Consider the following 72089-nt stretch of genomic DNA (forward strand, 5'->3'; position numbering starts at 1 on the left):
TTATATGATAACTTTGATTATAAAAGAGACTTAAAACTCAAGTGATATAGGCAAGATTTACTACGAGACTTGGAAAATTGTATTTGCAAATTGTGTTCATATCTTATTCGAACACTGCCGATACCTGGACGAGAAATGGAAACTCACCAAGGTTGATCGCCAACTACTATATTTATGTATACAACTCTATTTGTTAAAGTTTTAACCATTAAGCACAGCTTCGCGAAAACAAAAAGAGGAAGTTGCTCCAAATTACATGGGAATGCCCTTCCGAAGTGTCATCCTCGAACCGTTTTCCTCTCCTCAGAACAATTTTCCTCTCCCTAAGAGCCATTGAACTGGGCCTCAAGCTCCCTTCTTGGGACACCAGCCCATGCTGATGGAGATGAACTGCTTAGATCTACCTAACACATCCTGCTAAGGGCGCCCCTATTCCTCGCGTTACACGAGACGAGGGATTCTCGCGTCGAGTGCTACATATCGGGCCTGCCCACTGTAGCGAAAATTTTCGGAAAAACCAGAGTTAAAAATGGTACTAGCAGGGGATTGATCCTGGGATCAACTAGTTGCTTCCAAACGCTAGTAGCCACTGCAATAGACTCTAATATTGTACACTATGGAGAACTCGGCCTACTAGAAGAAAAATGAGCCGGGTTTTACCATGTTTACTTTCTTTTTGCTTTTTTTTTTGTTTTCTTTCCTTTTCTCCATTTTTACTCGTCCAATTCAAGATGTTTTTTCTATGTTTTTTCTTTTTACTCGGTTTTCCCATGCTTTTTTTTCCTTTCTTTCCTTTTCTTCATTTTTACTTGTCTAATTCAAGATGCTTTTTCTATGTTTTTTCTTTTTACTCGGTTTTCCCATGTTTTTTCGAAATAATATCGGTTAACACACACAGAAAAATACTTGTTCAACATTTTTGCGTCGGGGCAGCTGTGCCGTCTTCGGACAGCCTCCAGCATCGGCGGAAGCAGGAGGTGGCTCGGGCACGTGACGTCGCGCAGCGACCACGCGCGCAGCGTCCTTCTGGCGCGAGGTTAGGGGTGACTGCCACTGTGGGCCAGTGGGCCGCATAGTGCTAGGCCGCCCAGGTGAGGTTTCTCCCTCTCATCTATATTTCTTTCTATTCATTTTTTAATTTATTTCTTTTGCCTCTGTTTTCGTATTCAAACATAATTCAAACAATGCCAAAATCCTCTGAATATTTTTATGTTGCTTCATGGACTTTTCCAAAGGCACATAAATTATTTCAGAAGCATTTGAAAATATATTCTAGTTATATGCATATAAATTCAAATTCAAAGAGCATAGTGATTTAAATTCAGTGCCCAATATAATTCCTTAAAAATGTTTTATTATTTTGGGTTTGGATCAAAGCGCATTTTGGGTTTATTGAATGCAATTTTCAGGGTTCTTGCCCTTTAATTAAATTTTGAGGCTTTGGTTATCCTCAATTCAAGTTTCAGAAATTTAAATATGATGCATGATGCTCACTAATGCAACCACTCACATGCAATTATTCTAGGGCTATGACAAAGCAATCCCGGGTTTGTGTCGCCAAACACCGTCTTATTTGTCACAATGACTCTAAACGGAACATTTATCAGTTAATCACCACCCCTCGATCCCTAGCACGCACACAATGCCATGTGATACACCAAACCCTGGGCACATACTGGTGGGTAGTGAGCCGAAACGCCCAACACAATGGTACACCACTCTGACAGAGGGGCTCTACTTGCCCCTCACACCCCCACCACATAGCTCTATTTGTAGGGTGCTTGTAGTTTTGAAGGATATATGACTCCTTAGTGAAGGCAATATTTTTATTTTATTTTAAAGGCACTTTTAATTTGAAGAGGTCAGTGTTCAAATAATATATGTTATATATGTGTTGTGTGTCTTGTCATCTCTTCTAGTTGCGATATTGAATATTTATTCCATAATTGTTGTACATGTAGTCTTCTGCTAATTGCCAATAATAAGTCATTCTAGCATCATCTTTTTTTTAGAAAAGGAGGATGACCCCCGGCCTCTGCATCTGGGAGATGCATACGGCCATTTTATTAATTATTCTCGAGGACCTTACAAAGTAGTACAACAATATGTCTGAATCCATCATCTTGGCAACATCAGCCGCTACTCCAATCCATATGATGAAGGGGTGCAAACTGGGCCAAATACCCAGACCTCTCACCTAAACCTAACATCTAAAGCCGGAGGCCCCGACCGAGCCACATACCGGGTCCGGGGCACAAACCGGTCTGACGCACTCACATGTGTCGTCGCCGCCATCTTTCACTAGTCCATCTTCAGAGCAGATTGAGGTGCCAACCTTGGTAGGTGCCTCCGCCATCAACGCCACCATGACGCCAAACGACGACCTCCACCTACGTGAGTCCATCTCCAAGCAACGGACGCAGATCCATGCTAGGATAGGGCCACACCACCGCCGTCGCCCACCACCCACAAGCGCCGGCCACCCAGCCCCAAGGTTCCCAAAGCGGCGCCTTCAAGAAGGGAACGGCGCCGTGAGCGCCGTCGCCGCCCGACAAAGTTAGGGCTTTCGCCCGGGAGACTTAGGGGAAGGGGAAGTGAGGGGATCAGTCCATACCGACGCCTCCAAGTGAGGGGATCAGTCCATATCTAGCATCATCTTTTTGTTTGTTTGTTTCAAAGATGATTTACTGGTTCTAGTGAAAAGGGATCCAACAAAACCAACACACTATGTATATGACAGTGACCAGCTGAACTTCAGTAAGTAAATTACAAAATTGTTTTTTATTCCAATTCACATCAGCTAGCGCATTAGAATGATCACTTGGAACAACATAAAATTGATCAGAATGTATGGGATGGAAAAGGAAGATGGGTCGGCGTCGTCGATGTGCCTGAAGAAGTTTTTTTGCACTCGTCGACGCATATGTCCATTGTACGATAGCAGCGGCTCCTTACTAAACAACAGTCACAATAAGATGAATCTGGGCAGTCTTGAGCACTCTTATGCACGCACAATCCGTGTGGGAAATTAATCTTGTTGTTGATTTTGACATCCATGATTCGACCTACATGACAAAAAAATATATCAACAATTAATATCCATAAGTCCCTGTAGATTACCAAATCAAATGACGATTATGCATCTAGCGAGTCGCACATACACGCCATCGGAAGAGGAATAAACTATGGACAACCATTGTGTTAGTGCTCAATCAACTACTCCATCCGTTCGGGTTTATTAGGCCTCCTCTTATTTTGTGCTAAACTTTGACCTATAAATTTAACTAATAAAATGTAAACTACATGTCACAAAAACTATACTATCTGAAAGCTCTTTCAAATTCAACAAGTGTGTGTGTTGGTGTGAGGGGGGGGGGGGGGGGGGGACTAGTTTGCAGATACGAGGGTTCAGCTCTTTTCAGTTGCATCCTTTTGATGCGATTATAATATTTGTAAAGTACTCCCTCCGTCCCATAATATAAGATGTTTTTTAACACTATAATAATGTCAAAAAACGTCTTACATTATGAGAAAGAGGGAGTATTTCATTATTGCAAGAAGAGAAAATACTAGTAACTCAAATGCGACTTACAGTGTACATGGATAGCAAAGCACATGAGAAACAGCAGCGAGAGTAGCGTAGGTGCATGAGCAAGGCCGGTGCGCTTGGCCATCAAGACGATGCAATTGAAAATGCAAATACTTTCTTGGCAAATGTGTATGTGTGTTTCCTGGTCGAAGTACAGTACAATATGCGATTTGCTGTATCTACACATTCTTTGCATATATATATATATATATATAGGTAAAATGTTTGGGGCACCTAGGTGCCCTAGCTGGTTTTTCATTAATGCCTCGCGGATTCAAACTCATTAAATTTTGCATGCAACGGGTATGTGTATTAATGCATTAATGCATATATATTTAGATGTGTGCTATTGCAACGGGTATGTGTATTAATGCATTAATCGCTAATTGGATACCATAAATAAGGCTCATGCACACCATGCATGGAACAATTGAAAAAAGAAAGAGAATAACATGCATGGCGACGTTGCATATTTGGAGTCATTAATAGAAATAGGAGAGAGAAATCAGAAATAAATGCCTCATGATTTGTATACATTCATGTTCTTAGGTATATATATGAGAGAGAAGCCGAGAGAGGCCGAAATTCAATTCAGCGATACAATTCCCCACCTTCATAAATATGTCTAGCAATATAATGATGATTACTTACGATACATTATTAATTTTAATAAATATGTCTAGCAATCTAATGATGATTACTTAGAATACATTAATTGTACCAAATATATAGTATATCCATAGAATACATGAGTGCTAAAACACCATCGTGTTTTGTCTCCTGTTAGGCTTGTCACAATGGGAGTACTGTAGGTAGTATCATGCATGTTAACAATGCATTTTTGCTGAGTGACACACAAGTAAATGAGGAAAAAGAGGATTGAGTATCATGATATGATACCGTATCATACTAAATGTTATATTAGTATATGTGCCATGCATGGCAATAAATGAGTTCACTATGATATTTATACCTAATATTAAAGGAAGAAAGATTTCATAGTTCTCCATCCATTACTCCTTTATATTTGTTATTAATTTTATGTTAACCACAAAGATTGACAGTTGAGATTTAAAAAGAAGAGATTTTTCTTTTTTTCACCTATCTTCTCTCCTATCTAAAAGGTATGGTTCCCTTTTCCGTCGATCTTTTCGAGCTTTCGATCTCAACATTTTTTTCTCACGCCCATGCGCATAGCAATCGCATCGATCGATCTTAGCTCTTTCTTTCCCGGGCTTTCATAGCGACCAACACCACCAATTGGACTAGCCCCAAAAAGCCCAGCTACGATCTCAGGATCGATGAGACTAGTCTAGCGATACAAGCCCAACCAGTCAGGGCCGGCCCACAGATTTGCGGGGCCCTGGGGCAAGACATCAACAAGGGGCCCTTGTTGATTCGAAAGCTAAAAATATTTTCTATTTAAAAAATATATATCTAGTGCATAGCATAGACGATGATCTTTGGTCTTTAGAATTGGCAGTACAATTTATTTATTGATAAGGAGAACTACACCATGATAGTAATGAAATAATGTAATTCCACATAAACTCGTTTTACTAAATTTTAACAACGGAGAATTCATTTTGTCTAGAATTACTATCTCAACTAAAATATCCCTATCCTTATCAATCATATTGTCATAGTTTGGAGGATCCAAAATATCAACAGTGCATGATTGTTGTTCATCGACTCCCGGTGTTTCTGAATTTGGTTAGTGACTTAGGTTTTCAACTTTTCATGTTGGCTGGAATTATTATCACCATGGTTCATATCATCATTTGTAGCATCTGTATTCTCAGTCAGTTGCTCTTCAACACTTACTATGGCTAGTTCCACGGGGTCTCTAGAAGAATTACTAGTTCTGAAAAATTTGTCAATTGGTCCTTTTTGGGTTTCTACCAATTCATCTTTGAGCTACCTTTTACTGTTCTTTCTTTTACCAAATAAACACTTTCTAGACGACATGACACTAACAGGAACAGTTAGCATAAATGATTAATATAGGGAACAAACGCACCTGAATATGGATTGATGTGGATCTAGATTGCCGGATCCGCAGGTTGCAATATTCAGCACGAACGAGAAGACGACACTAAGAACTGAATAATTTCCCCCATGCTGCAGTTCTCCTAATCTCCTGACTCCCGAGGACTCTCTCACACTTAGATCCAGTGAATATTAGAAGAACACCTGTGCAGGTAGATGTGGACTCCTCAGAGCAGGAGGACATAGCTATTTAATTGAGGAGGGACGGGATTATGGGAAGGAAGAAAAGAAGAACACCTACCGTCTCCATGTTTCCAACATCTAGTTGATGGGGAACGAAGAACATTGAGAAGGGAAGGAGAGCTGATGTGGGAACGGACTTTCGCCTTTAATCTCCATTAATGGCCAGCGGTGACCTTGGAATCGGAAACGCATGGGAATGGCGGCGCTGTTATGGGAGTCGGGATTTTGCGATCTAGAGGAATCGAGGAGAAAGTTTTTTTTTTTTTAGAATCTCACAAAGCTTTATTACTGAATCCGAATGTTCATAGGTACAAAAAGAAGATCGCCGGGTTTTGCCCCAGCGCCACGACCGAATGGGCCCTCTGTATTCTCGATAAATTTCTTGGGCTTCTTACGAGCTATGAAGGAACTACCTCGGTTGGGGCCCCTGCCTTCCGCGGGCCCAGGGCGGGCGCCCCGTTTGCCCGGCCTATGGGCCGGGCCTGCAACTAGTGTACGACCGAAACGGAGTTAACAAAAGGTACGATCAAAAAGAACGATCTCAGTGTTCCTGACTCCCTTGTTCGGTTTATATGCTGCTACCCAAACTAATCGGCGTCTATTCCCTCCCAGACCAAGCCCTAGCCGTTCGAGGTGCGCCATCATCTGAGTTGAGCTCTTGCCACAGGGAAGCTTCTTCGCCAGCGCCTTTGGAGCAGAGGTGGAGCCAGAATTTCTCAAAGCCTAGGGCTAAAACTATGAGACTAAGAATAACGTCAAATACCATGCATACCAGTGCGTGTTAGAAGTATGCCACAAATTCACATTAAAAATGAAATATGAATTTATTATTACCACGAGAGAAAATTCCTTGCATCGTCCGCTCTCAGCCAACATGACAGACATGGGTAATTGCGTGGGTGGGGTGATGGTCATACCTTGCATCGGTATCTTGTCTTTGGTGTGCTCCCGACCGCCTCCACAAGAAGAAGATGTGTACATCTACCGTTCATGGAACAAGTGCTCCTTGGGCTTCGTTATCGTACACTTTCCCACATCCACCAACTGGTCGTTGATGTTGTAGAGGAGGGTGCATGGGTTTTCGTCGGCCTGCGAGGTGTGCAGTGTGTTAGACATCCGAAAGGCAACAAAAACGAAATATTATGGATATGTTGACGAGGGTGCGACGCGGAATTACCGTCTGGGCGACGAGCTCAGCCAATGTGGAAGCCCCACCGAGCATGGAAGAGATGGAGGACGGGCTACTATTAGCAAGTGCGGGAGCAGATCCGGTTGCGAGAGCAGGTACGGGTGTGATGTTCACCGAGTAGCTTCCGACGAAGCTTGGAAGGGGATAATCAGAGGCCATTTTGTCTGGATTTTCCTTCGTCCAGGTGACAACAGCCAAAATCAAGGCAATAATCGTAGATGCGAAATCAATTCTGCAGGCAGCTACCGCTGCCTGGACTACCTGCTAGACCACCTCAGCTTTGGTGGCTTCGTTGTTCTCAGTTGTTTTTCCTCGACCGTCGCCGCCACCTTCTGGTCGATTGTCACCTGGCTGAACTTCCTTCTCTGTGTTTTGCCTCCTGGTCCTCACCGAAGTAGTACGTCCACGTGGCACCATCTCCGGCGACATGCACATGTCCATACTGCGGCCGTTGGTCCTCCGGGTGTCCCTGCATTATGTTGATGGCTCGGTTGAAAGGGGTGTCCCACATGTACTTTGTCGATGAGTCGCTTTCTTCGGTCGCTAGCCTGTTTTGCTCTCTCTCTCTCTCCCTCTGCAAAACAAACATGAACCGTTTATAAATCTGACTAGAACACAATCGACTTGATCAGAAGCTAATATAAGGTGGTAAATTAATAATTACCACTAGTAGAAAAAGGGTCAAATGTGAGACACATTAGTGCCGGTTTGCATTTGAGCCGGCACTAATGTGTCCATTAGTGCCGGTTTAAACGGCTAGGCGGGAGGAGATCTTTAGTACCGGTTCGGGGCGAACCTTTAGTACCGGTTCATGCCACGAACCGGTACTAAAGAGGATGGGGCCCGGACAGCACCTTTAGTACCGGTTCGTGGCACGAACCGGTAGTAAAGAGGTTGTGGCAGGCTGTTTTTAGTCCCACCTCGCTCCCCTAGCAAGATTTTTACCACCTTAAATATGTTACTTCTCAAACTATCACAAGCACTTTGTCTTCATTGAACTCTATGTGTAGAATATATGGTCGCAATATGAGTCTTCACCGGTTTCTAAACCGTTGAGGACTCATATTGACAATTCAGATTGTACACAAAAAGATCATAGATAATCAATTTTTTTATGATAATCAATGTATTTTAAACATTTTTGAACTCCAGCCTATTTTTGCGTTCAGTATGCATCATTCAAAGCGACTTCATCAATTTCCAACACGTTCTGACATCATTTGCTGTTTTTCAGTCATTTACCGATTTGTTTAGAGAGCTAAATGACGGTGAAATTGAAAATCACTACAAAATGAACTCTGAAAATGTTGGAACTTGGCATGGTATCATCATTTCACCCGCATAGCATGTGCAAAAGAGTAGAGAGGGTCACGGCGAAAACGGGACGAACCTCGTGTACAAACTGGACAATTTCTTTCGGAGTATCAGGGTTTCGGACGAGAACTCATCTGTTACGCTGGCACTTCAATGTTTTTTCAACTTTTTTGAACTCCAGCCTATTTTTGCGTTCAGTATGCATCATTCAAAGCGACGTCATCAATTTCCAACACGTTCTGACATCATTTGCTGTTTTTCAGTCATTTATCGATTTGTTTAGAGAGCTAAATGACGGTGAAATTGAAAATCACTACAAAATGAACTCTGAAAATGTTGGAACTTGGCATGGTATCATCATTTCACCCGCATAGCATGTGCAAAAGAGTAGAGAGGGTCACGGCGAAAACTGGACGCACCTCGTGTACAAACTGGACAATCTCTTTCGGAGTATCAGGGTTTCGGACGAGAACTCATTTGTTACACGGGCACTTCAATGTTTTTTAAACTTTTTTGAACTCCAGCCTATTTTTGCGTTCAGTATGCATCATTCAAAGCGACGTCATCAATTTCCAACACGTTCTGACATCATTTGCTGTTTTTCAGTCATTTACCGATTTGTTTAGAGAGCTAAATGACGGTGAAATTGAAAATCACTACAAAATGAACTCTGAAAATGTTGGAACTTGGCATGGTATCATCATTTCACCCGCATAGCATGTGCAAAAGAGTAGAGAGGGTCACGGCGAAAACTGGACGCACCTCGTGTACAAACTGGACAATCTCTTTCGGAGTATCAGGGTTTCGGACGAGAACTCATCTGTTACACGGGCACTTCAATGTTTTTTAAACTTTTTTGAACTCCAGCCTATTTGCGTTCAGTATGCATCATTCAAAGCGACGTCATCAATTTCCAACACGTTCTGACATCATTTGCTGTTTTTCAGTCATTTACCGATTTGTTTAGAGAGCTAAATGACGGTGAAATTGAAAATCACTACAAAATGAACTCTGAAAATGTTGGAACTTGGCATGGTATCATCATTTCACCCGCATAGCATGTGCAAAAGAGTAGAGAGGGTCACGGCGAAAATTGGACGCACCTCGTGTACAAACTGGACAATCTCTTTCGGAGTATCAGGGTTTCGGACGAGAACTCATCTGTTACACGGGCACTTCAATGTTTTTTAAACTTATTTGAACTCCAGCCTATTTTTGCGTTCAGTATGCATCATTCAAAGCGACGTCATCAATTTCCAACACGTTCTGACATCATTTGCTGTTTTTCAGTCATTTACCGATTTGTTTAGAGAGCTAAATGACGGTGAAATTGAAAATCACTACAAAATGAACTCTGAAAATGTTGGAACTTGGCATGGTATCATCATTTCACCCGCATAGCATGTGCAAAAGAGTAGAGAGGGTCACGGCGAAAACTGGACGCACCTCGTGTACAAACTGGACAATCTCTTTCGGAGTATCAGGGTTTCGGACGAGAACTCATCTGTTACACGGGCACTTCAATGTTTTTTAAACTTATTTGAACTCCAGCCTATTTTTGCGTTCAGTATGCATCATTCAAAGCGACGTCATCAATTTCCAACACGTTCTGACATCATTTGCTGTTTTTCAGTCATTTACCGATTTGTTTAGAGAGCTAAATGACGGTGAAATTGAAAATCACAACAAAATGAACTCTGAAAATGTTGGAACTTGGCATGGTATCATCATTTCACCCGCATAGCATGTGCAAAACAGTAGAGAGGGTCACGGCGAAAACTAGCGCACCTCGTGTACAAATTGGACAATCTCTTTCGGAGTATCACGGTTTCGGACGAGAACTCATCTGTTACACGGGCACTTTGATGTTTTTTAATTTTTTTAAACTCCAGCCTATTTTTGCGTTCAGTATGCACCATAATAAAACAGAAAATAAATAAAACGGAAAAGACAAAAACTATATAAAAAATTTACTCAAAAATAAATAGCAGAAAATAAATAATGCAAAAAAGAAAAAAACTATAAAAAATTGTTATATTCACAAAGAAACTAAATACAGCAAAAAAACTACTCAGAAATAAATAGAATAAAATTATATAAAAAATTGTTGGGGCGCTGTCCAGTGGGTCTGCCAGACCTAGGGTTTGCAAATACAGGCCCAGAAGGACCAGCAGGCTCACAGGGCAGCGTGTCGAAGTTAGGCCCAGAAGCCTGCTATATAGAGAAGTTCGAAGGAGCAGCCGCGGCTGGGTTTATAAACCAGTGCGGCTGCCCTTCGCTCGGCGAGGTGGGACTAAACATTGTGCACCGCTGGTGGCAGCGCACAACCATTAGTACCAGTTGGTGGCTCCAACCGGTACTAATGCGTGGGTCTTTAGTACCGGTTCAAGCCATGAACCGGTACTAAAGGGGGCGTTTCCCGCCGCTTGACCTGGCAAAAATTGGCCTTTAGTACTGGTTGGTGGCTCCAACCGGTACTAAAGGCCCCTCCTATATATATGGCACTTACGAAAAAATCAGTTTCATCGACCCACTTCTTCTCCAAGTTCTTCGCGCGACATCGCCGCCGCCGCCACGCCGTCGCCCATCGCGCGCCACCCTCGCCGCCCCCGCCGCCCGTCATCGCCGTCACCGCCGTCGCCCCCGCCGCCCGTCGTACGCCGTCACCGTCGTCGCCCCACCGCCCGTCGCCGCCGCCCCATACTACGTCGCCGTCTCGATCGCGCCGTCGCCCCCGGCCCGACGCCCGTCGTCGTGCCGTCCCCGTCGCATCGCCGTCTCGCGCCGCCGCCCGTACGCTGCCGCCCCCACTCGTACACACACATACACACACACACATATTTTTTTACTTATTTTATGTTTTCTGTTGTTTAGATTAATGTTAGATGAATTACATAGATAAGAATGTTAGAATGTTAATGTTAGATGAATTATATGGAAAATATGTTAAATATTAATGTCAATTTGAGATGAATTAGCTAGATATTAATTAGGTATATATATGAGATTTGAACTAGTTGGATTAATATAACTAGTTTATTTTTAGTATGAAAATTAATAGAACAAGTTTATTTTTAAAAGGAAAAATTAGGTATATGAGATTATTTGAACTAGTTGAATTAATATAACTAGTTTATTTTTAGTAAATGCTTAGTTGAACTAGTTGAATTAGTAGGACTAGTTTATTTTTAGTAAGAAAATTTTGGTATATGAGATTTGATGATCTAATTAAATATTACTATATATAGCTACTTTATATATTTTAGTAAGAAAATTAATAGAACTAGTTTATTTTTAGTAAATTCTTAGTTGAATTAGTTGAATTAATAGAACTAGTTTATTTTTAGTAAGAAAATTTAGATATCTGAGATTTGATGATCTAATTAAAATATTACTATATAGAACTAACTATTTTATTTTAGTAAAAAAATTAATAGAACAAGTTTATTTTTATTAAATGCTTAGTTGAATTAGTTGAATTAATAGAACTAGTTGAACTAATAGAAGTAGTTGAATTAATAGAACTAGTAAGTGTTTAATGTTTCACCTATATGAACATAGGAAATATCGTCTGACGACGAAAAGATTTCATTAAGTGCGAATACTGTGAAGACCAGCGCGACCTGTGCAACAGAAATTTCCTTGTTGATGATAGGCGCTTCAGCATCAAGCTGGATGAGACCTTCGAAGTGGATACAGTAAGTCACAACGACAAGTCTTTTTTCGTAATTAAGCATGACTTATATATGCTTCATTTTCTTCAACTTATAATTTTAAATTTTCACTATTTTACTAGCGCATCCCCTGCCATGCAAGAATTTTTGTCTTGGATAAGATAGGTCTCAGTGCTATGGAAACTATGGAGGTAAAGAGAGTTTACCTGAAGACCGAGCATGGTTATACTTTCAACGTCAAATTATACAATGCAGACACGTACACCTATTTTGAATGCAAAACTTGGCAAGCACTATGCAAGGCTTATGCATTTGAGCCTGATATGGTTATCACCTTTGATATTCGTCCGGAAGATGATATTGAAGGTAATAGAGACATCTGGGTCGATGTGCAGACGCCTCCAGTTCTACCATTATGTGAGTTTCTCAACCATATTTATGTCTTTGATATTGTTTATTCAAAAATAGTTGACAACTAATTTCTATTGACAGCTTATTTCCATTCAAGCAAACATGTCCGGCGCTTGGTAGACAGGACCTACTACTGTCCCGGAGCTGAACTAAACTGCGAGGAGATAAGTCATTATGTTTCATGGCTTGAGGATCTTCATACTGTTAAGACAAATTTTCTTCCTGCACTTAGAAATGTTAGTACTCAAAACGTGCGACCAATAGTGATCGTATTGAACTACGGTCACATCTATTTACGAAAGATGGTAAGATTTTTACTATTTGTCCTCAGTGCATCTTTTGCATACATTATTTTTTTGCTAAACTTTCATTGCTAAGTATATTAATTACTATACGATGTTCTTCAACAGGGACTCCCGATGACAGTTGTGCCTCAGTGGATCGAGACTAAAGGTCACATGTCAATGGTTAGCTTACGGCCAAGATATCCTACATTGCACATGAGTGCATTCAGGATTTCTAAAAGCGATGAATGCTTAATAGTGAAAGATTGGAGCAAAATTGTTAACGATCCCAGAGAAGTACTAGGGGGCAGCAATGAGAAGCGCAGCCCACGATTAGGAGACAGGTTCATCTGCATGCTCCAGTATGATGAATCAGGAGAGCTATACATGTTCTATGCTATTTTACCTGAGAGAGAGCGGCAGGAGTGATTTAGCTAGTTCATGCTCTTAGTACTTTTGTCCTCTCATGTCCGTGTTCTTCGTCCTGAACTTAATCTCAAAGGGTGATTTGCTTCTGTGGTGTTATGAACGCTTATAATATGATGACCATGTTGAACTCGATGATATCTTTGCTTGTGGTACAAGTGAATGTTTTTCTTTAAGCTAGTGTTGGTGCTGATTAGATAGCGGTAATGACTATGATGATTAAACAGTGGTAATGATGACTATGATGATTTTTAGCTAGCTAGTTTACTGTTGTTGATGATATGATGTAAGAGTTTTTATATTAATATGATGATGATGATGAGTTATTATATCATTTATAAAAGAAATCGCAGCTTAGTTTCAGCTGGATGGATCCTAGCTAAGTGATCAAGTATATGCCATATCCATATTATATCACTAGGTGATCAAGTATAATATGGATGGCATATACTTGATCACTTCGCTAGGATCCACATGCATCCAGTCGAAACTAATCTGCCGTACTTTCACCTAATGATTTAACAACTAAAATAATCACTAAATTAAATTGAAAACACAAAATTAAAGGAAAAATAAAAAATAATACCAAAACACCCCCAAACATTTAGTACCGGTTGGTGTTACCAACCGGTACTAATGTCCTGCACGCACCTGGGCCTGCCTCGTGCCACGTGGTGGCACTTTAGCGCCGGTTCGTGATGAACCGGTACTAAAGGGGGGGGACCTTTAGTCCCCACTCTTTAGTGTCGGTTGTGGAACCGGCACTAAAGGCCCTTACGAACCGGCGCTAAAGCCCGGTTCTGCACTAGTGTACCGGTGTCGTGGGAACGAGTCTAACAGTAAGAGTAGGGGGTACGTAGGAGAGGGCAGTGTCCTAGCTACGGCGAGATTGTATGCACAGATTTACGAGTTCAGGCCCCTCTCGGAGGAGGTAATAGCCCTACGTCTCGGTGCCATGGAGGCTTGTCGACTGGATGTGTGCAAATGTTTAAGGGGGGTCCGAACCCTTGTGCCAGAGGGGAGGGATGGCTTATATGGAGTGCGCCCGGCCCCTCGCAGCCCTCAGTTACACATGGGTTCAATGATAATTATGTCTTGAACGTTACTGGTAACGCCCATAATTAATGGTCTTGATGACGACGGAGTGAATGCGTGACCGTTGCCATCCGGGGGTGACTAGGTCCTCTGTACTCCGAGTGGGTTCTTGTATGGTCGAGTGGAATTGGGATATCCGAGTGGAATCTATCATCGAGTGGATGACACTCGCAGAAGATTTCAGTCAGTATCTTCTGTCAATCTTGTTGGTCTTGGACTCTAGGAAAGTGTCCTTGGGTAGGGCGTCTAGGTCAGGCCTAAGACCCTACCCTAGGTACATGTCTTCATCATTAGCTCCCGAATGGATTGAGGACCAAATGAAGAAGGGTTGAAGTTGGTTCTGACCCAATTCAATGTCTCAGAGACATTTCTTCTGGGACCTGAAGGCTTGCTGGTACTTTAACTCTTCGTTAGTCGCCTTGATCGATTCTTGCTTGTGGAATTTCCGAGTGAACTATGATGTGTATCTTCACGCAGATTGGATTGGGATATCTTTGGCGTGATCGACTACACTGCGATCCCGGATCTCGCGGTATTCGAAATTTAGAGAAGCGCACGGGACGAGATGCGGCGCGGTAAGCGGGGCAGGTGGATAGGGACTCCTCGATCCTCGTGCAGTCTTTTCCGCCACGTATCGGGCTGGCGTTTGTTACGGGATGCGCCAGGATCGCATGGGCCCACGGTTCAGTCACCCGGAAGTGAAGCCATAAAAGGCGTAGCTGCCGTTGCGTGGTACAGTGCTTCCCAATTCGCCCTCATCATCTCTGCTTCTCCGCCCCATCTTCCCCGACGCTCCACTCCTCCGTCTATTCCTCTCGAGCCCCACCGCCATGGTGAAGGACAAGACCGTGGCTCTGGAGCGCACGAAGAAGGCGACGACGAAGGGCAAGAAGGCGGCGAAGGGGTCGACGTCGCGGTCCGGCCTGCCGCCTAGTTGGATCCAGGGGGAGTGGATCCGCTCCACCGTCGTGAAGGAAGATCTGGAGAACCTCGTTGCCGACGGCCTGATTGCTCATGGGTCCTGGAGACTGCCAGAGGGGGAAACCGAGCCCCAGCCGCGCGAGGGTGAGCGTGTCCTCCTCACCACTCATGTCGACTGAGGTTTTTCCTTGCCTCCTCATCCGTTCTTCCGGGTTTTTTTAAACTTATTTGGTGCTCAGATCCACCATTTCCCCCCAAACACCATCTCTTATCTTGCTGCGTTAATTTCGATGTGTGAAAACTTCCTAGGATGTCACCCACACTGGGGTCTGTTTAAACATATCTTCACATGCCGATCTCAGAAGGTGAAGAAAGCCAATCCGACTGACGAGAAGACGCATGTGATCCAGATGTGTGGGGGTTTAGGGATCCAGATGAGAGGTAGGAGCACTTTTCCGCCGATGACTTTTCCTGAGTCGGTTAGGGGATGGCAGTCAACCTGGTTCTACTTCGAAGACGTTCCGACTATTGGCCAGTCGACTGGTCTTCCCCTTTCTCTCTGGAGAGACTCTGCACTCCTCGTTCGCTGACCGTAGAGGATGGGGAGAAGGCCGAGGTAGCAATTTTGGTCGACACGTTTGTTGCGTTAGTCCAGGGTGGAGTGACTGGCATGAATCTGTTGGAGGTGTTTCTCAGTCGACGCATCCAGCCCCTCTAAGCTCGTGACCACCCAATGTGGATGTATTCGAGCCTTGAAGACACCGCTCGGGTCCACCCGGAGGAGGTCGCCAAGGAGACGGTGGCTCAGTGATTGCGAAGCATCACTGGCAACAAAGACAACCCCCGTGGAGGCAGGAGGATCTTGCCATTCAACGCCAATAACGCCCAGGAGAGGTTAGGCCCGATTTGTCGAGTATTTCTGTCTTGTGATCTCCAATATGCATTGATTTTTGAATCTGACTGATATCTGCGGCTTGTGACTTGCAGGTTTTCACGGAGATGTATTCCATGCAGAACGGAGTGCAGCAGCTTGGAGAAGGAGAGAGCGAAGGCGGGAGCGCCGATATTGAGTATGCAGACGACAACGATGATGACAGCGAAGACTCTGACTAGAGCTCGGAGGTCGAGTCAACGATGATGACAGCGAAGACTCTGACTAGAGCTCGGAGGTCGAGTCACCTCCACGCTCTGAAAGACGTTCCAAGCATTCACAAGATCCTGTGGGTGGCCACGGCAAGGCAGCGGCGTCGAGTGCAGGGATTCTCAAGCGCACTCAAACGTCGACTGAGAAGACAGCAAAACAAGCCAAAGTCGCCCCACCCAAGCCCCGGAAGGCTCTGCCCAGGATTAAGGTGGTCGTGCCTGTTGCTTCAGCGTGAGTGCTTCATTTCCGTGTCTTTCATTGTTGTAGTGTATTCCTTCATTTGTTTGATCGAGTAAGATTTTGGACTTTCAGAGCGGCTACTTCTGCAACGTCTCCTATGGAACTTGATGAGGAGAAAGCTGAAGCGGATACTGCGAACGCGACCACTTTTTATTTTCTGGGTATTCTTTCTTCCAATTTTCTTGCGCAAGCTGATATATTTTTATTCTCGTGAATTCTGATGATTACAAGCTGTTACCAGTCTGCTTTTATTGTCCTTCTATTCTTCATGGTGTTCCCCGTTTGATCCCCTTGGACCTTGGTTGTATAGGGTGACCGAGAGGAGCTTGTCATACGAGCCTCCGGAACCACTGCACTGCCACAGGCTGGTTACTACCCAAGACCGGCGTTCCGTGTTGTCTAGTGGTAACTGGGCGCAATACGTCAGCGATGTGAAGGACAGCTTGGCGGACCAACCTGTCAAGCTCAAGCTGTTCCTCTTGTTCCTGCGCAATTTCGAGAACTGGACGTGTATGTGATACACGAGCTGTAGCATTAACAACAATTTACCGATTCTTCCTGTTTTTTTTGTTGTGATCGACCGAAATTGAATCCTGCTAGTTTTGCAGAATTGATTTGCAGCCAACTCAATAAAGGCCGTGTTAGAAGGACAACCCAAGCTCATCCATCGGTTTAAAGAGTTCTTCCCTAACAATCATCAGACCGAGGACGGCACCTCAAGGAGCAGCCGGTCTGATCATCTTTGGCCATTCACACAAAAAAGCATAAAGCACTTTAGAACAACTGTTTTTGCTATGTTTTCTTTTCTATTTTTCTCATCCAAGTTTATATTCTTTTATTCTTGTCAATTTTGATGAGTAGAAGGTGTTGCCAGTCTGATTTCAGTATCCTTGGTTCGATCCCCTTGTTTCTGAAGGGTGGCCAAGGGGAGGCGGTCATACAAACCTCCTCCGCATCCGCTGCGCCGCCGGAAGCTGGTGGTTCCCCATGGCATGAGTTCCAACGGCCGGGTTTATATGTCAAGTGGGAACTGGGCGCAGTTCGCCAGCGACGTGAAGGCCAGCTTCGCAGACCAACCTGGGAGGCATGAGAAGTTTGTTCGACGCATATCCAATATCAGTAACTGGAGGTTGGTGATGCACGAGCAGTAGCATATTTGCAACAATTTGCCGATCCTTTCTGTTTTGAGTCGTGATGGATTGTAGTTGAATCCTGTTGGTTTTGCAGGGACACCCCGAGCTCATCCGTGGGTTTAACCGGTTCTTGCCTCTCGATTGTGAGATGGAGGTCGAGGAAGATGAGGAGAAACATCAGCCCAATGAGCAGCCGGTCTGACCATCCATCTTTGGTCATTCATAGCTCCTGCTTGTTAGGAAACAGCTCGTATCATTGATTCCTGCCGCTCGTCTCTCTTTTGAATTTGTACTGCGTGTTTTGCAGCGGAAATATCACGGTCGCGGCCAGGGCCAGGGCCATCCTATGCCCAAAGGAGCACAGCATCAGCCTGTGATGAAGCTCAAGGAGAAGTAACAGCAGCCCAAGATGGTTGATGAGTGGAAGCCTGTTAACTAGGAACAAGTCATCTGGCGGTCGCCGCCGCTTCATGTAAACTAGATCGGGTTCGCGCCGTGGCGCAAGGGTGCCGGTGAGAACGTTTAGACAAAACATGTAACAATTTGTCGGTAAGAACCCAGGGATAGCATGTGTAGACAACCAATTGTGTTAGAAGCAAAACATAATGGAACTGAAGATGAACATCAGGTTATAAGACAGAATCAAGCTCGGTGCTTTCATACGACCAGAGATAAAACACACGACCATACATTACTTTTTACGACAGACAAATAGGAATTAAAATCTGAAATCTATACATGCCTTGTTCAGAACAAAGTGAAAATAGCAACATACCACCAGGTGGTACCTTCCACTACAAAGATAACAACGGGAATCTACAGGCAGATATCGAGGTTTGAACAAGCAAACCATCAAAGAATTGTAACGATGAATTAAAAGTAACCGCCACAGGAGACTTGCTGCCCAGACATGTCTTGTGATGGTAAATTGCAGGGGCAGCTTTAGAGCTTGCAACATGAGGGCAAAAAATGTGGGAATAGGGAATCACCATTAGATAGTCATCATCCTGTAGAGGAAAGTCAAGGATAAAATAATTGTTTTACAAAAGGATATGCAGGCAAGAGTACTGCTGCTGTAAAACTACTGAAACTACTCCATAGAATTAACAGAATTAAGATGATCTCCTGGAGTAGTTCAAGCAATACTAGAGTAGTTCAAGATACTGAATCTTGGTGCAGCACTAAGCATGAGATACAATACTCCACAAAATTAACACAATCAAGTATAAAAGCAAGTTAACAATCTAACAAGGCAAGTTTCAGTACTGCACCAAGTCAAAATCTACTGCAATCTTTAAGCTACTGAATATTCCAAAACAGTGAAGCGAAGTTCCATTTTAAGCTACTGCAATCTTTCTCTTAAATCTACTCATGCATCTGTGGAACTTAGCAGTATTCATTTAAGAATGGAGTAAATTAACTTGGCAGTATGCAAACTTTGAGTAAGTTGACTTGGCATTATATTGAAATTCCACTGCAGTCTTTAAACTACTGTAACCAGTCGGAAATCTACTGAAAACACCCCAAAAAAGTTCATCTTTTGTACTGAGTACCTTGCGGATGGCGTCGCAGCCGGCGAGGACCTCCTCGATCTGCGTGCACTTCCTCGCCGGCTTATTCTTGTCATCCTCGCTGGCTTCCTCGAGCTTGGTCTTGGCCTTGCCGGCGGCACGGGGCTTGGACTTGGGCTCCCACTTCCACTTGTGATCAAAGCTGACGTCGTTGGGGGGAGGCGAGCTCCGCCTCCCACTTGAGAGCCCAGACGCGCCGTGCGGCTTCTCCTCGGTCGTCCACTTCACCTTGCAGCCCCCAGGGGAGGCGGCAGCGTAGGTGTACTTGCGGCGAGCCGGCTGTGCGCCTTGGTGCGAAGGTGCCGGTCCAAATGTTGTAATTAAGCAGGTAATAGTCAAGTTAGTAGGAAGGTTTGAGAAACTGTTTACATCTAAAAAATCAAAGTAACCATCCATGATAGATGAGTTTTTTGTGATATTCGAAAAACTTTCATACACATAAACGATTCACTTCACAAGGGAATGAAATATACCAGCACATGGGTGTTACATGACTAAACTGAAAAACCTTCCAAAGGACCACTTAAATTGGTTTCAAACATCGGTATAGGACTGATAGATATGACAAAATACAAACTGCAGTCACATATGCGCAACAGCAATATACTCATGCATTTCCCTATAAAGTAAGAGATCCTACAATGTATCATTTTGTTTGGAACTCAACCTTGACTCTATTCAAGCACGATTGGCAAGATTGAGGTAAACAAAAATGGCATCAAAGACATCATAGACCTCACTTCCCAATAAAACAACTGCATATCTGGTGCATTATCAGTGAGATTCAAATCCAATATAATGCTTCCAAGCTCCATATCTCTACTTTGCAGATGTCAAGTGGGAAAAAAATCATAAATAACACAATTTTCTCCCTATCAGCACATCACAAGGAATTTATGTTATAGAGTAGGCAATAAAATGACTTGCCACCTCATACAAACAGGAAGATGTAATCATTTCATTCACAAATTTTAGGGCACAATAGTTAACAAACATGGCAAGGCAAGTATTGCATAGCAAACATTGGAGCAGAAAGTTCCTACTTGAGCTAGGTGATATCAGATATAACCTTCCATCTCAATGTGAATACTGGTCGAAGATGTATTATTTAGTTATGTCACATGCAGATTGAGATACAAAAAGAGCATGTAGTATACAAAAAATGGAATGTAGCAACAGCGGAAAGAAACACTAAAAGGGAACATAGAGCAGCATGAGCATGAGGCATAGTAAAATAGGGTCACCTTAAGATCAAGAATCAGTGGCCCTCTCTCAGTTCAAATCAGAAGGATAGAACCACTATTATTGATTAGAGTTATTTTTACTTAGGAAAAACATTACAACACTGGATCCTAAGCTACAGTTGAGGCATACAAAACTACAAGTGTCTGTTATTTTCTTATATAAACAACCTTTAGTATCTCAACCAGAACCAAAGCAAAACAAAAAATCATGGTTAAGTAACCAGCAAAGGAAGAATGAACCTTTTTGGAATTTTAAAGTAGCAAGACATGAAAAGTTCTCTTTTGCCTTCAATACTACACACATTAGGGGAGGTAGCTGCAGTTTTATTGCATAGTGGGCTCAGATTCGCCTTACCTCCATCATATAACCTACCCCCATCATCTCTTATCACCAGATCAATCTATTTATACAATGGAGCTGCCCTGGTTATCACTCAACAAGAATGACCATCCAAGGACAGATCATAGCTATCACAGGATCAAAAAGGATTCTAGAGACAACAAGGAGGATCCAACTTGATACCCACAGGTGCCTCGATTGCTCAAAAGCACACTTATTTCATCCACAACTAATCATCATCGCCCTAGCACGAACGCCACCGCCACAGACAAAGCAAAATGATGAGAATGCCCCTGGCGGGGCAGGATATTTACGCGCTGTGGCACGACCAGGCGCACACTATTCATTCCGACGGCCTCAATTTCGATCCGACGGCTGAAATCGATCGTCAGCTTGATCCGACGGCCGGAAACGCATCAGGAAACGGATCCGACGGCCGAGAGTGCATGAGCTCTGAGGAGCACTCTGAGGTGTTTCGTTTCTTCTTTCTAGATGGATCAATATAGCCATGGCCATGTCCCATACAGTAGCCGAAGCAGAGGAGCAGGAGGAAGATGGAGCTCACCGAGGGAGGTTGTAGCCGAGGCAGTACTCAGTGTGCGCCGGGGTTGCGCCTGAACGCCTTCCAACCGGCGAGGAACCACGTCGGAGTTGCGCCTTGCACACCGTCCCGCCGACGCGCACGAACGCATCAAACAACCTGTGTAAGAAAGGCACCGTTGTTTATCAGAAACAAGTATTTAGTAATTACTACTTAGCAGAATGACTAATAGGTAAGACATACAGGTGCAAAGATCTCAGCCTACAGGAAGATGATAGCTCAAGAATATAGTACTTGTGCTATGCCATGCTGTATAAACCTACAGGAAGCACAAAAAACCCTCAGATATAATTTTCTGTACAACATCAGCAATAACAGTGTCAGTGAAAGCAACCAGAATGGACAGTTCAAACACTACAGGCTACAGCCACCAAGAATGTACATCGTATTGACCCAAAAAAAAACTCAGTGGAATGTTTTGGCAAGAAAATGTACTTGACCAGCCGATTCCATGGTACACTCAAGCGCAGATGCTAATTGGTACGTTGCAAATCATATGCTGCCAACAGCCATGTCCATCCAAGGAAAAAAAGGACACATTCTGGCATGTTGTCACTCGCAAGTGGCACAACTGTAGAACATTAAGACAGTTATAAACAACAGGCAGCTCACTACACCCAAGAGCAGAGAGGCCAGGTTGGAGCATCAATTACCGCCTTGTGCAACTTCTTGATGAGCGCCAATGGCTTCCTCTTCAGCCCCCTCTGGAACATATAACAACACCAAAGCACATCACTTTCTTTCAGACAGACGCCTTCGCCTACTTCAAAAGATAGCATAGAAAAACCATATAAATTAGGTATTGGTTCATAGCAGGACACTTCTGCTATGCCATAAAGAAACATATAAATCAGTGATCCATGTAAATTAGGTGGCAAATGAGTAAGAGTTGTAGCCCTCTGTTCAAAAGATAGCATGATACACCAAAAGCAAATCATAGCAGTAGTCCAAGATAACTTATTCATATGGCTCTTCAATGGCATACAATGGTGCAAACCATATAAATTAGGCGTCAAATGAGTAAGAACAGTAGACCTTTGTTCAAATGCAAAGGATTAAGCAGAAGGATTTAGCAAGTGCAGCAGGGCATAAAGTTCGGTACAAAGCAAAAGCATTTAGCCTGATTATTAAGAGCAACAGAACATATAGTTCTGTGCTAAAGAGTTTCAGAAGCAAGCATAGTGGCAGTGAGGTCAATATTGAGTAAGCAAACCACATACAGGGCCAACCCAAAATGGTCCAAGTACCCTATTTTCCATACATCTTAGATAGCAAACCACATACAGCTTGATGCACTATTATCTTTGACTCAGTCAGACCCAAAGGAAAGCATTGATTACATCTTAGATAGTAACTTGGGCATTGATCACATCTTAGATAATAACTTTGGTAAACAGCCTGATTTTTTAAAGCAATAGTGTAGGCTGGGTTTTTAAATCTTTCGGCCATTGATTAGATGCAATAGTATAGACTGGTTTTCTAAATCACCTCTGTTCCATATTAAGTGTCGCTAATTTAGTACTAAATCAACGCCACTTAATATGGAATGGAGGGAGTAGCTTTTATCACATCTTCACCAATTTCCTGGTGCCATTCTTATTCTATAGCACCCACTCAAATGTTGATACTTATTTGTATAATATGCCCATCCATATTAGAAGGGCTAAATTCTACTAATTCAGTTAGGCTCTAACCATCCAAATTTTAGTAATCAGTGTTATTGACTTTCTTATGTCGTGTCCTGTGCTCCTAAAAGACGACATGCAATCAGAGATGAGGACTGTGCATGTGAGGGCAACAATTTCACCATACGGGGCTACATCCATGTGCCAACTAAGTTATGCACTTCTTCACTTTCACCTAGACTACAGAAAAATGGGCAGATCCACCTGGCACTCGCTATTAGAATTAAAAGAACGTTTCTCTGGTACCATTGTTCTTCATGCCAAGTTTAGCAGAACTTATTTGTTTAGTGGATACATAATAACATGTTTGTTTATCTAACTAATGCCATATGAATAACCGACAGTTTTAAAATCGACTTTGTATTTTAATTCATACAACATATAGTCAATCAGGCAACATCCTAAATTTATGTTGCACATAGGAAGATCGGAAGAAGAAGAGGAAAGAGGGAACGGAGAAATCAAAATTCAAGGAACAAAGAACCAGAAAGCAGCCACAGTAGCCTGAGAAAAAAATCTTCCTTTCAGCAAGAAGAAACAGAAGAAGGAACATGAGATCCACTTCCCATAAATATCAGGACCTCTTGGATTCTTTTTTTCTTGGCTTAACAAAATAGAGTATACTAATTCAGAAAGATCTGTATAACAAATAGTATTACACAATGCAACGGGCAAACCTTCCCTAAAAATTAGACATGCACAAACATGGGGTTCGAAAGAAACTGCAAGATTTGGGATTTGTGTGCAAACCCCAAAAAGGAAATTTGAGACTCACAGCAAGATTTTCTTTTTATGTATATGCAAGGCTTGTCCTATCTATTAGTTTCTTCTTCTGAATCCCCAACTATCAAGTGCTTTCTCTGAATAAAAAACACTATAGTGTTCTATGAATCATATTGTGCGATACTAATCAACCAATTAGCTAGAATTAACAATATAAAGAGTCATTGCCCTTTTAGTAAGCTAAATACCATCCCTATGACTATGGAAAATAGCATGCACCAAAGTGAACATCCATGATGAGAATTGTACACGTACTCCCTCCGTTCCGATTTACTCGTCGTGGTTTTAGTTCAAATTTTGAACTAAAACCACGACGAGTAAATCGGAACGGAGGAAGTACTAAATAAGGCACTGACTTTCTAATAAAGAAAACAAATTGCTAATACATAAATCAAAAAACTGATCCGACCTCGATCTCTAATCACAACTGCAGCACACATTTCTACCTAGAGATATCTTTGTTTTGCATATACTCCCTCCGTCCCAAAATAAGTGACTCAACTTTGGGACGGAGGGAATATAAATCAATTCATAGCCTTTCTAGAACAACTTTAGAGTAATCAGCACCCTTGGTAATATACTAAAACAGGTACTTCATCACTTGCGACTTATTACTCCACTCCACATTTATATGGCCTTGAAACATTCTAAGTAAAATGTCATGTTATAAGGTACTACTGATCTGTTGTTGAGATAATGGCCATTTTTATAAATTGTTCGACCATCATCACGACGTCGGTATAAGGCAAACCCATGTTCATCAATGATAGTTGAATCTCTTAACTATTTTGGAAAATATTTTGAGCAACAACATTTTTTCATGCAAATGCATTTATCATCCATCTCACTACACTGACCATGCATCATGAATTCAGAAACTAAAACATATCCTAGAGGATCACCTAGTGGATTAGGTATCTCAAAGGAAATAAATGACTCGATACTTTCAACACCGACCTCACCTTTGTCTCATTTACGCCAGACGAGTATATGCCCGTGTGGCAAGCCTCATTTTTGGAACTCGGCGGTATACAACACTGCAGAAAACATGTTGAAGTTCAGTTAGCTAGAACACCAACCGACAGAAACATAACAACATAGAATAAAAAGAAACTGTGCATTTGATTTAAACTAAACAGAACATAGTACCAGCCTTAATTGGGCCAAAAGCTCGCCCAGACTTGATCTCATTTAAGCTTCATATGATAGATCCCAACAACAATATCCACCCGATCAGAAGGCCTCTGCCCTGGCTCCAATGCATCCTTAATCTCATGCCATTTGGGGTCAAGTAAAAGTGGTGAATATTTCTAGTGCACCATGCACCCGTCACAAAACAAACCCATCCTGGAAGTAACGACAACCACCGTTGTGACATCCAAGCATCAAAGTGGGATCATCACTTAATGCAAAACACATATTAGGTCTATGGGAATCAAAATCAACTCCATTGATTCATACTTAATCTCAAGTTGTTTCTGAAATAGAATAAATAGGTTCTCCTGAACACCCTTGGTAATAAACACCTTGCAATTGGTGCGACAGAGTGGAAAACACCCTTAAATCATAACATGCCTCTTATATCATTTTCGAGATCGATTTCCCCCCTAATATATCTGTGAAAGTGAGCATCATATGTGCAATGAGAATAGCTGGAGTTGCAATTGAGGAAAATAAAACAATTTTTGTGGCACCATAAAACTGCAGTGATCTGACCTCTCCGACATCGAATGCGGGCGTGCGGCACTCATCAAATGTTTGATTTACTCCCTAACGGCCCCTTGCCTCCTCCACGGTGCTCGGCAGAGCGAGCAAATATGGCACTGCAGATTTTCAAGTTACCATGGCCATGAGAAAGAGACATACATATGTGGTTGAATAATACAAAATAACAAACAACATTGCCATTGGGACTGAGCCGACGTACTGCTGCTACTCCTCATCATGATACGCACAAGGCAGTCAGCCCTGGCATGCACGCTAATAAAAGGAAAAGAAACAGTAACATCATTGCCCCCCATTTATAAGTTGCTTCCTCTAAATTCCTATCTATCAGCTGACAATAACCTGAAAGAATACCAGGCACATGAACCTTACATGTAAGCACAAAACACGAGCATGCAACAATTTTTTAAGATAAAGGGTGAAAACAGATGTGCATCAATTACCAGGTCATTTAAGTTAAAATAACCATTAGCCAAACAATGAAGTTCACTGTATGGAAACCATTTAACTATAGACATTGCTACCTTTCAACTGAAAAACACCACATCTGTGTATGCAGTTGCATGGCACTAACAAACCTTCCAGTACTATAAGAAAAGAAATAGCATCTGGCTATTTTAATTACCTCCATGGTTATTGAACAAGAGCAAGATTGACTTGATTTGCACACAAGCACTTATAGCTGCGCAGGGGAATGAGAGGAGAGGAGAGGAGGGCACACCTCGGTCGGGTCCTTGTCGGGAGCGGTGGTCGGAGAAGCTGCAGAAGGCCGAGGCGCGCGGATCGACGACCAGCAGTCCGCCGGCCATGACGGTCCTCGTCGGCATCAGCGAGGGAGTAGGGGGGGAGAAGGCCGACCCCCCACGCCGCCTGTGCCACGTCCCATACGCCGCCGCCTTTGCCTCGCCTCGCCATTCCTCCTTCCCTCCCGTGGGAGCCGGAGCCGGGGCGGGGCGTTAGGGTTTGGGCGGCTCCAGATCGGGGGGGTGGAAGGAGGAGGCCGTGAGGGGAGGAAGCCGGGCGGCGGCGGGGAAGGAGGAGTGGGAGGCGCTGGTGGGGAGGTGGAGGCGGCGCGAGCGGGAGAGGAGGCGGCGCGAGCGGTGGAACGAGGAGGCCGGGCGGCGGCGGGGAAGGAGGAGAGGAGGCGCGCGGGAGGGGAGCCGGCTAGGGCTGTCTTCACGGGAGCCGGCCCTTTTATACCCCCTGTGAGTGAAATGACGAAAATGCCCCCGGCGGTGCAGGCTATTTACGCACGGTGGCACGACCGAGGCGCGTCAGCGGTCTCGTCTTCGATCCGACGGACGAGATCGACCGAGGGCGCGATCCGACGGCCGCAACGCATCAGGAACGAGATCAAACAGCCGAGAGTCACTAAACTCTGAGAGCGTCCGGTGCTACTGCCGTCTCTTGTTTCTGGATGTATGTATGTATGCATGCCATGCCTGTGCGTGTTCCTGATGGATGAGGTTGTTTTACCAATGGTGGTAGTAGTGGTTATTGTTGTTAGATTTGAACTCTTTGTATGCTGTAACGGCATCTTTCTGCTGCCTTGCGTCACGATCCTCACCATGGCGCGTTGTGCGAGGTCGTGCGCTGCCCCAGTAATGAGGTTTATGAGCAGACCCACTTTGTCATGCGTTTTCCTTCCAGCCCAATTTTGTTTGTGGGCTTGTTTACCTGAGAGCATTGTGTTTGTGCTTCAGGAGCATCTGCTTACCTTTTTTTTATTGCAGGAAAAACTTCCAATCTATTCATCTTCAATCATTGTAGTACAACGAACACTAGAAATAATAAAAATTACATCCAGATCCTTAGACCAAGGCGCGCCGCTGTCATCGCCCCTCCCTCGCCGGAGCCGGGCAAACCTTGTTGTATTAGACAGTCGGGAAGTCGTCGTGCTAAGGCCCCGTAGAACCAACGCACCAGAACAGCAACCGCCGCGGATGAAGAGTCTAGATCAAAAGGATCCAACCTGAAAACACACGAACGAAGACGAACGACGAACAGATCCGAGCAAATCCACCAAAGACAGATTCGCCGGAGACACAATTCCACACGCCCACCGACGATGCAAGATGCATCACCGAAACGGGGGCTAGGCGGGGAGACCTTTATTCCATCTTCAGGGAGCCGGCACCCTCTCACCTTCCTGAGCAGGACACAAACCCTAACAAAGCTTGAAAAAAGATCTAAAAACGGAGCCAGCATCTGCTTACCTTAGAGCATTTGTTTTTGTGGTTGCTTGAAGTGAAGAAGATACCGCTGCCTCCATTTTTTTTTTTGAAAGATCCAGCTATAAATGGCATTTCATTGATTTAGTAGATAGAGGGCGCGACAAAACAATGGTGATCAAGTGATCGGAGGAGTGAAAGAGAGGTAAAAATAACAGCCAGCCTGGTACCATCCCTATGCTGGCTAACGATCTTGTGCGCACGGCACGTCCCCAAAAGGGTGATCTATACATTTTGCCCCTGCAATCCTCCATTGTTCAATGTCGCGGCGGCATGTCGTGATCTTGGCAGTTTTCCTTTGAATGTGCATGCGTTTCGTTCCAGCCATATTTGCCATGCAATCAGGGCGATCATTGATTTGGTGCATATTGATGCTTTTCTGGTCAAAGCCCGGCCGCGAGTTGAATATGTGCTAGGACTTGATTTCCGTCAAAGACCTGCTGCGTGTAGAGCAAAACCTGTCCGTTTTGACAAAACTGGAATAGTTTGGACTACCGTGTTGGGTGTCTCTGCTCGCTCTGTTTCACACAGTCAGAACCACGCGGGGGTGCACTCTTCTTCTTTTCTTTTTTTGCATGGTTAAAAGCAATTTCATTGCTTAAGCTGGAGGGAGATTCTCCGAACATAGTTGTTGCCATGGTTTTCACTTTCAGTGAGATTTGAATGAAATTCACTGAATTTCGTGTACTTAAATAATTAGGTTTCGGCCAAAATATTTCAGCAATTTCAGTATTGCACAAGAATTCAAAAAATATTATAAATAGTTTTAGAAAATTTCAAAATTTTAATTGAACTCAACTGAATATTTCGGTCATTTAGCTTAAGTGCAAAATGAAATCATCAAAATTCACTTAATTTTGGTGATTTCGGCTGGTGCTGAAATTTTTCTGAAACTGGAATTGAAAACCGTGGTTGTGGTTTGTGGTACATTAACAGAGCCACCGAAGCCAACTGATGTCCTAGATTCTACGCAACCAAAAGAAGCTAATCTATGACTGGCATCATTTTGGTGCCCGCAACCTGTCCCCCATCTGTGCCCGGATTGATTCTATCGCAGCAAGGCAATCCATCTCCACGTCAACCGGGCTGTGACCATTGCATAGCAAAATTCAGAACCTCCAAACAAGCCAAGAGCTCCGCTTTGTAGAGGCCCGGCGCAGTTGTGCAAACTCCTACACACCGACAAGATGATGGCGCCGTTGCTGTCTCTCAGGACCATGCATGCGCCCACCTCACCCAATTCCTCACAGAAAGATGCATCGACGTTTAGCTTCACACGTCCTTGGGCAGGGGGTTGCCACCTGCGAAGATGGAGAATTTTAAGAGAAGGTGCCCTGAAAGGTAGCATCAAATAAGATAATGATTTGACTAATAATTAGGTATGCAATCAGGGGTTTTGCTTCGTACACCCCCTTAAAAATTTACATTAATTTAAAGCTACCTAAAAAAAGGCATTCTAATACATTCATGATCGACTAAGTCTAATCCCTATTCTTCCAACACATCAAACAATAGATCAGAACAATCTAATATTTTTGATTGAAAGGGTAATTTCTAATCTTGGAGGTGCTGCCAAGGCCTTCAGCTGCGCCCCTCTTTGGAGTCAAAGGGATCCCTAGGTCCGGGTCCCCCGGACCGGATAGTGACGGCGTCACGGCGTCGTCTTCCTTCTTGAAGGCATTATTGCTCGTTTGCGGTGTCCCTGATATTGGCTCAGGCGATGTTGAAATTCTCGTTAGTTTGGCACCGCCGGTCTTGACTCGGGTTTGGTAGGTTTAGTTGTGATGTATCCTCTGTTCGGGCTGAGTATCCCTTGACTCTTTGCTCTGGGCATCATGTTCATGCATGCTTGCGTTCGTGTCATGTGTACTCCACTGTACTCATTCTTCTCCTCCTATCAATGAAATGATATGTAAGTTTTGCATATTCGCAAAAAAATAATCTTCATCTTTAATTTGCATCGAAATCTGTGAACTTATCTATAGCTGCACCCAAGCAAAACTCTGCAATTAGTTCGGAAACGTTACCCTTCAAATAAAACTGCACGTATCTTTTCTCTAAAAAACTGCACGTATCCCCCCTCCCCTCCAATTAAAGAATACACATAGAGGGTTTGAGGATAATACTTAATTGTTAGGGAAAAGAGAAGAAGGAATGAAATCGTACTGCTTGGCAACCACGAGGAGGATATCATCGTTGGCGAGGTCAGTCAGGAAGGCCTCACACTGGCCCGCGATGAGCCGTAGGGAGGCCTGCACCATGGTGTCGAGGGTCAACTTGGGGTGGAACGGCAGGACGAGCCACAGGCGACCGTGCACGTTGATGTGGCGCCACAGCTCCGGCTCCTCCTGGCCCTGGGCGGCCCGTCGCCAGGAGCGGCACACGCGACCACGCCGCCCAGTATGAGCTCGGCCTGGTCTAGCCCGTGGAGGACGCGGGAGACTAGTCTGGGTGCAGCTCCGCCCAGTCCTTTTCCGGCAGCGACATGTGCATGAACTTGAACACCGACACGTGGAACATCCGTGATTTTTTCTTGGATCGACGGCTTCGTGGTGTCGCCACCCCCCGGTGGCGATGACAACGGCATCACGGTTGCAATGTGAACGACGTGGCGAGCTGGCAGTATGTAGGTCGGTTTGCTGGCCTGATCATGGCCCGTCTAAAATGTTGAGCTATCTATTGTGCCATAAGAGCAAGTATAATAATGGGCTTATAGTCTACGTACATGCCACTTTTGCTTATATGAAGGATGGAGACATGATAAAATGATGCGAGTGGGCTCTCATGCAAGAGTCTGGCTATATGCTTACTCCTAGACAAATGCAATAATTATGAAGAAAGAAATAGAGAGAAGATGAAAAAAATAGTATTTTTATACCTTGTAGCTAAAATTGTCGCATGAGTGACTATAAGTGGTAACTATATATGACATGGCAACATCATATAGCCAGCAATTGGTTATATTTTTTTGCGGAATGGTTATACTCTTAACCATGCTCTAACGGGCTATAGAGAGTCCCAAGGCAGCTGTCCACGGTAAGGCATTGGCCAAGCTCTACATAGGCAGGCATGGGTGAGTTTTTTCTGACCTGTTTGGTTTTGGCATAAAAAAGTACTCCCTTCATAAACTAATATAAGAGCGTTTAGATCATTAAAATAGTGATCTAAACGCTCTTATATTAATTTACAGAGGGAGTAACAAGTTGAGAATTGGCATTTTGTACTTCTACGCGGCACCATTTACGGGTCATTGGCATTTTGTACTTATACGGGGCACCATTTACGGGTCATTGGCAGCAAACTGAACGGGTCTATGCAGAATTTTGTTGTGCATCAGTTTTAGCATTACCAAATGCTGGCTAAGCAAGCCAAACGAGCCTCTCTTTGTTGTGTGCGATTTCAGAATTTGATGTAAAGGCGAGTTCACAATCTGCTTGTGCTAGGGGTAGGAAGGTTTCGCACCGGGAGAAGATGACAAATGTTTACCGAAAAAGGGTTTCCCCCGCTTTATATTATAAAGCAAACATCACCGAGTACATTCGAGATACCGAACAACGCACACACCGCACACATCCAAGGCAAGATACAAAGGTGCCAGACACCGACACACCACCCCACCAGAGGTGAACTGGACCAAAACAAAGCCTGGCCTCCAAAGCGGTGCCTCCAAGAAGGATACGACCATGGATAGCCGCCACCGCGCGATCAGCGAAGATCAGGTTTTCACCTAGAGCAAGACGACAAGAGTGAGAACGCCGCGACGGAGCCTTCAGGAAGGGTACGGCGGCAATGGCCACCGCCACCGTCGGCCAGTCAAAGGACCGGACAAGTAGTGTACCCCGACACTCACACCCCACCTTTGAACCTTAACTCCGTCAACCACCCGCAACCACGCCACCCACGCTGTCATGTTTGCCTGCCCGCACCTGAGACGCACGCTCTGCCCACGAACATCGTGCCTCCCGCCGCCAGAGCCGCCGCCCTGCAATCAGACAACCCCGAGACCTACACAAAGGCCCGAGCTTTGGACCAACCGATGGCCCTCGACCGATGGAACCACCCGCAGACGCTCCGCTGGTAAACCCGCGCCAACCCGCCCACGGCCGAGGAAAGGGGGGAAAGGGGAGCGGACGAATCCGGACCGGCAAACCGTGCTGGCGACAGGTGGGGCGACCGCATCGAGGCCACCCATCCCTCCAACCAAGCTCCCCGCCGAACACGGGGAAAGGGGGAGAAGGAGGAGCGGACGCATCCGGACCGGCAAACCGTGCCGGCGACAGGTGGCACGACCGCATCGAGGACACCTATCCCTCCTACCAAGCTCCCCCGCGAGCACTCCCATGTCGCCCCACCATGGTAGCTGACACACATCTCCACGAGGCCATCGGCAACCGCGTGCCCGCTGATGAGGGAGACCAAATCAACCCGCAGCTGCATCCATGGAAGCTCACCGGAGATGCCTCCTCGCGCCGTCCGCCGACGTCTGAGAGCCAGACCAGGAAGGTTCCGACGCGGCAGGGGCGGCCGCCCGCAGATCCTTGTCACCTGCGACCTGCACCACCGCAGCGCCAAGCCAGGAGCCGGCCCAGGCCACCGGAGCCCGCCATCGACGCCCTGCCTCGTCGCGACCGCCGCCACGCCAGATCCGACCGCTGCCATGAACGCCCGCACCAGCCGCTCGCAGCCCCCGCTGCTCCACGCACCGGCGCACCCTCCGACGCCTAGCCCGTCGCGCCACCGCCACGCGCAGCGCCATCACCACACCGCCGCGCCGCAGCGCCGCCTCGCCCTGGGACAGCGAGGCACCTCGATCCAGCCGCGTCGGCTCACGCCAAGGCCGCTGGGAGGGGGAACGAGGAGGCCTCACCGCCGCCGGCGTCGGCCAGGTTTCGCCCGGCCGCGCCCTCTGGCAGCGGCGAGGGAGGAGGAGGGGGCGGGGAAAGGAGTTGGCGGCAGCGCGGTAGGGTTCCTCCCGTCGCCTCGCGGGGGGCGAGCGGGAGGGAGGGGGCGTCCCGATGACAAATGTTTCAGTGATAAGGTATAGAAATTAGAAAATAAAGAACACAATTTGGCACATTCACTTGACAAGCACTTAAACTTGTTTCAAGCGAAATGGAACAATAGATGTAGAAAAAAGTTAGGTGTGTATTATTGGGCGAGTTTGCACTCATTTGAGATGGAGCATTGAAACATTATTGACATATATACACCCTTACATTAGTTTTAAGTACCTACGCATGCTCTTGATGTCAAGTATCTTCTCATACTCTTCGAGATCGGCATCATCAACATCATCACCGTCACCAAGGTAGTAGCAGTAATCATAATAGGGATCGTCTTTGTAATGCGGATATGACCAGGGACGACAGTAGTTATACCTGGGCTTGTAGGGATAGCAGTAGTTACAACCAGTATAGTCATCGTAATAGTTGCTCGAGTACCAATAAAGGTCATCCATGCTCATCCAGGCAAGATTTTCTGGTGGGTTATCAATGGCAATAGGGTCGCACACTGACATGTTAAGGTACTCTAGGTCATGGCAATTGTCTAGGATAGCTACCAGAACTTCCCTACCGAAGGTGCAACCGACAACATCCAAGGAACGTAGTTTGCGCATCCTTGGAGCCGCAAATGTTATCGCATAACCAGCATGGCAGTTCTTTCCCGAGACATGTCTGAAGTGCTTTAGCAGTGGGCATGCTCTAGCGACAAGTTCATATGTCTCCCTACTATATATTTGCGGACATTTGGAAATCTCGAGCTCCTCAAGTAGAGGTAACATCTTAATCACCGTCGCAAATCCTTCATCCGAGACATAGCACCTATGGAGATGGAGGCACTTTAGCGCAGGTGCCCTGCAATATATGGCAAATAAATAATTAAGAATGCAATTAATCAAAGAGAAAGAAATGAAGATGCATCGTATTCTCCCTAGTTAATCCAACGAAACTGTAAAAAACCTTAACAACGGGGGACAGACTTTCGGAAGGTTTGGGATATATATATATTAATTAATTAGGGAAGGAAAAGAAGGAAGAAATCTTACTGCTTGGCGAGCAAGAGGAGGATATCGTCGTCGGCGAGGTTGGTCAGGAAGGCCTCGCACTGGCCCTGGCTAAGCCGCAGGGCGGCCCGCACCATGGCCTCGAGGCTGAACTTGGGGTGGAACGGCGGGACGAACCACAGGCCGGCACGGAGATCGATGCAGCGCCACAACTCCGGCTCTTCCCGGGCGGCCCGCCGCCAGGAACGGCACACGCCGGCCACGCCGCCGAGCAGGAGCTCGGCCTGGTCGAGCTTGTGGAGGATGCAGGAGATCAGGTTCGGGTGCAGCTCCGCCCAGTCCCTCTCCGGCAGCGGGACGGGCGTGAACCAGAACACCGACACGTGGTACGTCCGTGTCTTTTTCTTGGATCGACGGCTTCGTGGTGCCGCCGCCGCCGCCGGCGGTGACGATGGCATCGTGTGTGCGATGTGAACGATGTGGCGAGCTGGCACTGGCTTCGATATCGGTGGATCCATGGGATGGTTTTATAGAGTGTCCGCGCGGCACGTACGTAGGTCGGTTTGCTGACCTGATCACAGCCCGTCTAAAAAACGTCGCTGTTATCTGATTGTGACAGACATAGCAGATTGGAGATCCACTTTTTCCGGAGCGACTCGGGCGGCTCCCGATCCACTTTTTTCGGGAGTTCGGCGATGTGCAGCAGCCACCTGAAGTACTGCAGGCGGAAGTTGCATTTGCTGCGTTGGTTCGTGGTTGAGCAGCAGCCATGGAGCAACAGGAGCGCTCCAACTGAAAGCATGCCGCCGTCGTCGGCATGTTCCCACCAACCCGTCTAGGGGCGCCTCTGCAACCCCAGGGAGCGGTGGCTTTTCGATAACTGCCACCCACGGATCTATATCTTGATGGGCGGTGCCGGCCGGGGTTGATGGGCGGTGGCGGAGCTTGAAAGAAAAAGTTGGACAGGCCGGACTAAAGAAGAGCACAATTTTTTTTTCCAAATTATGAATCATAAGAACATGTCACAAGGTTGAGCTAGAAGATATGTATATAATATGTACCAAAATCAATTATCTTTTCCTTTTGAAGACCAAATCAATTCTTTATGAGTCTGATTGTCCTTGCCCATGAGTACCTATATTGCAATTTGCATAAAATCAAATCATTAGGCTATTATTTATCACTACTTCACTAGCAAGACTGATAACTGGATGCGGAACTGAACAAAATATCCAAGTCAAAGAATCAGGTTATTCCTTATCTAATTGCCCACGTACCTGCGTGTGCGGCAGGGGGCTAAGTCATGGGGGCTCGCTCAGGTCATGCGACTTGGAGTCGGAGGAAACCAACGGCGGGAATTGATGGCCGGCAGCACGCACTGGTCACTGATGGTCGGTTGCTCCACGGGGCTCCGGTTGCTCCACGGCGGTCGGCAGCGGCTACAGAGATGATGGGGAATTGGGGATGCCTGTGCGTGCTTGAGACGAGGAGACGAGATGTTGTGCCTGTGCGTGCGTGGGCTCAGTGGGCTGGGCTAAGATGACACATAGTTAATTTATTTTTGTCAAATTCCTGGGCGGGCCATGGCCCTGTTCTGCCCCTGCAGAGCTCCGCCCCTGATGCTACCTCCCACGAGCAGTTGTCCCATGGGCGCGACATCGGTTGGGCAGCTGTCGCCTATGGGGCTTGGAACTTCCAATCCGGGGCAATGGTGATGTCCCCCGAAGTCATACCAGTCCAGATCTGCACCCGGTGGTGCGGAGCTGTTGATGGTTCCTTTGCGGACTCGCTCGCCCGGGTATGGTCATCTGTTCAACTGTGCGCATATGCAACTGCTAGGATTGTGGCAAGTGAAGGAGAAATCATATAATGACTTCAGTTGGGTGGTGCTTCTCAAGTACCCGGTTTTGACCTCCGGAGGTGAAAACCCTAAGTCTGGCCATTGTTGGTTTTAATTCAGCGGTGGCGTCTTTTGCATCTTTACTTGATGAAGGCATCGCTTGGATTTTGCTCGACCGCGATCTTCAGGATGAAAACCCATGATTTGACCTCGACAGTTGAATCCGGCGATGGTGGTAGTTGCGTGTCCTTCCCTTCATGGAGGCATCGCCTTTGAAGAACATTTCTCGTAGTCCATGTGTTGTCGAAAGATGGATACTACAGATGGTCACTGTGGCATATCATCGACCATTGTTTTGATCAGTTAGGGATTTCTTCCTCTTTTTCTTTATGCGCCTAGGCATAGCTTCAGTCTTATTTGACTTTGCCATTTGCCAGCGTGATTTTTTTGTGTTGATTGTGTGCATCCTCGGTATGCAGAGGGCGGATGTGTGCTCGTTATGATTGTATCCGTCAATGCAACCCTTTGTCGAAAAACAATGAGACTGTAGGGTTTGCAGCTCCACCGCAAGTGATTCTGATTGTTACCGAATCGACGCCCCTCTGTGAGGCGACAAGGTAGATATCTGGAAATCTCTGACCATAACCCTAAGACCATGGTGGAGGAGAACGATCCACATCGGGGAAGGGGGAGATCAATTTAGAGGAGATGCTAAAAAACATGGAACTTCTAAACAAGGAACTTGATGATGTGGTGATCGGGAAGGATGATGCAAAGAAATTCGAGGCTAAGGCAGGGTGGAGGACCATTGCACAAGTCAACACCGATAGAGCTTTTAGTTCATTAGCATTCTTTGATAAGATAAAATTTGTTTGGGGATTAGCCCAAACGCCGAAGTTCGGTGAAGCAAGTGAGAACCTTTTCTTCTTCCAACTTTTCTGTCTTGGGGATTGGACAAAGATGGTTCATGGAGGACCCTCACTACTACAGGAATGCATAGCAGTGTTGGGAAGCTAAAAGCCCATCAGTGGCGTACTATTCTCTCATGGGCGCCCGCCACTGATCTCCCGCCACTACTAACATGGCCCAAAGCAAGCCCGTCATTGATAATCGGTTAGCAGTGGAGGGCATGAGCATGAAATAACACCCGCCACTTGTAACAGGAATACTAGTGGAAGGCTTTACTTGCTGGCCACCACTACTAAAAGCATGCATGCACTTACTTCTGCCTGCCACTGCTAGTAATTTTAAGATTTAAACAAATACACCTACTATACTGTGATGTACACATTATAGTTCATGTAATACATATTGTTCATATGTACATACACATAGCATATAGGCTGGCATGGAGTGCACAAACGTACATACATCATCATCGATTTACAAATTTTCATAGGCTGTGATAGAGCGCACACACAAATCATCAATGTTCTAAATCGAAAATAAAAAAATAGGAACAATGAAAGGGATGAATAGGGTAGACCGCTGCTCCTCCTAGTAGCCTTCTGCTCACCCATTGCTTTCCAGTTGGATCTCCACCTGCAAAAGAATAATAATATGAAGCCAGGAATCCATGAACCAAAGCAAAAATGGGCATCAACCAGGTGAGAATCCACCCAATGAACATTACATAACATGGGTAACATGTTTTATCTAACAAAGAATGAATCTAAATTGTTTATCTTGTCCATTCTAGAGTAACTCTAGAAGAGACATATGCGCATTTTAAAGAGTTAAAGTACGCAGATTCTAAAGAGTTAATGTTGCGTATACACAATGAAAGAGAAACAACTAGCAGATGCATAAAGAATGTAAAGCATGGCTCGGCAAGTGAGCAAGGTAGGGATGGCAATGGGTAGGGTATGGGTGGGTACAACCCTTTTCTGCCCAAACCCATACCCACAAAAACTTTCTATACCCACCCATTTCAATACCCATGGGCACATGTTGACACCCATGCCCATACCCATTGGGTATCCCATACCCAATGGATATCCGATGGGTACAATATATAGCATTTACTTGTTGAAAAAGTATAGAAATGAGTCTAAAATTCAAGTGATGATTGTCGATCAATTTAGCATCGACGATGCCCCTCCGGTGGGCCTTTTAGAGGTGGAAAGGGAGTACAATAAGTGGTGGGTAGAATCCCGACACAAAGAGAGGCAGCCATGGGAACTAGGGTATACTGGTCCGAGTGTTGGGCAAGAGTCTGTTGCCGAATAGTCAAGATTTCACTATTTCGATGAGCCACATAGGTTGAAGGAAGAGTGGTGATCTGTAATTTGCAATCCTATGACTATGGCCGGTTTAGGGAATAAGGGATTGAGGGTTTGGCCATAGAAGTTGCATGTCGACCCCACATATCATAGGGGTTATTTTTATTTATTAAATTTTTCTGGGTATCCATTGGGTTACCCATGGGCACAATTTCATGCCCATGCCCTACCCATATATTTTGCGGGTATGGATACCCATACCCATGGGTACCAAATCTTGCCAAGTCTTACCCATGCCCACTATATTCGGGTAGGGTACCCGCGGGTACCCATACCCATGGGCAAAACTGCCATCCCTAGAGCAAGGTTAGAAAATTTCCTCACGGATGAGAAACAAACAAACGGATGTATAAATAAATAAGAAGTATAACTCAACCATGTTACTACTATGTCGGTAACTTATACACAGCCAAGCCAACAGTACTAAGATAATCTATGTATTGCTTGAACCAAAAAATGGTGCTGCATATTCATTCATTCATAGAAGAACTGAATGTCCAAAAGGAAAGGAATGCTCTAGTTTTAATAAAAGTTGAACCATGCACATACAAAGATAGAAATTGAACCAAAACAGGGGGCGTGCATGATAGGCTAATTGGTGGTGGCTGTTGTTATTGTTTTAGCTGCAACAGCGGCATACTAGCTAGAAATCTAATAAGTACTAGTACTCAAAGAGGAAGAACTTGACTAGAGAAAGGAAATACAAACAAGGGCTCCCTGAGAATATATAAACAATGCCAGGTGGCATAGTGATCCGAACATAGAATTATGCATTCGCATAATAATGTTAGATACATAGTAGTGGTGAATCCAAGCTCCCTGAGAGTGCATTAGCCCAATCGGATTTGCTTCCGCGAGAGGCACGGTCGTGCCTCTTTCGGAAAGGAAAAAACACGTGCTCCTAGTTCGGTTTTTTTGATCGTTTTTTTCGTGAAAAAAAGTTCTTCAAAACCTATCAACATGAGATATATTTTTGGAGATCTTGACGCAAGGAATCCGACGGTGAAAACGATTCGAGATTTGGATGCACGGTTTAAGAAATAAAACATTTTGAATAAACGGATCTACGAAAAAAAGGGAAAACTCTTAAATTGTGACAAGTGACGCACATGCAATGCACCACTTGTCACAACCTGGGAGGTGGGAGTGACCTTTGCAAAGAGTGTTCCTTAATTAGTGATTTCGGAAGACAGGCAAAAGAGAGTGGAGGATGGGCCACAATTTCTGTCTCAGAAACACAAGAGAAGAGTGGTTCTATGGTGGGCTTTAAAATGGCCTTTGGCCCACCAAATCACCAATGATATATAACTTTTTTTGCGGGAATGATGTATAATGTTGGCTGAATATATAAAAAGACCGTTGTGAAAATGTAATAATAAATAATAATTTTTTGCTTATGTGACATGCTTAGCACCTGCAGGATGAAGCACTAGGAAGGGCGTCAACTCCATGTCTGTGCATGGCAGCTGCTCGCCACATACAAAGCTCGTCTATGACAAAAACAAATGTTGTCGACTCCCACCTCTGTGTAGATCCCACGACCAACCTCCTTTTCTCTTTCCTCATGACGCTGCCTCCATGTGTCGCAACTCCATCTAGTGTCGCCGTGCACCTTTCTTGTGCAGGAGACATTGCATCGCAGCCAATTCCGGCATCGAGTTCCACATCACCGACGCGCTCACGTCGAGCTAGGGGGAATATGCAACCAATAGCGGGATGGGAGACACGGGTGGCACTACTAGGGAAAATCCTAGCAGCAGCGCGGGTTTTAGGCCTATTAGTAGCGCGGGCAGAAGCGCTACTGGTATGGCGCTACAGCTACTGGTATGGCGCTATACCGACTTAGTAGTAGCGCTTTCTCCAAACAGTGCTACTGGTAATTACTAGTAGTGCTTCTCCCAGCCCGCGCTACTACTATCATTCCGTATTTTTTTATTTCATGTTGTATTCATACACCTCTATACAAGTTTTCATACAGCAGCAATTTAGAGATTGTTTTTACATCATAATGAGTTATTACATCACTGGGTGAAAAAACCATGGACTAGTTTCAAGTGGATCCACTTGAAACTAATCTACAGTTCTTTCACGCAATGATATAATAAATATCATCATCCTCATCATCATCATATCATTAACAACTTATCATCATAATACCTCATTGTCATATAACACCTCCTCATGATCATCGTTTTCATCAATGAGACATCACATACCAAGTTGGTCACTAGTCATAATCACAACTACTCCTCATCATCAACTCTAATACATTGTACCACATAATAAACATATTGTACCTCATAGGACCTACTGTTGGGTAACGTAGCAGAAATTCAAAATTTTCTACGCATCACCAAGATCAATCTATGGAGTTTACTAGCAACGAGAGGGAAGGAGTGCATCTACATACCCTTGTAGATCGCGAGCGGAATCGTTGAAGAGAACGGGGTTGATGGAGTCGTACTCGTCGTGATCCAAATCACCGATGATCCTAGCGCCGAACGGACGGCACCTCCGCGTTCAACACACGTACGGAGCAGCGACGTCTCCTCCTTCTTGATCCAGCAAGGGGGAGGAGAGGTTGATGGAGATCCAGCAGCACGACGGCGTGGTGGTGGAAGTAGCGGGATCCCGGCAGGGCTTCACCAAGCGCAAGCGGGGAGGAAGAGGTGTCACGGGAGGGAGAGGGAGGCGCCAGGGCTTAGATCTTGCTGCCGTCCCTCCCCCCACTATATATAGGGCCAAGGGAGAGGGGGGCGCAGCCTTGGCCCTTCCTCCAAGGAAGGGTGCGGCCAGGGAGGAGTCCATCCTCCCCAAGGCACCTCGGAGGTGCCTTCCCCCTTTAGGACTCTCCCTTTCCCTTATCTCTTGGCGCATGGGCCTCTTGGGGCTGGTGTCCTTGGCCCATATAGGCCAAGGCGCACACCCCTACAACCCATGTGGCCCCCCGGGGCTGGTGGACCCCCGGACCCCTTTCGGCACTCCCGGTACAATACCGATAAAGTGCGAAACTTTTCCGGCGACCAAAATAAGACTTCCCATATATAAATCTTTACCTCCGGACCATTCCGGAACTCCTCGTGACGTCCGGGATCTCATCCGGGACTCCAAACAACTTTCGGGTTACCGCATACTAATATCTCTATAACCCTAGCGTCACCGAACCTTAAGTGTGTAGACCCTACGGGTTCGGGAGACATGCAGACATGACCGAGACGACTCTCCGGTCAATAACCAACAGCGGGATCTGGATACCCATGTTGGCTCCCACATGCTCCTCGATGATCTCATCGGATGAACCACGATGTCGAGGATTCAATCAATCCCGTACACAATTCCCTTTGTCTATCGGTATGTTACTTGCCCGAGATTCGATCGTCGGTATCCCGATACCTTGTTCAATCTCGTTATCGGCAGGTCTCTTTACTCGTTCCGTAACACATCATCCCGTGATCAACTCCTTGGTCACATTGTGCACATTATGATGATGTCCTACCAAGTGGGCCCAGAGATACCTCTCCGTTTACACGGAGTGACAAATCCCAGTCTCGATTCGTGCCAACCCAACAGACACTTTCGGAGATACCTGTAGTGCACCTTTATAGCCACCCAGTTACGTTGTGACGTTTGGTACACCCAAAGCATTCCTACGGTATCCGGGAGTTGCACAATCTCATGGTCTAAGGAAATGATACTTGACATTAGAAAAGCTCTTAGCAAACGAACTACACGATCTTGTGCTAGGCTTAGGATTGGGTCTTGTCCATCACATCATTCTCCTAATGATGTGAATGATGTGATCCCGTTATCAATGACATCCAATGTCCATGGTCAGGAAACCGTAACCATCTATTGATCAACGAGCTAGTCAACTAGAGGCTTACTAGGGACATGGTGTTGTCTATGTATCCACACATGTATCTGAGTTTCCTATCAATACAATTCTAGCATGGATAATAAACGATTATCACGAACAAGGAAATATAATAATAACCAATTTATTATTGCCTCTAGGGCATATTTCCAACAGTCTCCCACTTGCACTAGAGTCAATAATCTAGTTCACATCACAATGTGATTAACACTCACAGGTCACATCACCATGTGACTAACATCCAAAGAGTTTACTAGAGTCAACAATCTAGTTCACATCACTATGTGATTAACACTCAATGAGTTCTGGTTTGATCATGTTATGCTTGTGAGAGAGGTTATTAGTCAACGGGTCTGAACCTTTCAGATCCGTGTGTGCTTTACGAATATCTATGTCATCTTGTGGATGCTACCACGCGCTACTTGGAGCCATTTCAAATAACTGCTCTACTATACGAATCCGGTTTACTACTCAGAGTCATCCGGATTAGTGTCTAAGTTCGCATCGACGTAACCCTTTACGACGAACTCCTTTTGACCTCCATAATCGAGAAAATTCTTTAGTCCACTAGATACTAAGGATAAGTTCGACCGCTGTCATGCGATCCATTCCCGGATCACTATTGTACCCCTTGACCAACTCATGGCAAGGCACACTACATGTGCGGTACACAGCATAGCATACTGTAGAGCCTACGTCTAAAGCATAGGGGACGACCTTCGTCCTTTCTCTCTCTTCTGCTGTGGTCAGGTCTTGAGTCTTACTCAATACTCACACCTTGTAACACAGCCAAGAACTCCTTCTTTGCTGATCTATTTTGAACTCTTTCAAAATCATGTCAAGGTGTGCGTTCTTTGAAAGTATCATCAGGCGTCTTGATCTATCTCTATAGATCTTGATGCCCAATATGTAAGTAGCTTTATCCAGGTCTTCCTTTGAAAAACTCCTTTCAAACAACCCTTTATGCTTTCCAAAAATTCTACATAATTTCGGATCAACAATATGTCATTCACATATACTTATCACAAATGTTGTAGTGCTCCCACTCACTTTATTGTAAATACAAGTTTCTAACAAACTTTGTATAAACCCAAAAAACTTTGATCACTCCATCAAAGCGTATATTCTAACTCCGAGATGCTTGCTCTAGTCCATGGAAGGATCGCTGGAGCTAGCATACCTTTTAGCATCCTTAGGACAAAACCTTTCTGATTGTATCACATACAACCTTTCCTTACGAAAACTGGTAAGGAAACTTGTTTTGACATCCATCTGCAAGATTTCATAAATGCAGCTAATGCTAACATGATTCCGACGGACTTAAGCATCGCTACGGATGAGAAAATCTCATCGTAGTCAACTCCTTGACCTTGTGAAAATACTCTTTGCCACAAGTCGAGCTTCATAGACGGTAACATTACCGTCCACGTCCGTCTTCTTCTTAAAGATCCATTTATCTCAATGGCTTGCCGATCATCGGGCAAGTTCACCAAAGTCCATGCTTTGTTCTGATACATGGATCCTATCTCGGATTTCATGGCTTCTAACCATTTTGTCGGAATATGGGCCCACCATCGCTTCTCCATAGCTCGTAGGTTCATTGTTGTCTAGCAACATGACTTCCAAGACAGGATCACGCATTACTCTGAAGTAGTACGCATCCTCGTCGTCCTACGAGGTTTGGTAGTGACTTGATCCGAAGTTTCATGATCACTATCATAAGCTTCCACTTCAATTGGTGTAGGTGCCACAGGAACAACTTCATGTGCCCTGCTACACACTAGTTGAAGTTGTGGTTCAATAACCTCATCAAGTCTCCACCATCCTCCCACTCAATTCTTTCGAGAGAAACTTTTCCTCGAGAAAGGACCTGTTAACTTCCAGATCTGAAACAGGAGGTATACCCAACTATTTTGGGTATTCTATGAAGATGCATTTATCCGCTTTGGGTTCGAGCTTATCAGCCTGAAACTTTTTCACATAAGCATCGCAGCCCCAAACTTTTAAGAAACGACAACTTAGATTTCTCTAAACGGTGTCGTCTCAACGGAATTGCGTGGTGCCCCTTTTAAAGTGAATGCGGTTATCTCTAATGCCTAACCCATAAACGATAGTGGTAATTCGATAACAGACATCATGGTATGCACCATATCGAATAGGGTGCAGTTATGATGTTCGGACACACCATCACACTGTGGTGTTCCAGGCGGTATTAATTGTGAAACACTTTCCACAATGTCTTAATTGTGTGCCAAACTCGTAACTCAGATATCTCTATGATCATATCATAGACATTTTATCCTCTTATCACGACGATCTTCAACTTCACTCTGAAATTACTTGAACCTTTCAATAATTCAGACTTGTGTTTCATCAAGTAAATATTCTCAGCATCTACTCAAATCATCTGTGAAGTAAGAATATATCGATATCCACTGCGTGCCTCAGCACTCACTGGACTGCACACATCAAATGTATTACTTCCAACAAGTTGCTCTCTTGTTCCATCTTACTGAAAACGAGGCCTTTCAGTCATCTTGCCCATGTGGTATGATTTGCATGTCTCAAGTGATTCAAAATCAAGTGAGTCCAAACGATCCATCTGCATGGAGTTTCTTCATGCACATATACCAATAGACATGGTTCGCATGTCTCAATCCTTTCAAAAACGAGTGAGTCCAAAGATCCATCTACATGGAGCTTCTTCATGCGTTTTATCCCAATATGACTCAAATAGCAGTGCCACAAGTATGTGGTACTATCATTACTTTTGGCATGAACATGTGTATCACTACGATCGAGATTCAATAAACCATTTATTTTAGGTGCAAGACCATTGAAGGTATTATTCAAATAAAAGAGTAACCATTATTCTTCTTAAATGAACAACACAATCCAATCATGTCTATGCTCAACGTAAACACCAAATAACAATTATTTAGGTTTAACACCAATCTCGATGGTAGAGGGAGCATGCGATGCTTGATCACATCAACCTTGGAAACACTTCCAACACATATCGTCATCTCACCTTTAGCTAGTCTCCGTTTATTCCGCAGCTTTTATTTCGAGTTACTAACACTTAGCAACCGAACCGGTATCTAATACCCTGGTGCTGCTAGGAGTACTAGTAAAGTACACATTCATATAATGTATATCCAATATACTTCTGTCGACCTTGCCTGCCTTCTCATCTACCAAGTATCTAGGGTAGTTCTGCTTCAGTGACCGTTCCCCTCATTACAGAAGCACTTAGTCTCGGGTTTGGGTTCAACCTTGGGATTCTTCACTAGAGCAGCAAATGATTTGCTGTTTCATGAAGTATCCCTTTTGCCCTTGCCTTTCTTGAAACTAGTGGTTTTACTAACCATCAACAATTGATGTTCCTTCTTGATTTCTACTTTTGCGGTGTCAAACATCGCGAGTTGCTCAAGGATCATCATGTCTATCCCTGATATGTTATAGTTCATCACGAAGCTCTAATAGCTTGGTGGCAATGACTATGGAGAACCATCACTATCTCATCTGGAAGATTAACTCCCACTCGATTCAAGCGATTGTAGTACTCAGACAATCTGAGCACATGCTCAACGATTGAGCTTTTCTCCCTTAGTTTGCAGGCTTAAGAAACTTGTCAGAGGTCTCATACCTCTTGACGTGGGCATTAGTCCGAAATCCCAATTTCAGTCTTTGGAACATCTCATATGTTCTGCGACGTTTCAAAACCGTCTTTGGTGCCACAATTTTAAACCGTTAGCATCACACACTGAACTATCACGTAGTCATCAAAACGTGTATGTCAGATGTTTCGTAACATTTACAGACGACCCTGAGGTTCAGCACACCGAGCGGTGCATTAAGGACATAAGCCTTCTGTGCAGCAATGAGGACAATCCTCAGTTTACGGACCCAGTCCGCATAATTGCTACTATCAACTTTTAACTAAATTTTCTCTAGGAACATATCTTAAACAGTAGAACTAAATCGTATGCTATGACATAATTTGCAAAGACCTTTTGACTATGTTCATGATAATTAAGTTCATCTGATTAATGAACTCCCACTCAGATAGACATCCCTCTAGTCATCTAAGTGATACATGATCCGAGTCAAACTAGGCCGTGTCCGATCATCACGTGAGACGGACTAGTCATCATCGGTGAACATCTCCATGTTGATCGCATCTACTATACGACTCATGTTCGACCTTTCGATCTCTTGTGTTCCGAGGCCATGTCTGTACATGCTAGGCTCGTCAGGTCAACCTAAGTGTTTCGCATGTGTTCCGAGGCCATGTCTGTACATGCTAGGCTCGTCAACACCCGTTGTATGCGAACGTTAGAATCTATCACACCCGATCATCACGTGGTGCTTCGAAACAACGAACCTTCGCAACGGTGCACAGTTAGGGGGAACACGTCTCTTGAAATTTTAGTGAGGGATCATCTTATTTATGCTACCGTCGTTCTAAGCAAATAAGATGTAAACATGACAAACATCACATGCAAATCATAAAGTGACGTGATATGGCCAATATCATCTTGCGCCTTTGATCTCCATCTTCGAGGCGCGGCATGATCACCTTCGTCACCGGCATGACACCATGATCTCCATCATCGTGTCTTCATGAAGTTGTCTCGCCAACTATTACTTCTACTACTATGGCTAACGGTTAGCAATAAAGTAAAGTAATTACATGGCGTTTTCATTGACACGCAGGTCATACAATAAATTAAGACAACACCTATGGCTCCTGCCGGTTGTCATACTCATCGACATGCAAGTCGTGATTCCTATTACAAGAACATGATCAATCTCATACATCACATATATCATTCATCACATCCTTTTGGCCATATCACATCACATAGCATACCCTGCAAAAACAAGTTAGACGTCCTCTAATTGTTGTTGCATGTTTTACGTGGCTGCTATGGGTTTCTAGCAAGAACGTTTCTTACCTACGCAAAAGCCACAACATGATATGCCAATTTCTATTTACCCTTCATAAGGACCCTTTTCATCGAATCCGATCCGACTAAAGTGGGAGAGACAGACACCCGCTAGCCACCTTATGCAACTAGTGCATGTCAGTCGGTGGAACCTGTCTCACGTAAGAGTACGTGTAAGGTCGGTCCGGGCCGCTTCATCCCACGATGCCGCCGAATCAAGATAAGACTAGTAACGGCAAGTAAATTGACAAAATCGACGCCCACAACTACTTTGTGTTCTACTCGTGCATAGAAACTACGCATAGACCTAGCTCATGATGCCACTGTTGGGTAACGTAGCAGAAATTCAAAATTTTCTACGCATCACCAAGATCAATCTATGGAGTTTACTAGCAACGAGAGGGAAGGAGTGCATCTACATACCCTTGTAGATCGCGAGCGGAATCGTTCAAGAGAACGGGGTTGATGGAGTCGTACTCGTCGTGATCCAAATCACCGATGATCCTAGCGCCGAACGGACGGCACCTCCGCGTTCAACACACGTACGGAGCAACGACGTCTCCTCCTTCTTGATCCAGCAAGGGGGAGGAGAGGTTGATGGAGATCCAGCAGCACGACGGCGTGGTGGTGGAAGTAGCGGGATCCCGGCAGGGCTTCATCAAGCGCAAGCGGGGAGGAAGAGGTGTCACGGGAGGGAGAGGGAGGCGCCAGGGCTTAGATCTTGCTGCCCTCCCCCCACCCACTATATATAGGGCCAAGGGAGAGGGGGGCGCAGCCTTGGCCCTTCCTCCAAGGAAGGGTGCGGCCAGGGAGGAGTCCATCCTCCCCAAGGCACCTCGGAGGTGCCTTCCCCCTTTAGGACTCTCCCTTTCCCTTATCTCTTGGCGCATGGGCCTCTTGGGGCTGGTGCCCTTGGCCCATATAGGCTAAGGCACACACCCCTACAACCCATGTGGCCCCCCGGGGCTGGTGGACCCCCGGACCCCTTTCGGCACTCCCGGTACAATACCGATAAAGTGCGAAACTTTTCCGGCGACCAAAATAAGACTTCCCATATATAAATCTTTACCTCCGGACCATTCCGGAACTCCTCGTGACGTCCGGGATCTCATCCGGGACTCCAAACAACTTTTGGGTTACCGCATACTAATATCTCTATAACCCTAGCGTCACCGAACCTTAAGTGTGTAGACCCTACGGGTTCGGGAGACATGCAGACATGACCGAGACGACTCTCCGGTCAATAACCAACAGCGGGATCTGGATACCCATGTTGGCTCCCACATGCTCCTCGATGATCTCATCGGATGAACCACAATGTCGAGGATTCAATCAATCCCGTACACAATTCCCTTTGTCTATCGGTATGTTACTTGCCCGAGATTCGATCGTCGGTATCCCGATACCTTGTTCAATCTCGTTACCGGCAGGTCTCTTTACTCGTTCCGTAACACATCATCCCGTGATCAACTCCTTGGTCACATTGTGCACATTATGATGATGTCCTACCAAGTGGGCCCAGAGATGCCTCTCCGTTTACACGGAGTGACAAATCCCAGTCTCGATTCGTGCCAACCCAACAGACACTTTCGGAGATACCTGTAGTGCACCTTTATAGCCACCCAGTTACGTTGTGACGTTTGGTACACCCAAAGCATTCCTACGGTATCCGGGAGTTGCACAATCTCATGGTCTAAGGAAATGATACTTGACATTAGAAAAGCTCTTAGCAAACGAACTACACGATCTTGTGCTAGGCTTAGGATTGGGTCTTGTCCATCACATCATTCTCCTAATGATGTGATCCCGTTATCAATGACATCCAATGTCCATGGTCAGGAAACCGTAACCATCTATTGATCAACGAGCTAGTCAACTAGAGGCTTACTAGGGACATGGTGTTGTCTATGTATCCACACATGTATCTGAGTTTCCTATCAATACAATTCTAGCATGGATAATAAACGATTATCACGAACAAGGAAATATAATAATAACCAATTTATTATTGCCTCTAGGGCATATTTCCAACACCTACTACATTCTCTTAGGACCTACTATATTCTCTAAGGTAAAATAGCAAAAAACAAGATAGGCCCTGACTCTCCATTATGGAGAATGGAGATTATCCTGTCTCCAATTCTTGCCTTTCGCTTAATATTGCTTCCAAGAACCTCCTTACGACTGTCCAAACATTTTTTCCATTCTTTGATTAGCATGTGTTCGCCGGTTTTAGAAATCCGATATGCACAGATGAGATCCGTAGGATGATTGGCTGTATGTTCAGAACATCAAGGCGACCATTCTGATACATCAAATGAGGCACACAATCCATCGGGATTTTCTGTTGAAAAACATAGTAATAACTTCGTAGTTAGCAATGATATACTAGTTTTAGACGTATGCAAAAGATGCACGGATGTCGTAATAGTAAAAATTCTTACCAGGGTATCTCCATAGAAGTTACCATGTTTCAACACATGCACTAGTGGCATGTATTCACCATAATTTGGAGGAGTTCGATAATAGGTATTGTAATTCTCAAGATCAGTACAAAATGCGATCGGATGATTTTTCTCCTTATAAGTTAATTCGGAGCCATCGGTGTAGTGGGTTTTGTCTACCATCTTCCGCACCTTCTTTGAAGAATGAAAATAAGCTGTCAACTATTTTGAAATAAACAATATAAATTAGTTAATAATTATGTTTGAGAAACTCACATAGCGGTAGAATCGGAAGCGTATCAACAAGGACTCAAATGTCCATATTGTCTTGCTCGATGTCAGGATCACCAAGATCCATGGTGACAATCATATCCTCATAAAAATCATACATTTTGCAAAATGCTTCCCAATTTTGGTAACCAAAATGGGTTACGCTCTGAGAATTGTACAGATTTATATCAAAATCCATATCATGATGGGTCCTTAGGTGTATTTTCTTTGTTTCAAAATTTTCATGGTCTTCAAAACCCATCCTCTCCAAGACATAGCGTCTTGCATGGCATGGGATAAGCTAGTCGAATTGTAAAAGATGAAAATTAGACGTTGAAATAGTTGAAGTCATGCTTAATTACGTAAAAAACACTTAGCGTCGTTGCATACAGTTTCAACATCGAAGGTCTCCTCGAGCTTAATGCTGAAGCGCCGATCTTTGTCCAGGTGAGGCCTGTCGCACAGACCTCGATTGTCGTGGCACCAGCTGCACTCCCCCGGGAGACTTTCGTCGTCCGAGTACGACATTTCCTACGTTCATAATTCAAATATTAAACTTGTACAATTAAATATATGTACTAAAAACCTAAATTAGATCATTACTATTCATCACGGCTTGACTATCGGTCTGTCAAAATGTCGTTTAATTATTTTTCGAGAAAATCCAGGCCACTCGATATTTCCTACATATTCTAGCACAAGTCATGCCAGAATTCACAGAAAAATCCAGCATGACCTTTGCTAAAAAAGGACATATTGAGCGCCTGAAATTTGCCGGAACGGAAATTAATCAACACTCCGGCAAAACATAGGCCACTCGGAGGTGTAACCTGAACATGACCGGCCACTTGGGCAACCACATATCCTATATGTTTTTATCTACATCATATCTTATAGGACTCATATTGACATGGAGATTTGGCTGGTCTCACCTCGAGGTCGGAGGGGTCGGTGACGGGGACGACGGCGGAGATGATGGAAGGGCTCGTTGATTTCTGCAAAAACAAAAACCCTATAAGTTATCACTAATACATCCCGAATAATTGCTTAAACTAAAAAAAATAACAACAAATATGACATGTTCAACTACTTCTATTAATTCAACTAGTTCTTACTAAATATAAACTTACTATTAATAGAAAAAAATAGTTTTTTCTAAAAATAAAGTAGTTCAACTAGTTATATTAAATTTCTTAATAAAAAACATTAGTTCTATTAATTCAACTAGTTCAACTAGTTTATTAATTTACTTACTAAACTAGTTCAACTAAAACTAAACTAGTTCAACTAGTTTATTAATTTACTTACTAATTATTTTAAACACTTACTAAAAACAGTAAAAAAAACTACATTATACAATAGTAAAAAACATCTACTATTAACCATACTGCCCTAGTTAACTAGTACCGTCACTACTACTAATTAACATCTACTACTACTAAAAATCATTATCTATAAACCCTAAATTAACATCTACTACTACTAAAAAACATCTACTAGCTAAGCAGAGAGAGAGGGTGTGGGGGGCTTACACGGAGAGGGGAGAGACGGTGGCGTGGAGGTGCTCGGCGACGGAGGTAGGGGCGGCGAGGGCGGGCTCGGGATCGGGAGGCGACGGTCCTGGGCGGGCTCGGGCGACGTCGGTGAGGTCGAGGGTGGCGGCGGTGAGGTCGAGAGCGGCGGCGGTGAGGTTGAGGGCGGCCTCGGGCGGCAGCGGTGAGGGCAGGCTCGGGCTCGGGCGGCGGCGACAGAGGGGTAGGGGAACATGGGGGAAGGAGGACTTAGCAAATTTTTGAGCCCGCGGGTGGTTAAGTCGAACTAGCAGTAGCGCGCTGAAGGAAACGCGCTATAGCTAACTTAGCTATAGCATGTTTTAGAAACAAACGCTACTGCTAAAGGAAGCAGTTATTTCTTTTTATCAGTACCGCTTTGTCCTCGAAAAGCGCTATAAGTCAAAGCATGTAAAAACATCAAAAATACACATTGTTTATCATTGATCTTTTTGTGTAGAATCTAAATAGTCAACATGAATCCTCACTGTACCTGTATAGGTACAGGCGAGGATTCATATTGCAGCCACAAATCCTACACATATAGTTCAATGAAGACCAAGTGCTCGAGATAGTTTGAGGAGTAACGTATTTAAGGTGGTAAACACCTTGTTCGCTTAGCAGTATGGGACTAAACTTAATTAGTTGCAGTGATACTTAGCAGCAGCGAGTTTTGAAGAAAAACGCTGCTACAGAGTACTTTAGCAGTAGCGCGTCCAGGAGAAGGGCGCTACTACTACATCTAGCCTGGAGGCAACGCCGTGGCAATTATAGTAGTAGCGCTTGTTTCACCTAGAGCGCTACTGCTATGTGGGTGTTAGTAGCGCGGTTTACTGGAGCTCGCTACTGCTAATTAGCAGTAGCGTTTGTTTTTAAACCATGCTACTAATAAGATTCTGTGTATAAGGTTTTCCCTAGTAGTGTGGGCGAGGAAAGGAGGGGAGATGAGGGACTAGCGGGGGAGGAGACGGTTGCGCACGATGTCGGTGTAGCGCTGCCGTTCGCCGACGAGCGATGATAGATATAGTCGTTGTCATCATCGTCAGGGGTGGTGTCGGCGACAACAGCTGGTTGAGGAAGGATAGTCTAGAAAGGGGGGGGGGGGGGGGTTGAGGAAGATAGGGAGGAAGGAAAGCCCGCATTGACGGTTTGAGACAGTGACCTGACGTGGATGCCCTAACTGAGGTCGACTCAGTCAATACCAACCTTGTTTGCGAAAACTGGCTTAGGCCAAGCTCAGGGTTGAGTCTTGAACGAGATGGAAAGTTGGAGGATGCGCAATAACTGGTTTCGCAGTTGAGGGCTGAAACTTAAACATAGGGTTGAAAAATGGACTTCTGTTAGCGGGACAACAAGTTACTCGGAAGATAAAGTACAACTGGATCTTCACAATGTGGTGAGAACCTGTGTTACCTTATAGCAATGCATGATCACATTTTCACAAAAATATGTAGGATCAAACAATTCCGTCGTTTTCCTGCATTTGTCTGCCCCAATAATTACATTTAGTAAACTCGAGAACAATGAACACCTTGCGCAAAATCAGTGGAGGAACCATGCTAACTAACAAAAAAAGAATATACTCTTCGTGCATGGCTCCGCCTGCATCGGATGTTCTGGTAGTTCATCCAGCAGCTAGCATCTAAGTCTAGACAGAGCAGGAACAGGCATGGCATAGCATAAACATCCATCTACAAGAAGCGGCAACCAGCGATCGTCAGATGACTTGTTCCTCCTAATTAACAAGCCTGAATTATCAGTCAGCTAAGATGACTAAACCCTTGGGCTGCCGCCCTCCTTCAGCTTCACGAGCCCGGCCACGGCACTGATATTTTCACTGCAAAACATGCAATACAAACTAATTCAAAACAGAAACAAGCGAGCTGATCCTCACAAGCGGAAGTTATGAATGGTTAAAGAGGATCAGAGACCGGCTGCTCATTGGGGTGCTGCCCCCCTCCTCCCTGACCTTGATCTGACAATTGTTAGGCAAGAACCGGTTAAACTGGCGGATCAGCTCGTGGTGTCCTTCTAATGCCTTTTCCGTGGCACTGGCCGAATAACGAATTCTGCAAAACTAAAAGGATCACCTTTAATCCATCATAACTCAAAACAGAAAGAATTGGTGCTGTAGATGCTACTGCACATGCATCACCGACCTACAGATCCTGAAAAAGCGCAAGAAGGTGACAAACTCCTTGTGCTTGTCAGGTTGGTCTGCCAAGCTGTCGTTCACAAGCCTGACGTACTTGCCCCAGTGGCCGGTACCCTCCAGACAACGCTGGCCATTGACAATACGCAGCTTCCGTGAGCGCAGCGGCTTTGGAGCCATCCTAGTCAGGTAGTGCCTTCTTGGGATCGATCTTCACAAACAAGGCGATCAAACATCAGAAAACAAGGACATTTGATGAGATTTACAACAGACAACAGAATTTATTTGTCAAAAACTCAAAATGCGACACGTCAACTGCTCCTTGCATGAGAAAATCAGAAAGAAGAACCCAGAAAGAACAGTTGCTTTAAAGCGTGTTCTGTTTTTTGTATTAACGATATGCAGAAAACACTTGCTGTTGCTTGTTTGCTTACTTTCTGTAACAGGGTACACAGTTATCTCCTCGATTGACAAGATATCGTGAAACATGTATTCATTACTTTCTGCCACAAACATCAGACTATCTATTGACAATAATGTGGTCTCTCGACCATCTCTGTTTGTAAGTACTTTTTCCAATTGGGTTTTAGCTCTGATACAACTAATCTGGATTCAAAAGTGAGCAACAGAATTCATTCTCTAAACCACCACCCCCCCCCCCCCCCCGGCACCCCCCACACACACACCTCCTAAAAAATGTGAACCGATGTAATTAATTTCGTTAGCTCAACAACAACAACAACAAAGCCTTTAGTCCCAAACAAGTTGGGGTAGGCTAGAGGTGAAACCCATAAGATCTCGCGACCAACTCATGGCTCTGGCACATGGGTAGCAAGCTTCCACGCACCCCTGTCCATAGCTAGTTCTTTGGTGATACTCCAATCCTTCAGGTCTCTCTTAACGGACTCCTCCCATGTCAAATTCGGTCTACCACGCCCTCTCTTGACATTCTCCGCATGCTTTAGCCGTCCGCTATGCACTGGAGCTTCTGGAGGCATGCGCTGAATATGCCCAAACCATCTTAGACGATGTTGGACAAGCTTCTCTTCAATTGGTGCTACCCCAACTCTATCATCATTCCGGACTCGATCCTTCCTCGTGTGGCCACACATCCATCTCAACATACGCATCTTCGCCACACCTAACTATTGAACATGTCGCCTTTTAGTCGGCCAACACTCAGTGCCATACAACAGTGCAGGTCGAACCGCCGTCCTGTAGAACTTGCCTTTTAGCTTTTGTGGCTCTTTCTTGTCACAGAGAATGCCAGAAGCTTGGCGCCACTTCATCCATCCAGCTTTGATTCGATGGTTCACATCTTCATCAATACCCCCATCCTCCTGCAGCATTGACCCCAAATATCGAAAGGTGTCCTTCTGAGGCACCACCTGCCCATCAAGGCTAACCTCCTCCTCCTCACACCTAGTAGTACTGAAACCGCACATCATGTACTCAGTTTTAGTTCTACTAAGCCTAAACCCTTTCGATTCCAAGGTTTGTCTCCATAACTCTAATTTCCTATTTACCCCCGTCCGACTATCGTCAACTAGCACCACATCGTCCGCAAAGAGCATACACCATGGGATATCTCCTTGTATATCCCTTGTGACCTCATCCATCACCAAGGCAAAAAGATAAGGGCTCAAAGTTGACCCTTGATGCAGTACTATCTTAATCGGGAAGTCATCAGTGTCGACATCACTTGTTCGAACACTTGTCACAACATTATCATACATGTCCTTGATGAGGGTAATGTACTTTGTTGGGACTTTGTGTTTCTCCAAGGCCCACCACATGACATTCCGCGGTATCTTATCATAGGCCTTCTCCAAGTCAATGAACACCATATGCAAGTTCTTCTTTTGCTCCCTGTATCTCTCCATAAGTTGTCCTACCAAAAAAATGGCTTCCATAGTCGACCTCCCAGGCATGAAACCAAACTGATTTTTGGTCACGCTTGTCATTCTTCTTAAGCGATGCTCAATGACTCTCTCCCATAGCTTCATTGTATGGCTCATCAGCTTAATTCCATGGTAATTAGTACAACTCTACATATCCCCCTTGTTCTTGATGATTGGTACTAATATACTCCGTCTTCATTCTTCTGGCATCTTGTTTGCCCGAAAAATGAGGTTGAAAAGCTTGGTTAGCCATGCTATCGCTATGACCCCGAGGCCTTTCCACACCTCAAACGGGATACAATCAGGGCCCATCGCCTTGCCTCCTTTCATCCTTTTTAAAGCCTCCTTGACCTTAGACTCCTGGATTCGCCGCACAAAACGCATGTTGGTTTCATCAAAGGGGTCGTCCAGTTCAATGACAGAACTGTCATTCTCCCCATTGAACAGCTCGAAGTACTCCCGCCATCTATGTTTAATCTCCTCGTCCTTCACCGGGAGTTGGTCTGCTCCGTCCTTGATGCATTTGACTTGGCCAATATCCCTCGTCTTCCTCTCTCGGATCTTGGCCATCTTATATATGTCCCTTTCGCCTTCCTTCGTGCCTAACCGTTGGTAGAGGTCCTCATATGCCCGACCCCTTGCTTCACTAACAGCTCGCTTTGCCGCCTTCTTCGCCATTCTGTACTTCTCTATGTTGTCTGCACCTCTGTTTTCAAGGCGTCGCCTAGGCGACGCTTAGGCGTCAGGGCGCCCTGCGAGGTCGAGGCGTTCACCTCGCCTTAGGTGGCTGTCTAAGGCGTCCGCCTTAAGCTATAAGGCGTCCGAAGCGCCTGCCTAGGCGTCCAGGTGGTCGCCTTAGTCCATTTTGGACGCCTTAGCTTGCCAGGCAGGCAGGGGAGCTGTTTTAGGTGGGAAACAGAGTTTTGGCGGGAAACTGGAATGATGTTGGCGCCAACGGGTAAGAGGGGAGAAAGAGGGAGAGAGAGAAACAGCCCCCAATCCACACACTCCTCCCCCTCCTTCTCTCCAGTGGCTCCTCTCCAGCAGATCTGGTTCCTCCTCTGCAGCAGATCCTCTCCGGCAGCTCCTCCCCCTCCTCTCCAACGACTCCTCCTCTCCAGCAGCTCCTCCTCCTCTTCCTCCTGTCCAGCAGCTCCTCCTCCTCCTCCTGTCCAGCAGCTCCTCCTCCTCCTCTCCAGTACAGCAGCTTGTCACCGTATCCAGATCAAGATACAGCGCGCCACCAGGCGGGTGAGGGCCCGGCCCTTGCCCATTTGACACCACACCCAGGTTCCGATGTGGCGCGTCGCTGAGAGGGTTACGCCCCAACGAACAATCTTTTGAGTCTCATCTCCATAAGAGTGGCTGAGTTTTTACATTGGCTCGCCAAGCCTATCACAACCCTCCCCCTTTACCCGGGCATGGTAAAGCTATGTTGATACAACATAGGCGGAGTTTAATTAATTTTGTTAGCTCATCTGACTTAAATTACTACCTGATTGTTTCACCTCTCCGAGGAAGGAGAGAGAAAGTTCTACGTACGATAGAATTCATTGGGGTGGGTCAACAGTCTGAATTTAAGTAAAAATGGAGTTGGGTCTTTCAAAGGTATTGGAGGGAGTACACACTCTGCAAACCACATTATAAAAAGTAAACTTTGCAGAAAAAGTTGAGTACTTACTGACAAATTTTACTTTGATTATTGCTGTTGGCGACCTGGGCATTACAAGCATCTCTCTTTCTCTTGGGCTTCGAGAGAGGCTTTCGAACTTGATTATTGCTTCTACTCTGCAAATCATCATCATCACTTCTACTCTGCTCATCACAATTGTCATCGCTTCTACTCTGCTCATCACCATCCTCATCACTTTCACTCTGCTCGTCACCATCCTCATCACTTCCACTCTGAACATCATCATCCTCAACACTTTCACTCTGCTCATCATCCTAATTAGCAAATAGATTGGTTAGTTAAAGCCCACAAAAACAACTCATAAGAGACCAATAAATGGAAAACATTATAAAAAATAAAGTCTGAATCATTTCAAAGGTAGTGTTGAGTAAGCAAATCCTGGAAATCAAAACTCAAGTTGGTCATACTGCAACAAGATGAGAGACCCTTCCCTAGAAATTTGGTACCATGTGAGCCGGTGGGTAACACCCACACATCCGCCAAGAGTGAGTCGAGAGACAGGTGAGGATCTTTTTCTTTTTACATGGGTGGGTGCATATGGAAGAAGCACAAAATACACGAGTGGGGGAGGGAGGGATAAGGGTAAGAAAAATTGCAAACGTAATTAGCACCTGATATGTTGCCTTTTGAAAGAAGACAATTCAAGCAGACAGCCTATCAAGAATTTGGGTGATTACGATCATATTTGAACTGCCCCGGGGGGGGGGGGGGGGTGCCTAAAGAAAAATGGTGATTACGATCATATGTGGACAGTCCGTGTTTGTGTCTTTTCGTGTGTGTGTGCGTGGGAGGGGGGCATCTAACGGTAAGAAAAATGGTCCATGCGGCAAGCCATACATACGATTACGGAAATAATTTGCTACCCATGGTGTTAGCTACACATGGCCCCAATTTTTATCTCTAATTATTTTGGTCAATTATTTCGGACCATGAGAATAACTCTGTAACGAAAATATCGTGACTTTGAACCAGCAAGGCAAGCAAAAAGGGACTTGTGCCAAAAAGGCAAGCGAAAAGATTGACAGAGGTGAGAAAAGGCCCTTTCTACACAACGAAAAGGCACTTGTGTCAGAAAGGTAATAAAATGGACAATGAGAAGTGAGAAAAAGTCATTTCTATACAACAAAAATGCACTTGTGCCAATGCCATAAGAAACCCGACACCTCATATATCAAAAAAGGCAGTTATGACAAAGGGTGTGTATCTGCCACCATGCATAGGAAATCGCCTCTCCATATGATTATGAGGGTTGACTACTTCATTCTCGCTCTAGGATCAGATCTGGTAGCCAAGAATAGCCTGGAGCTGATATGTAGCCTCTGAACAGAAGACAAATCGTGCAAGCATCCTTTCAATTATTTTGGATGCATATTGTCAAAGTGTACTGTACCACCTCTCCCCATCAGCTTAGGCTTTTCGGTGAGTTGGTCGGTACAAATAATTTAAGTCATACTCCCTCCGTTCCTAAATATTTGTCTTTCTAGACATTTCAAATGACTACCACATACGGATGTATGTAGACATATTTTAGAGTGTAGATTCACTCAGTTTGCTCCGTATGTAGTCACTTGTTGAAATGCCTAGAAAGACAAGTATTTAGGAACGGAGGGAGTATATCATTATCCAGGATTATTATATGTTTCTTGGTGTAAAGGAAAACAAGTCTGTTTATCTATGCATATTAGCAAAACGCTATGATCACACAGCACGAGGTCATCAACTAACTTGCAAACAGTAAATTTGGATTAAAAATTTTTATCAATGTTATGATTGATCAAGCAGATTTATTTAGCAAACTGGACATGGCATTGTCCATTGACTATATGTGTATGTAAAGTCAGGCCACTAAATAAATAAACAAAGGAAACAAGGTTCACTGTGTGAGCCCAGCCAAACAATTGCAAACGTAATACTTACATTTGAAGTCGAGGAGACACGCCTGCGCTTCTGATTAGTTTCATCTTGCCCATCATTAATAGTTTGGATTTCATCATCTTTCTCCTTGACCAAGGATTGCATTTCCCGTAGCTTCTTTTCGGCAGCAACAGCTTCTGCTCGCAATCTGTCAATCTCATCATCCTTCTTTTGGGCTGCCGCCTTAAGATCATCCACACTCTGCTGAAGCTTTTGAGCTATCTGTAGCTTCTTTTCAGCAGCAACAGCTTCTGCTCGCAATCTGCTAATCTCATCGTCCTTCCTTTGGGCAGACACTTTAAGATCATCTACACTCCGCTGAAGCTTCTGAGCTGCTTCAGAAGTTTGTGCTGCCTCCCCGTTCTTGTTCCTAAGAATCGCATTATAGGCTTTTCGCATTACAACCAACTGGTTACGTGCAAGTTCCTTTTCTGAGAGTAATGTAGAAACTTCCATGTCCTTCTGTGAGCTCAGAGTCTCGTACGCTCGCTTTAGTTTTCTTAGCTCCATGCTTAAATCACTTGCAACGGATGCCTGATCCACAGTGTTCTGACTGAGTCTTGCCTTTGGTTACAGAAAACAACAGTCGTGTTAATCAACGAGATGTGCAAGCTTGGCTGCATGTTTTGAGCTATGCAGCTCGCGGGGTAAGTACCTTAGAGTTGGGGGTTTCTGCACAAATTCTGGAATCCTCCATGTCGACATCTCTGAGTTCTAAATTGAACGCAGAAGGCAATGGCTATCAGTAACATAAATTGGTGGTAAGAAAACAAAAGGAAAAATTTGGTATTCAGCTCATCATAGTTAACAGTTTCTCTTCGGTGCTGCCCAATAAAAATCGACACTTCGGCGCTGCCCAACAAAAATCAGCACTTGGGCGGCGCATAAACAGGCAGAAACTGGAGAAAAGGGAAGAAAATCCCTAAGAAATCTAATGATGTGCTACTGAAGCGACAAGCGGGGAAATGTGCAAGATTTCCACCTCCTGAAATACGCTGACATGAACAACAGGGATTAACACAAGAAGCGAGGGTTTCTCACCGTCGAGCTTCTGGTTGGCACCGAGAATCAGATCCACGTAGGCCGCCTCCCACCTCATCCTCCTGCCCGCATCCGCCTTCCTTCCGCAACAACACCAGCTAGCATCAGGAGAGATCGAAACCCAGAGAGGAATGGGGGAGGGAGACAGCAATTATCGATTGAATCACCTGGCGCACTTCCTGCAGCTTCTTGGTAGCGTCGGCGGCTTCTGCTCGCAACCTGCCGACCTCGGCGTCCTTCTCCCGCGCCGCCGCTTGCAGCTCCTCCACGCTCCGCTGAAGCCTCCGCGCCGCCTCCCACGACTCGCGCTGGGCCTTGCTGGCCGCCTCCAGGCGCGCGCGGTCGGCGGCGAGAGCCTCGGCCTGCGCCTGGACCCGGTCGTAGATGGGCTGCCACTCGGCGCTCCCGCCGCCCTCTCCGCCGCCGCCGTCACCGTCACCGTCGCCGTCGGCCATGAGTGAGGGTGAAGATGAGTGCCTCTGTGGTGGGCTTTAACATTCCTTTCAGCCCACCAAATCAAGTCCAGATGCTGTACTGTATAATGTTTGTTGAAAAAACTGTAAAAAGAGCACAGTGAAAATATTAGTATTACTAAATGATATAATACTATCTAGTTATATTTCTTGGGAAAGCCCTGTTATTTTCACTTACAAGTCCAAATAAAATTATATTTCACTGCACTCTTTTCTATGACGCCATGAGTTTACAAACTGGATGCTACATTTTAGAGGGCTTTTACAACATCCATGGATCGTCTAACTATCATCTTTTGTATTTTCTCTCTTTCATTTAATAATATGTTGTAACAAATATTTCAACTACCATGTGTAATTTATCCGTGAAAAAATAAAAAAAATACTACCAGTGTAATTCCCTCAAAAAATACTACCATTTGTAACGATTGTATTGACCCTAGTGGTTGAACCGTTGTCCCTGACCCTCTCTCTTGAATTTTGTGTGTGTGTGTGGGATTCTTCTCTCCCCCGCTCCTCCCCGTACCCCCCGCGCCGCCTCCCCGAGCGAGGCGGCTAGGGCGGCCCTCCCTTCCCCCGCCGCCTAGCCCTCCTCCCCTCACCCCCTCCCATCGCTGCCGTCGGCCGGCGTTACCGGGCACTTGCCCGTGCAGCGCCGTTCTTGGCCGACGGTGGCAGCTCCCCCTCCTTCTCCCGACGCGGTTCCCGGCTCGGGCGGCGAGTTCCGCCGGCGGTGTTCCTCGGCGGGAGGCGTTCTGGTGCAGATCATGTGGCTGCGTGGCGGCGGCGCGGCCCCTTGGCGGCGGTGGTGGCTGGCAGCGGGCCTTGGCCGCGGCGCCCTCCAAGCCCAGATCTGGGCCCCTTCGGCCCCGATCTGGGTTGGGGCGGGCCGCCTTCGGCTGGTCTGGCAAGCCACGGGAGACGGCGGCGGCGGCTATTGCGCCGCGTCTGCTGCAGCGCGGCGGCGGGAGCTTAGCGGGCCCGATCTGGGCCTGGCTGGGCAGTTGGCCCGACGTGCTCCTGCTCTGCATCCGGTTTGCTACCGCTTGTGTCGGTAGAGGTTGTCCCCTCCCACGTGGTTGCGGTACTGCCGGCCCCTGTCAACGGTGGTTTTGTTCGGCCTGGCCGGCCTCGCGACGTTTGTCGTGGTGAGACGACTGTGGTGTCCTTGTGGCTGTGGTGGTGGGCGGTAGGCAGGGTGGAGCCAGCAATTGGTCCTGGATGGTAGGTGTGAGAGGTAGGGAGAAATCTCTGTCGGGCCTGGCCGACTCCGACGCGGTGACGCCTGTGGGCGGCGCCACCCTTCTTGAAGGGCATCGGTTATACCTCTCCCTCACTCCCCTCCACGTACCGGGAGAAATCTTAGGACTCGTCCGAGCAGCAGCGTCGTCGTCGTCGCGGTCCTTCTTTAAGGTGCTGCTTGGTACTTGGTACTCGGTGAACCGAGGGCATTGGAGTGTGGCGGAATTCTCCGGTGGGCGCAGCGGTTGCAGGATGCTACAGCTTTCGTTGAGCCAGTGTTGCTCGCATTTCTTTCTCTTATTTTCTCTTGTTTTCTTTTGGGCAAGATTGTGCTGTCTGCCCCAGCGTGGTATTGTTGGCTGTATCGGTGACGGTTGTTTTGTAATACAAAGCGGGGGAAAACCCTATTTCGGAGGTGTGTGTGCGGGTGGGGGTGTGGGTGGGGGGGGGGGGGAGGGGGAGGTATGACAAGGCAGCGGCCTATTAGGAATCCAACGTCACACTGCCCGTGCGCGGTCGATGGCACGTTACATTCGATGGCCGAGTTATACCCAATGTAAAGCCCATTTTAACACAGCGGCCTCCGCATAATTTCCAAAATTCCTCGCCGTTTTCTGTTCCCCGAAATATCGTACCATTTTGCCCTCGTCATTTTAAAATACATGTTTTTCAACATTTTTTCAGTTACGTGTTAAACATTTTTTTTTGAATGATACAAAAAAAGCATTTTAACTATGTAAATATTGTTTTACATTGTATAAACATTTTAAAAAATGTCACGAACATATTTTAAAAATATGAACATTTTTTAAATGTAACATACATTTTTTTGAATGGTGCCATGCATTTTTTTAGTAGCATATATAGCAGCAGATTAATCTGACCCAACTGAACTGGAATCATAAGTCTGCGTAATAAAGTAGTTAGAGATCATAAATGAAGTAAACAACTCATAGGGGGAGCATGGCTTCGAACAGCAATTCAAAGGGTTCCCACCCCTTTCCGATCGCTTGTCGGCAGGCTCGATTCGAGCGCCTTGTCCACGTCGGCGCCGCTGTCCGAGGACAACTTTCTGGTCCTTCTTGCCCATCTCTCTCACCATGGCGGTTGCTCCGCTTGTCTCTCTCTCGCTGCCTGAAGCCGGAGGTGACAGGTGAGTCTTCTTCGGGAGAAAGAGAAGAGCGCAAGGTTGGAGTTTTTGGAGGAGGCGGGTGCGGCTGGTGAAAAAGAAGACAGAGGGGACACATGTCTAGCGGCTATGAAGAGAGCAGCAAGCGTCAGGGGAATCCTGCCCAACAGGACGGGCCCACCAAAACCGCCTCTCACCCTGTCCTTTGACTTCTTTTGACCGGGGGTCGCGTGCTCTCTCCGCTACCACAACAAGACAATGCTCACTCTATGCAATATTCGAAATTTGAAAATGCTAGTAGATGAATACAATTTGAGAAATGCACCAATAAGTGTTTTCCTCCTCCCACCCTCACGCGATACCCTATGAGCTAGGATGGCAGCATCGATCTACCTCCTCCTCGGCAAGATCACGAGCACCATCTCCCTCCATTCGCCACTTCAGTGCTGACGAGTATGGGGACCCTGCTATTTCGGACTGGTGGTGGTAGGGTTAGATTTTAGTTTTGGTTCCGGTCCCTAGTCATTGGTGGTGAGGCGATGTCGCCGCTGTCGAGATGGAATAAGTCCTCCCTGCCTTGTTCTTGTTTTGATGGTATTTCTTGGCATCATTAGGAGATGTGCGGAGGTGGTGTGTTTCTAGATCTAGTTCTTTGGGTCGAGGTTTTTGTTCTGTAGGTTTGTCTCGGCGGTAGTGTTCTGCGGAGCGGATGGCGCCATCATGCATCTTGGTCCCCTGGTTCCAGTTTCGACCTATGAAGGTTGGCTGGTTTCGGCCTCGTCGGAGAGCATATGAGAGTTGTGTTCGCCGACTCTGTCTCAGCAAACCTATGGTGCTACATAGGCACTCTTCGGCATTTTCTTCTTCGGGGTGGCGATTTGTTGCCAATATTGCGTTCGTAGTCGTCCTCTGGTCTACATCAACGAAGCCCCTATTGTTGCTTCTACATACTTGGTTTCTACAAGTTTCTTCCGCTGAGATGGAGGCTGAGAGGCAGCAACGAGCTTTGCTCACAACGCGCCGCCGGTGGATGCAGAGGGAAAAAAAAGACTTCAACACCCCAATGATTTGGATTGGATGTAATTGTAATTTTTAGAGAAAAAATTCAAGCTTTATCCTTTCCCAAGGAAATTAAAGGTAAAATTGAAGCTTTTATCATAAGAGTTACGGGCAAGTACAACACAGATCACAAATCCAAGCTTGTCTGAGACGGGAGGTGGATGTTCTTGAACCATTGGAACAAGTAAAAGTTTGCGCTTGTGTAATTATCTATATGTGGTAAGTTGTATGACAATGAGTGGGTTTTCTCTTATGTGTTTTTTTAGGCGATTCCATGCTAGGAGACTGTATTTGTGATGCTTCATACTGAAATCTGTATGACATCGTGGATAGTTCAAATTTCTAGCATGTCAACGTATTCATTTCTTTCGGTGAACCGATTGTTAACAAATTCATCAGCATTGTGTTTGGTGATCCTTTACGTTAGTATCAGGAATGATCAGATCAAATAGATTGGAGTATTCTGAATATACTTTTTTTTTGCGGTGTAGTATTCTGAATATACTGATGTTCATATTAGGGGCCGCATGAAAAATGACAAGGACTCAACATTTGATCAGGTTTATTCTTCCTAAGAGCTGAATAAAAGGACAAACTTTGTGCAGCAGGCTTACTTAGCGTTACCAAATAGCCATATTTTACAGATTTTTTTAACAATGCAGAGACAATTAGTGGATCCATTCAGTGATGTCGAAGATGTTACATCAGAGTAGTAGTTTTGCTTATGGAAATCGGAGATCCTAATGAGATGAACTGAACTCCCCAAACCACTCCACTCTAATAGGTTTAAAACATTAGAGCTTTGATTGGATGACATTACATCACAATGACAAATGGGAAACACTTCAAAACAGACGTCTGAAGACTCTCAATCTTCAGACTACCGTTGATCTGTTTTCCATTTCATGGTCCAGGAATAGCTCAGATTACCAGTCCAACACCCCGCATTACTAGCCAAAGAAAAAGAAAAAAAAGAAAATCCTTACAATCCCACGACCCATTCCACAACTTTCGTCGTCGTGTTTTCTTCCTCCATTCATGCCACGCCTGTCTCTTGGATTATTTCGATCTAGCATTCTCACTCTCTCTCTCTCTCTCTCTCTCTCTCTCTCTCTCTCTCTCTGATTTATGGTGTCAGGGGTGTAATAGAGGTCAAACAGGAGGTAACATAGATCAGCGACGGACCTGCATGTACTTTTGGGGGTGAGGGGCCCTCCTCCCCCCCCCCCCCCCCCCCCGGCCGCCGCCGCCTTGACATAATTCATGAAGGAAATGTTTTTGTAGATGCTTAAATTAAGTTGATATTCCCGAAGGATGTGATTTTGTTGCATTTTTCTTTGTTGAGTTATGACCGAATGCTGAAACAAAGTGCTTTGTGTGGTCTTAAGTTCTTTTAACTTCTAATTTTACCTCCATTTTAGGGTTCATGTATTGCAATACTACACACTACTCATTTTTTTGTTCTCATTAAGTGCTTCTTTAAATTGAGCCATCTTTAGATTGTGCTAGCACAACTTTAATGATTGTTTTCTTTCTTTCTTCCTGATTTTGCATGATTTTGTATTGATTGATATGCTATGACAAAAGATGTTGTAACAAGTTCCATTTAGGCATGGGGAAGTTGTAGGGGATTTTCTGAAGGGGTGCATGGCCCGGCGCCTGCGGCAGATTCCGTTTGGGATTTTAGCTTGCATCGTTGGACGAATCCAGATGTTCTTATCATCTGCTCCATGATCGTACTGGGTCCCATAGATCTTTTGCTCATTTGGCAAGCCTGGCAACATTGGATTGCGTGTCGGACCATGCAGGCTTTATGGACGGCGACATACCCACCCAGAGGAGACAACAAGGAAGCTCCGGTCGACATCAATGGCAGGTGCCCTATTTGTCTTGTTGACTTCGTGCAGGATGAGGAGCTAGTCGTTCTCCGTTGTCAGCATATCTACCATGCGCCCCGCTTATGCCAGCAACTCCACAGGGGCTATAAGATGTGTGGCCTATGAAAGGGTACTGTGGCGTAGGCCCATGCGCCCCTAGCTATATGTGATGTTCATATTTGCGTCATATGTTCGAGATGTCATCCATTGTTTATAAAAAGACATATCTGGAGTTGTGCCCATAGCTTATTTGTGATGTTCAAATTTGTGTCATCTGTTTGAGATGTCATGCATTGTTTATACACATATGTCTAAAGGTCAAACAGGCAACATAGATCAGCGGTAGACCTACATGTACTTATGGGGGTGAGGGGGGCATTGCCCCCCTCCCCCCGCCTTAACATAATTAGTGAAGGGATATTTTTGAAGATGCTTAACATTAGTTGATATTCCTGAAGGATGTGATTTTGTTGCATTTTTCATTTAGTTGAGGTGTGACCAAATGCTGAAACAAAGTGCTTTTTGCGGTAAAAGTAATTTTAAAAATTCTATTTTTTCTCCTCTTTAGGGCTCATTTTTTGTTCTTATTGACTGCTTCTTTAGATTGAGTTATCTTTAGACTATGCTAGCACAACTTCAACAATTGTTTTCTTTCTTTCTTCTTGATTTTGCATCATTTTTATTGATTGGTACGCTATGAAAAGCAAAATATTGTAGCATGTTCTATTCGGGCATGGGGAAGTTGTCGAGGATTGCTGGAGGGGTGCGTGGCCCGGCACCTACGATTCCGATTGGGATTTCAACTTGCATCGTTTGACGAATCCAAATGTTCTTATCAACTGCTGCTTGATCGTATTGGGTCCCCTAGCTCTTTTGCTCATTTGGCGAGGCTATGACATTGGACGGCGTGTCGGACCATGCATGCTTTAGGGACGGCTACATACCCGCCGAGAGGAGATGGCGAGGAGGCTCCGGTCAACTTCAACGGCATGTGCCTTATTTATTTTGTTGACTTCGTGCAAGATGAGGAGCTAATCATTCTCATTTGTCAGCATATCTACCACGCTCCCTGCTTATGCCAATAGCCTCGGAGTGGGTAGAAGATGTGTGGCTTGTGCAGGGGTAGGGTTGCGCCTGTAGCTATATGTAATGTTCAGATTTGTGTCATATGTTCGAGACATCATGCATTGTTTATACACATATGTTTGCAGTTGCACCCATAGCTTATTTGTGATGTTCAGATTTGTGTAATATGTTCGAGATGTCATGCATTGTGTATACACATATGTCTAGAGTTGCACCCATAGCTTATATGTGATGTATTAATTTGTGTCACTAGTCATCCACCCATGCATCTGCACGGGCTAGAAAATTTTCAAACTTCACATGAGAATTTTTGTGTAATTTATTTCTTGTAGAAATTAGAACTACAAAATATTAAAATGAACAATGGACTACTTATTTTAATGAATATATAATATTTCCTATGTTCCTATTATGAAAGTGAAAACAACAACTATGGTGTTGATTAACCTGTAGTATTATGAATTGAACCGATTTACAACATCAGAATATATAGGCAACATTTTAAATTGCATAGTATAGTTTAGTTCTATGATGTACCTTTTATTAGAGAGGGACACGTGATTCTTTGTAAATATAAGTTAATGTTTTCTGTGTAAAACTATAATTATTGGTGTTAATGTTTTTGGTACCATGGCCTAAGACGAAACTCCAAAGTAGTTCCTTGGATTTATATCACAAATATTTAGTGTAATATGCTCAAAATACCGGGTGGTATCTCAAAAGCAATACCTTCTAAAAATTTAGACCCATTATATGACTTTTTTGGTGTATATTGGATATAAATTATTATTGGTAATATAAGTATTCTGGAAACCATGTCATTGATCAGGGCAACAACTTAACTCCACGATTGGCACAACCACAAAATAAGAAATTACCGACTACTTAGTTTGAAGAACATATATAATATTTCTTAGGTTCCTATTATGTAAAATCGAATCATATACAACTATGATGTTGATTAATCTGCACTATTATAAATTGGACTTATGAACAACATCAAAATTTATAGGTGCCACTTTTTTAAAATATCAGATATATGTTGTTTTTTTATTAGAGTTCCTTGCAAAAAAATCATATCAGATATATGTTGTAAAATGAACCATATGTATGTGTTTATTTCTTCGGGAACCATGTACATGATAAGATTGAATGCCTAAGTAGCTCCATGCATTTATATCACTAATAGTCAGTGTGGTATAGTTCAAAATCTATACAGTCTCACACTCCCACTTGTTATCTTATCAGAAATATCTAGTGAAAGTTAGATACATTATATAACCATTTTTTAGAGATATATCAGGATAGAAATTACTGGTAAAAATATATTCTGGAAACTATGTTATTCATCAAATTGACAACCTTTGGACGATTGGATTAGCCATATGCAGTACTACTTTATTTTTGGAATGTATTATTTTAAAGTATAACTACCAAGTTATCTACAAAACACCTACAAATCTTCACAGAAAATAGCTTAACCACATGCACGATTAAAGAAGGATAAAAAAAGCCTTTGTTCCGTCTTACCATATGGGAAATAGAAGAACTAAAGAAATGTGAGAATTGGGAGTGTGTTAGAAAAGACTTCAGCCATGTGAATTAGTCAAGGTGTTAGAGTCTAATATATGCAGATCAACTTTGTTTTCTCTATGTTATATTGCACTAAACCTGACCACCGCTACCAATATTTCCACAAATTAGATAGCTAAGTTGCAATCCATTAATGCAAGCCAATCCAACATTTTCTGTGTAGGTGAAATAATTTGAATTCGAAGTGCATAAGTAGTAAGCCTATCATCCAGTTGTTTTCCTAGATTATACAAATGGCTTGTCATAACCTGTGCAGTGCACATCCTAGTATATCTTTGAAAGCATGTAAGTTGTTCATTTAAGTAAAACTACATATGATTAAAAAGATGTCAAAATGAATGAATTCAGTTGTGTAATATTGGTATTTAAAACATGTAGTATTCTACTATAATTGGCAGATGCATATACTATATTTTGCCATGACCACTACTTCCTAGTGTTTAATTTAAATACATATATATGATGTAAAATCTTTCAGTGATATGAAGATATTTTCTTTTGTAGTTTATGGACACATACACATATCTACTTGAAGCATGCTTAATTCATAGATAACTTTCTCCTGGTTAAGTTTAGCTACATAAAATGTAGTTTAGCAAACCTAGGCCTAGATATGGCACAATTTTAGAAAAATGTTGACCCTGCGGTTCTTATTAGGACCTAGAAACATTAAATAGCAAATCACAACTCACGTAAGTCAACATGTCCAAAAATCTATACATAATTGATTTGAATATATATATATATATATATATATATATATATATATATATATATATATATATATATATATAAAATTTTACATGTAACATGTAAATGCATATTAAACTTAAACACGGATATAGCATCATTATCTATATGTGATTACTTGGATATTATCCAATAAATTCCTTTCCCTATTCTGACTAATATGTATGATTCCTTGATATTTTGGTGTTCTTTATTAATTATGCCAAAAACGACAACCATTTTGTGTTAATAATTATGTAATAAAGTTTAATAAGAACTTCTTGCATCACCACTACCCCATTTCAACTCATTCACTGTGATCTCTAGACGTCTCCCGTTACTAGTTTTTCTAGTTATGATTATTATCTCATTATATTAGACGACTTCACTCATTACTCTTGTCCTTCCCCTTGCGCCAAAAGTCCGACACCTCCCTCACCCTACAACGCTTCTTTCTCTACATTCTTACCCAATTTAACACTCTCATTAAGTGCATGCAATGTGATAACGGTGGTGAGTTCATCAACACTTCTCTACGTACATTCTTTTCAAACAACAACATCAGTTATCGTCTCTTGTGCCCTCATACCTCTCCACAAAACGGCAAGGCCGAACGCATGCTTCGCATCACAAATGATGTTGTACGCACACTCCTCCTACAAGCCCACCTCCCTCCACAATTTTGGGATGAGGCTCTTCACTCTACCACACATCTCTTAAACCGTCGCCCATCCACCGCCATTGCACCATACATGCCATACTTTCTTCTTACAAGCATTCAACCTCACTATGATCATCTTCGCATGCTTGGATGCTTATGCTCAGTGGCGGAGCTTAGTGAGGGCCAAAGGGGGCAGTGGCCCCCCCTACCAAATTTATTTCTTTGTATAAACTCAAAGTAATATTTAATAATATTTGGACAAACTTTAATAGAATACACTAGATTAGGCCCCTCAACTCTATTTAAGACTCATTTAGCCCCCTCCCAAATCGTGTAGAAGCTCCGCCACTGCTTATGCTTCCCAAATCTCTATGCCACTAGCCCACACAAACTAGCTCCCTGTTCATCCCATTGTGTCTTTCTTGGATATCCACTAGAATACAAGGGCTATTGTTGCTTTGATCTTCAAACGCGCAAAGTGATTGGGCCCCATCACGTAATTTTTGATAAAAACGAGTTCCCCTATGCACCCCACACAACCTCCTACAGGCCCACCCCTCGCACCGGATCCGCCGCACCTAATCCATCCATGCGTGATTAGCAGTGGGAGCCCTGCTCCAACTACCTCATGTGATCAATCCCGATGAGGATCCACCCCACCCGCAACTAGCTTCTCCATGCAGCCAACAAGCCCTAGCCACATGCCCGCCTTCTCTTCCACTACCTCGACCGACTCCATCTCCCCACCTGTTGCCCACGTGTCACCTCGTCGTATGCCTATCATTTTGTCGCCCTCTAACCTGGCAGGATCGCCCTCTCTTTCCGCGCCCACCACACCTACCACCCCTGCGTCCGGCCCCATCGAATCCTCCTCGCCCCACATGTCGTCCTCTCCCTCTACGCCACATCTACCCAAAAACATTGTACCCGTTCCCCCCACCGATCAACTCACATAAAATGTGGATACAGGATAAGTCCGGTTTTGCCCAACCCAAGCGATTATTTTCTATTACTACTTCCACCGACATTTCCCCCATTCCCTCCTCTTATAAATCTGCCTTACAAGATCCCCATTGGCACAATGCAATGCTTGATGAGTTTAATGCTTTGTTAAAGAATGATACGTGGATTTTGGTTCCTATGCTTGTAGGTGTCAATGTGGTTACCGGCAAGTGGATCTTTCGACACAAGTGTAATCTGGATGGCTCGTTGGCTCGCTACAAGGCTCGTTGGGTTCTTCATGGATTCACTCAAAAAGAGGGCATTGATTACACCGAGACATTTAGCACGGTTGTTAAACCGGGTACGATACGTGTGGTTCTCAGTCTCGCCACCACTCACTCTTAGCCCATTCATCAAATGGGTGTCAAGAATGCCTTTCTACACGACACTCTCGATGAAATCGTGTATTACAACCAACCGGCTGGATTAATTGATTCTTCCGACCCCACACATTTTTTGTCTTCTCAAGAAGTCTTTGTATGAGTTGAAACAGGCTCCTCACACTTGGTTTCGTCGCTTTCAGGCATTTATTCTATCATTGGAGTTTGTTGCTTCCAAGTGTGACACATCCTTATTTATCTTTAGACATGGCTCAACCATTCATACCTCCTTCTTTACGTGGATGACATTAATTATCCTCACTGCCCATACCACTACCACCTTACACTCCATCATCTCCTAACTTAAGTCCGAGTTCTCCATGTCTAATCTCGGTAACATACATCATTTCCTTGGTGTCAACATCACATGTTACCCACGTGGCCTGTTCCTTTCCCAACAACAGTACATTCTTGAGATCTTGGATCGCACCAATATGACAAATTGTAACCCCATTGCCACCCCCGTAGATACCAAATCCAAACTTTCCACACATGGTGGCGCCCCTGTTTCTGATCCAACCCTCTACTGCGGCATTGTTGGCGCCCTCCAATACCTTACACTCACTCGCCCCGATATCTCTTATGCGATTCAACAAGCCTGCCTTTTCATGCATGATCCTTGCACCCTTCCACCTTAAATTTTTCAAAAGGATCTTGCACGCTATCTCTAGGCCACATCTCACTACGGTCTTCACCTTAATTAGCAACTCTCCTGGACATGATTTGGTGGTATATTCCGACGCGGATTGGGTCGGCTGCCCCGATACACAGATATCTACTTCCGGTTTGTGCGTGTTCCTCGTCTCCAACTTGGTCTCCTGGTGCTCTAACACTAGTAGAAAAAGGGTCATCTGTCCGGGTTGGTAAGGGCCTTTTGTCCCGGTTGTTGAACCGGGACTAAAGGGTCGTTACTAATGCCCTAGCCCTTTAGTCCCAGTTCTTACACGAACCGGGACAGATGGGCCTCCACGTGGCCGGTGCGGCGAGCCCAGGAAGGAGGGCCTTTGGTCCCGGTTGGTGGCACTAACCGGGACCAATAGGCATCCACGCGTCAGCATTTCAGGGGCTGGGGGTTTTGTTTTTTTTGAAAGGGGGGGGGGGGGTTGGGG

At 44.8% G+C, this 72089-nt stretch overlaps 2 protein-coding genes and 1 long non-coding RNA gene across 12 annotated transcripts; all 3 read right to left on the reverse strand.

The window, feature by feature from the left end:
• Window positions 1-18324: 18324 nt before the first annotated feature.
• LOC123143257 (uncharacterized) lies at window positions 18325-26729 on the reverse strand. 8 transcript variants are annotated; one of them, XR_006470756.1, is made up of 11 exons: window positions 26323-26729; window positions 25804-25943; window positions 25593-25699; window positions 25338-25492; window positions 25026-25223; window positions 24839-24913; window positions 22062-22168; window positions 21844-21979; window positions 21592-21667; window positions 19206-21507; window positions 18325-18659 (listed from the first exon to the last, which is right to left on the reverse strand). It is a non-coding gene; the product is annotated as an uncharacterized lncRNA (long non-coding RNA). The 8 variants fall into 8 exon arrangements; XR_006470754.1 differs by lacking the exon at window positions 25804-25943 and having other exon boundaries at window positions 22062-22112; window positions 26323-26728; XR_006470751.1 differs by lacking the exon at window positions 25804-25943 and having other exon boundaries at window positions 26323-26728.
• Window positions 26730-32983: 6254 nt separating this feature from the next.
• Window positions 32984-34962, reverse strand: LOC123143259 (putative F-box/LRR-repeat protein 23). The gene is made up of 2 exons (XM_044562110.1): window positions 33879-34962; window positions 32984-33687 (listed from the first exon to the last, which is right to left on the reverse strand). Exons 1-2 carry the CDS (start codon window positions 34352-34354, stop codon window positions 33045-33047), a joined length of 1119 nt encoding a protein of 372 aa, XP_044418045.1. The 5' UTR covers window positions 34355-34962; the 3' UTR covers window positions 32984-33044.
• A 17495-nt stretch (window positions 34963-52457) lies between these two features.
• LOC123143260 (RNA polymerase-associated protein LEO1) lies at window positions 52458-60264 on the reverse strand. Of its 3 annotated transcripts, none has more exons than XM_044562113.1 (8): window positions 59917-60264; window positions 59750-59825; window positions 59364-59422; window positions 58712-59272; window positions 56783-57048; window positions 53208-53411; window positions 53018-53117; window positions 52458-52885 (listed from the first exon to the last, which is right to left on the reverse strand). In XM_044562113.1, exons 1-8 carry the CDS (start codon window positions 60202-60204, stop codon window positions 52883-52885), a joined length of 1557 nt encoding a protein of 518 aa, XP_044418048.1. In that variant the 5' UTR covers window positions 60205-60264; the 3' UTR covers window positions 52458-52882. The 3 variants fall into 3 exon arrangements, with proteins under 3 accessions (XP_044418048.1, XP_044418046.1, XP_044418047.1); XM_044562111.1 differs by having other exon boundaries at window positions 52980-53117; XM_044562112.1 differs by having other exon boundaries at window positions 52980-53117; window positions 59364-59415; window positions 59750-59829.
• Between the last annotated feature and the right edge of the window lie 11825 nt (window positions 60265-72089).

Source organism: Triticum aestivum, chromosome 6D, assembly GCF_018294505.1.
Source record: "Triticum aestivum cultivar Chinese Spring chromosome 6D, IWGSC CS RefSeq v2.1, whole genome shotgun sequence".
NCBI lineage: Eukaryota > Viridiplantae > Streptophyta > Magnoliopsida > Poales > Poaceae > Triticum > Triticum aestivum.

What these genes read in the sequence shown, in the direction of transcription:
- LOC123143259 (XM_044562110.1), bottom strand. Translation starts at nt 34,354, where the DNA reads ATGGATCCACCGATATCGAAGCCAGTGCCAGCTCGCCACATCGTTCAC. An exon ending in CTCCTCTTGCTCGCCAAGCA is followed by an intron (nt 33,688 to 33,878) that starts GTAAGATTTCTT and finishes CATATATTGCAG; the next exon opens with GGCACCTGCGCTAAAGTGCC.
- LOC123143260 (XM_044562111.1), bottom strand. Translation starts at nt 60,204, where the DNA reads ATGGCCGACGGCGACGGTGACGGTGACGGCGGCGGCGGAGAGGGCGGC. An exon ending in CAGAAACCCCCAACTCTAAG is followed by an intron (nt 59,273 to 59,363) that starts GTACTTACCCCG and finishes CTGTAACCAAAG; the next exon opens with GCAAGACTCAGTCAGAACAC. An exon ending in GTGTCTCCTCGACTTCAAAT is followed by an intron (nt 57,049 to 58,711) that starts GTAAGTATTACG and finishes TTTGCTAATTAG; the next exon opens with GATGATGAGCAGAGTGAAAG.